Source organism: Amblyomma americanum, chromosome 4, assembly GCF_052857255.1.
Source record: "Amblyomma americanum isolate KBUSLIRL-KWMA chromosome 4, ASM5285725v1, whole genome shotgun sequence".
Taxonomy (NCBI): Eukaryota; Metazoa; Arthropoda; class Arachnida; order Ixodida; family Ixodidae; genus Amblyomma; species Amblyomma americanum.
The window spans coordinates 179,714,705-179,786,793 of record NC_135500.1 but is presented as its reverse complement, the minus strand read 5'-3'; the positions used below and the strand labels follow the sequence as shown (position 1 = coordinate 179,786,793).

The 72,089-nt window shown below is 43.3% G+C and overlaps 2 protein-coding genes across 5 annotated transcripts in view; both read left to right on the top strand.

Moving 5' to 3' along the window:
* LOC144128771 (cytochrome P450 3A14-like) overlaps positions 1-13,057 on the top strand; it is a 25,765-nt gene extending 12,708 nt beyond the window's left edge. Inside the window, exons 6-14 of one of the 2 annotated variants that reach the window (XM_077662444.1) lie at positions 82-322; positions 1,330-1,460; positions 3,338-3,425; positions 4,424-4,493; positions 5,464-5,572; positions 7,236-7,327; positions 8,884-9,024; positions 12,268-12,430; positions 12,882-13,057. In XM_077662444.1, coding sequence (XP_077518570.1) covers positions 82-322; positions 1,330-1,460; positions 3,338-3,425; positions 4,424-4,493; positions 5,464-5,572; positions 7,236-7,327; positions 8,884-9,024; positions 12,268-12,430; positions 12,882-12,959 — 1,113 coding nt within the window. In that variant the 3' untranslated portion in view covers positions 12,960-13,057. The remainder of the gene's footprint in view (positions 1-81; positions 323-1,329; positions 1,461-3,337; positions 3,426-4,423; positions 4,494-5,463; positions 5,573-7,235; positions 7,328-8,883; positions 9,025-12,267; positions 12,431-12,881) is intronic. The other variant, XM_077662445.1, reaches the window with a different exon arrangement.
* A 12,148-nt stretch (positions 13,058-25,205) lies between these two features.
* Positions 25,206-63,504, top strand: LOC144128768 (cytochrome P450 3A14-like). Of its 3 annotated transcripts, none has more exons than XM_077662441.1 (16): positions 25,206-26,039; positions 27,095-27,356; positions 33,930-34,049; positions 36,190-36,286; positions 37,361-37,413; positions 47,591-47,687; positions 48,210-48,335; positions 49,518-49,755; positions 50,632-50,762; positions 54,229-54,316; positions 55,003-55,072; positions 57,595-57,703; positions 58,383-58,474; positions 59,425-59,565; positions 60,969-61,131; positions 63,169-63,504. In XM_077662441.1, the coding sequence occupies exons 3-16, from the start codon at positions 33,991-33,993 to the stop codon at positions 63,244-63,246; spliced, it is 1,542 nt and encodes a 513-aa protein (XP_077518567.1). In that variant the 5' UTR covers positions 25,206-26,039; positions 27,095-27,356; positions 33,930-33,990; the 3' UTR covers positions 63,247-63,504. The 3 variants fall into 3 exon arrangements, 2 of the variants coding, with proteins under 2 accessions (XP_077518567.1, XP_077518568.1); XR_013313824.1 differs by lacking the exon at positions 25,206-26,039 and adding an exon at positions 59,878-60,092 and having other exon boundaries at positions 27,217-27,356; positions 63,169-63,503; XM_077662442.1 differs by lacking the exons at positions 25,206-26,039; positions 60,969-61,131 and having other exon boundaries at positions 27,217-27,356; positions 63,169-63,348.
* Positions 63,505-72,089: the final 8,585 nt, after the last annotated feature.

Sequence of the window (72,089 nt, the reverse complement as noted above, 5' to 3'; positions counted from 1 at the left end):
AAGAAGGACTTGTAGGACGCTGCTTCGCATTCTCATTCTGGGAAATATCTTAATCTGCAGCTCTGCTTTTTTATTTTTCAGATGATGCACAGCCTAGAAGAAGAGACAGACATATTACTTAGGTTCGTAGATAAGCACGCTGATACGGGCACAGAAGTCAACATGCGTTCGAGGTACGAAGAGCTCTCGATGGACTACATGGCCAGGGGTGCTTTTGGTCTCGATGAAAGATTTTTCGGAAACGCGGAACAGCACCCACTTGTAGATGTTACGAAGAACGCCTTTAGGGGGCTGATGACTGGGCCGTTTCACATAATTGGCCGTGAGTAAGATTTTTATTTCTCAGCGTGATGCTCCCCTTTTTATGAGCCCCCAGGAGGCCCTCGCAACATCTTTGAACTAAAATAGCGCCAAAGTGCACAATGGACAAGAAACAGATGAAAGAAACTTGAGAAGCACAGGACGCCGCGCTGCTCTGAACAATTTAATTGCTCGTTATGGCGATAGTCACGCAGAAGTACTGCGTGACTGCACCCTCAGTGACTTTACGAAAAGAGAAAATGGATATTTTTAATGATTATCGGAAAGTGGCTTAATGATGCGCATACGTTTTTTTTTTCTGGTGCTATCCACGTTTATCCACGCGCTATATCTTTATCTGTTGCATGCCTTGAATATGACTCCTCTCTTCTTGATATCAAGTCACGCTTTTGTACATAAGTCTCTGCTGAATGAAACAAATGAACAGTTTTTAACGTAGCACTGCGTCCTGTGGTTGTCGTGTTTCTTTCCTTTGTCTCTGGTCCCTCGCGATATTTAGCGCTATTCTTCTTCGACGATGGCATACCAAATAGGCCTAGTCCCCCTTCTTCTGATCTCACAACAGCATCCTATTTTCATTGGAAAACTTGTTGTTTTACAATGTTTTCCTGGGTGGATGGTTGTTCCGCCAAAGCGAGACCCTTTTTGTGATATAACTGTGCCTGGCTGTCTTCTCAATTATCCGCTCTCTTACCCCTAAATAGAGACTACGGAGGTTCACTGGGAGTCATTTTCTGCGATTTTCTGCGACACGGAATCCTTATCGTTATTGCGTAAATTTGGGAAGCAGATCGATAGTTTAGTGAAGCGAGAAATAGGGCTCTATTCTCAGTTTCGCTTCTTACTTATGATACACGTAAGGAGAATTCCCGTGAGTGCCTACCGGCTGATCAGTTTGGAAGCTCTGTAACAACAACGGAACTATAGGCTAATATTTAAGCCCGTTTTCCCGCTAAGAGCCACTGTGGTGCTATCAATTGATAACTATCACACCCTCCTTGGTTACAGAAAGCACAACCATGTTCGGCAGGCTCACAGGACCCATTCACTGGCTCACATCTGTCCTTGGGCAATTTTCATTTGAAGCCCTGATGAGAGAGACAACGAAAATAGTACAACTAAGAAGAAACAACCCTTCGGTAATTATGACGCTTAGAATGCATGCTTTGTGTGAAACCTTGTTCTGGTGGCATGTAGGAGTCGCACTCGATTTCTTTTTGTCTAAAAAGAAAAAAAGAAGCATTATGCCTGAAAATGTACTCTTAAGAAGCAGCCACAATGAGCCCGACCTTAAAGTTAGAGTAACAGAAATCAGGAACAGCAATAAATATACTTAAGGACAACTGATAAAAATGACAGGTATTGCAAGACATTAGCAGGTGCGTTAAAGTTTACTCTTAAAGTGGACATCATCGTTAACACCTAGATAAGAGATGAATACTCGCAAAAATGCTCCAACAAGTTTTATAACATCAACAGCAAACGGTTGCAATTAGGTATGTCACTTGGCCCATCACTGTTGCTGATCTCAACAGGTGAAATTTGCGTGCAGAAACAGACTGGCGAAAGAATTCCCCCGCGGGCCTTCAATTTATTATTTGTGTCATCTTTATTCTGACGCTAATGTGCGCGAGACCATGGTGGTTGCTTAGCCGTGTGGTGAAGTTCGAGCAGCGCTGCGAGAGCTGCAGCACACAAACAACAACAAAAAAAATAGCTATTTTCCTTTTTTTTTAAAGGAGTCGAATGCAAAGCGAGAAAGGGACGCTCGTTGCGCCTATATGGGAAACGGGCTAGTGAGAAGGTGAAAAGTAGGCATTTCATCACTTTTGAAGCGAAACGCTTCATTACGCTAGGTAAAGCAGTCGTCGCGTAGGCCGGAGAATGACCTTGAATGACCTTCAGCCCAACCACGTTAGCCGTGTATGATCATATATGGTACAGTTATGGTGCGGAACCCTTGATCCCTGACCTTGACCCATGACCTTTGGTCGACCTTTGACCTCTGACCATTGAAACTGGGTGGCCTTTGGGTTGACCTTTGACGTTAAGAACATCCAAGTACACGAGGAAAAAATTTTGCAGTACGCGAGGAAAAAATTGGCGGTGGTTTAGCTTTGGTTAAACCTGGAGTGACGCGATAGCTGCAACTGGCCGAGTGGAACTTGGTCATGTGACCAACCACGTGACGAACAACGTGATCAGCCACGGCTCCGCGCCGACGGCAGCTGCTGCGGACCACGTGACCAACCACGTGACAGCGTGGCGGCGCAGCTACAGGTTTGCGCGCCGCCACGCTGAAGGCTCGAATTGCTACCGTAATGTATAGCTATCGCTACAAAACAAATTGACCACACTTTTACCCTCTGGTAATGCGAGAGACTTGGTACTTCAAAAAGCTGATGCCAGTCGGGGCGTTTGGGAACTCTGGGTGAGGGTGAGTGGCTGGGGGATAGATGCGCAGTTTCGGCTTGCGTCATGTTTATAGGTGAGTGAGTGACCGCGCTTGACCACGCGTGACGCATGGTTGTTCATCCATTTTTATAGGGCTGGTATATAGAAACGTGTCTTTGACAGTATTGGACTAGTCAGGTGCAATATGCAGTCAACTTCTGTGAGGGTAGGGGTTAGGTGTGTATTGTTGAGTTGGGTGTGTGAGTTTTAGGAAGCCTACGTGGGTGTTGCGACCATGGTAGTCCTTTCAGTTTAGTGGGGCGCTTATTAAGGTTGTGCGCTGGAGGTGTGTAGGAATCGCCGCCCACGAGTCCAAAGACCGCTATAAAACTTTGACCTGCTCTGTTCAACCAGGTGCAAGGAATAAATGTACCCTTAGGAAATCACAAGGCATCTACATGTGCTTCTCTCATTTTTGGTGGTGAAATCACACATTATAGAGCACACCTTGAAGCGTTGTATTCATTTTGTAGTCAGAATAGCGATTACACATGCAACAGCTTTATTACTGATAAGCGGAGCAACCGCACGTTGTGCATTAAATTATAAAATTATATTTTAGCTAAGAAGACCAGACATGCTACAAAATTTGCTTGATGCTGAGTGCCATGGCCAAGCAGTTGGGCAGGATGAGACGACTGGAGAAGCAGGTAAATACACCTTAGCGTGATTTATCTATTATGGTTGATATTAATACATTGTTTAGATATCCAAATTGTCCATAGGAACATGGTAGCACCCATCTAAAGGCGCTTACAGCACCAGCCCCACATCATCACAGTAATTTTTACTGCTTGTTATGTTACACGCATAGCATTGACATTTTGCTCCAAGTAGAATGACGTACCGCAAGTGCTGAAAAACTTCTCTTTGTCTCGGATAATTTATGGGTTAGCTTGAATACACTCGTAAGTGCGCCAGGATACCAGCAATTACTTAGCTGCATATTCGACCTTCCAAAATGATTTATTCATGCGCTAATACTTCGAAATGTACTAAAATATTCAATCTATCTAAAACGTCCGATGAAGTTGTGTTAAGAACCTTCTGCAGCCCTTGTTTGGCTCAAGGCAATCTTCGATGCCTCAAACTGTCTTAGATGTCAGCTTTCGTCAAGTTTTATAAATGTAAGCCTCAAAACCACTCTCAGCATCATGCTTTTCCTGGTATTATAGCGCACTGCACACGGCAGCCGTGAATGTTTTCCCCGCTTCGTTTACACTGCAATTTCTCAGCATCAAAAATTGACTAGCCTCAGCAAGGATCTCTTGCTGAAATGAATGGTTTGCGAGAGAGATAAAATCACATGTTTGATACTTGACGCCGCTCGTGCGCTCAATAACTACTTGTCCTCAAAAGCAACGAAGGATTTGAGAATAGTTCAATGTGTAAAAACGCGCGCAAACGCAAATGAACGTCGTTAAGTAGGGTAAGCAAGGAAGCGTCGTAAAATTCAGCAGTAATATTTTAAACTCAAAAAATGTGCTTGCGGTAGCAGAGTTTTGATAACCAGAACTGCATCTTAACGATAGCAGTTTTGGGATTAAAGTACATAAAATGTTTGATTTTGGTGCTTATGGTGGGCTAGGTATTTCACAATTGATTGTTAAATTATAACTCGATTTTGTAATTTTTTTTTACCTTGCAGGGGCTTTCAAACACAGGGCAATGACGCCGCAAGAAGTGGAAGTCAACGCTGCCACGCTTTTTGCTTCAGGGTAAGACAGTATGTACAAAATAACACACATAACGGCAAGAAAGAAAAGACTGGAAAATGACATTGCCTAATTGCATGAAATGGATCCATTACCAAAAAGGAGATGAACAGAAGGTTGTTTCGAACAGGTACGCTAAAGGAAGTACTGAAACGCTGTATTGTTTGCAGAGGACATCTGGCAGGAGTGCACAGCTGTGGCAGTTGTTGCCTGCTCCCTTGTTGTTTTTATTCTTTCTTTACTCATTGTTTTACTTCTGTATCTTCGTCCCACGCACAAACTAATAATAATAATAATAATAATAATATTAATAGTAATAATAATAATAATAATAATAATAATAATAATAATAATAATAATAATAATAATAATAATAATAATAATAATAATAATAATAATAATAATTGGTATTTGGGGAAAGGAAATGGCGCAGTATCTGTCTCATATATCGTTGGACACCTGAACCGCGCCGTAAGGGAAGGGATCAAGGTGGGATTGAAAAAAGGAAGGAAGATGAGGTGCCGTAGTGGAGGGTTCCAGAATTTCGAAGAAAAGCAGGATCATTTTTTTCCAGCTTCATTCAGCTAAAAATGCGTTCGAAGCAGCAGTACCAGCGAATCGTTTTGCTGTATAATTGTCTTGTTGCGTACTGCGTTCTTTATTGCGACTGTTCATGGCACTTGCCATTACGTGCTTCAGAGAAGAAAACATGTTTGAACTTTCCTACTGGTTAAGGTGTCTGCATTGGTTGTAATGTGCTCTGCTCATTAAGGGTTTCATCATACCGGACTGCAAACACTATTTCTGGGCTTCCTAATATTTTCATACTGGGAGGTCAGAAGCGCGAATGTTGAGCGCGGGGACTCATTATATCAGTACGCGCATAATTGTAGTGGTACGTGGTTGATGTACAGGGGGATTTCCTTTCGCAGCTACTATTTCTAGATAAGTAATGATGTTCATAATATTTCAGGTACGAGACGACGTCAACAGCGCTGAGCTATGTGACATTTACTTTAGCGAAATACCCGGATGTCCAGGAGAAGGTCAGAAGAGAAATCATGGATGCCGTCTCAGATTCAGTGAGCTCATCTCCATCTTTATGCAGCATTCATGACGATTACATATTCCTGAGTTCCGCCGGGTTTTGCAATGGGTTGATGTTGTTTCGCGACTTAAGTACATCAAGTGCCGTTATCTTGCACTCGATATTTTGCACACCCTCGTCGCAAGTGACGAAACTGTTTTGACGTCGAATCGTGGATAATTTTTTCTCTTTGATATTGCAAGGGTTTGTTTTCTCAGAATTTACAGTTTTAGCGGAGCCGAAAACACATCAACGCCTACAGGTTTTTTAATATTTTTGAAGTTGTGAGAAGTCTGGTGGATATACGGATCAAGAGCTGTTATCTTGCGTGCGCTTGGACCTGCGGAAGTTTCCTTCTCAGATTACCGGATTTTTTTACATTTTTTGGAACAAGCCCGCAGCCACAAACAACCCGAGGGTCACCGGGTATCCCGCAGTCTATTTTACAGTGCTAGGCTTTCTTGCAACATATGTTCTCAAGAGTTTGTTAGAGCGTTTGTAAATCACGTACTTGACAACGCTTCGCTTCATGGGCTTGGAGTTGGCAGGTGCAGCCGGAAATAAAGCTGTTTTTGCTCATGCTTAATAACCCCAACCTACGCCATCATTAAAAAAATTTTGTCTTTGCTCCAAAAACTTAATGTGATTTTTGTCAGGTAGTTCATGGTTGAACATGAAAGGTTTTAAGCTTCGCTTTAATATGTCAATCACGTTTGCAGCTCTTTGATGAAAACCCGTCTTAGCGTTGTCAATGGTGATTAGATAGTCGTCTAAAAATTTGAAAACTTGAAAAATAAAAATTCCGGTGGTCTGAAACGTTTTAAACGTTCAAATGCGCACAAGAAAAAAGCTCTTATTCCTTATAACAGTCAGGCTTCCCATAACCTGAAGAAGATTGAAATATGCGTAGCTAGGCGTTGATGTTGCATTTTTGTATTTCCGGCCCAGCTAAACCTTTTCTTTTTTTGCTAGAAAACCAACCCGTGCAGTTGCAAAGGTAAAAAATCCCGCGCGATTCGACACCGAAGTCATTTTGTCACTTGCAACTGGGGTGTCGTATATCGAGCGCCTTTATCTTGCCAACGAGAATACATGAAGACAGACAGGCAGATGCATAAACACCAGAGTAAAAAAGCATAACAAGAATATAAACAGCGGTAACAAGGCCAGCTTAGCTTGAACTGCTCTAAGTGCTAAGAAGGATCTACGCGCCTTCGTACTGAGCAATTCGTGTCTGCGTTAAAGAAGATCGGGATTGTTGCTCGACATAAATATCATTGTGTTTAAGACATATTCGTGTAGGTTAAGATTATCCTGCAGGAGAGGGATCAGTAAGCACACCATCATTTACACTGACTGAGAAAGAGCTGAGATTTTCAGATTGCGATTTGGACCTTGGTGCTATCATCCTGTGCTATTCCTGCTAAGGTTTTTCTTTTTTCTTTTTCTTTGTTTCATTACCTGCTTGCTCTTACTATTTGTACATATGCGTGGCGTACTCAGCAGAAAAAAAATCAGGTGGCAGTCAGCGCTCTTTAACCCTGTGTCGTCGTCCCTTCCCTACTTTTATTCGCGCTGTTCATAAGTTACAATAAACCAACAAGCCCAGCAAACAATCATCCCGAAGTATTATCTAGTAGAGCATTTTCTCTAACTAGGGTTCGCTGGACTACGACACTGTGACCAGGAAACTGAAGTACCTGGGTCAAGTATTGAATGAGACGCTGCGCATCTTCCCGCCATCGCTTTCGTACGTATGCCAAATATCTGATTTTCCGAGGTGCCCACGTTTTCGACACGTGTGCACCGCATGTAACAAGTGACATGACGCACTCTGCATAATATGTGCACATTAATAAATCTGGTAGAGATGGAACTAACCAATGTTCTTAAAGGAAAAACGTGACTCTGACTTATTTCAGAGGCACTGACATTTTTGTCTCATGCACTTTCGCCAAGAAAGTAGATATTTGGAGTTATTAGTAATACATTGATTGGTGTATTCAACGTCACGTTCCGAACGGAAACTAAAGCATATAATAGCAGGGACCATGCATTAAAGGCGTGACAGACTGCCACAATATATCACTTTTATTAAAGTGATCGCTTTAAGGAGAACCCATGTCGAAGAAAAGCAGGCGTCGGAGTCGTAAGCAGCGAGCGAAAAATCCCCGAAAAAATCACTGCAGAAGAAACCTTGGTGGCCTAACTAGGTGCAAATGGGGCGCTTAGTTCACATGACCTTGTGGCGTGACCTTGTGATGACCTGCCCATCGTAGTGTAAGCAAACTGACCACCATGAAAAGTGGCAGTTAAATTAATAATTGGTCGCTAGAGGTTGCTCAGGAAAAGCAACCAATGTCGCGCAAGGCCCAGCGGTGGCTAAACATGTCTTCGGAGAGAAGGTTAGAAAGAAGTAGAGAATGGCCAATTACGCAAATATGGTCCTTAACTCTTTAGCGCTATTTCGTCATCCCCTTAAGGCGGAGCTTAAGTGTTCAATTTTTCTCCTCCGAGATTTTTGTTCGTTACAAAAAGTAGGTTGCCAACCCCCTCCCCCCCCCCCCCCCCCACACACACACACATACATTCTATTTCTTTAGGAGAGAAAAAAAGCCCCAGGGCAAAACGCTACTTCGAGAGTAACTTGACTAGGCCTGGAACTCATGACAAGCACACAGACAGCATACGGCACTAATAAAAATAACAAAGCATAAGTTGAGATTACATGGGCCATTTAACTTCAAATGCGCAACTGAGACGAAACATGCAAAGTACTTTTGCCAAATAAATCAGAGTGAAAATGGCACAGTACGACAAGCAAGACAGACAGTTCAGGACATTATTATCAGACATCAAGAACACAATGCAACGCATAAGTTCTAAATAATAAAGACCTGAGTACAAAATAAGATACACGTTTATGAGATAGTACAGATAGCAAGATGAAATTTTCATTTCGCACTGCGATGAATTTAGAATGGTAGAAGAGTACACAACACAGAATATTTAAGATAAAAAAGTGTCATCATGCACCATACGTTTCCGAAAATTCCTCATCAAGACATTCCTTTTACGGCCCGTATTTTCACACCACCATTCGTTTGAATTTAGTGTTATAGGAATCAGGCATTTCATCATTCGCCTGCCTTAAGCAGAAGGAATCTGAGGTACTGTCCAATTCTTAATTTTTTTTGGGCGTGTATATCTGGGCGGGTCCAATCGTTTCAAGGATGTATGTTTGAGGAGGAATTTACCACAGTGGGAGGTCATGGATTAAACGCTAGTCTTGCTTACATGCTTCAGGTCCATTTCGCGGCAAGCGAAATTCGACTTTGAGTACAACGGCATGAACTTTAAAGCTGGGACGTGCTTTATGTGTTCACCGTACCTTCTCCACATGGAAGCACAATTTTGGCCCAAACCCCACGAGTTCAACCCTGACAGGTACGTGTCAATCAGAGCACTCGACGTTACACTTTTCGGGAGACGAGATAATTGGGAATCAAAATTAAATTAGTATTTATACAGCGGATAATCGGTCACGATGAAGCAAACAGCAGTTGCGGCTCGGCTTATGTTGTGGGCGGGAGGATTACTCTGGCGACAGGCAGCTTGAAAGCGGTGCCACACAGAATTCCTTTTTCTAGTTTTTTTGTTTTCAAAAATCAAGCCTGCCTGTTTCACAATTTCCGGTGCAGTACAGACTAGATGATGAGTGTGTCTGTTTTCACGAACTGTACAAACTCTTTTATATTTGGAAGGGCTGGGAGGTCCTAATATAATGCGTCTCTTCGTTTCTTGAAAGTCTAAAGAGATTCCTTTAATTCAAGCAGGCTATAAATTTTTTTCTAGCTGCGATACTTCGAGCAAATTGCATTTCCTTTACACTTAAAGTGTCACTGTGTTCGTAAAATGCGCTGTTAGATTAGTGGCTACGGCGCTCATTAGACAGCATGGATACTGAGTATATTAGGAGAGCTCTCGATAGAACCTGCTCAAGGTTCGTGGGTCTGCATCGTTAACGTTGTCAGTGCTGAGAAAGTTAACTTCGTAGTTTTCGGCGAAGACATTCGATGAAAGTGAGGTCTTGTAAACCTGAGAACGCCTATGGCCGCGAACAAAAAGAGCTGCATTCAAGCTGAAGCGTACTGCTGCAGCGTGTGTGGCTTCTAAAGGGAGAAGAACGTAATGTACATGTCCCAAAAAGTCGGCAATATTTCATTTCACTCTGACTGAGTAAAATAGTTTAGCGTAAAAGAACGCATTGAGGACGATGGCATCCTCAAGGTCATTATCACCGTGAGAGATAAGCAGCCTATATGCACGCATATGAAAAAAGCACTCATATGCAAAACAACTTTGGCGAAGAATCTTGTAAACCGTCCGATTTTTTTTCTTGTGCCATCGCCTAGCAACAGCGACGCCGCTTGCCCGAGCTTACCCAAGTTACTCGGATAAGTTCCGGTACTACCTGCAGTAAGCTCGGGTAAGTTCGAAAGAGCGCTGCCCAAGCTGCAGCCAATGGGAGGAAGCTTAGGTAATTTCAGAGGACTGTCGCGAGAAGTTACTCGATAAGAGAAACATGGGTCGCGCAGTTCCTACGGGCGGCTGTGACAGAAAAAGCCACCTGCCAGTACAGTGATTCCACCAACTATGAATGCTATGTAGAGAATGGTCAATTCTGCAAATTATGGGCATTTACCAACTAAAGATATCGCGTAGTACTCTTAAGGAGGGGCACAAGTGTCCCCTCCAATTGAAGAATGAACACCTGCGTTAACACCTCCACTCGGTTTAACTGCGTAAAAGCCCCCTACCACTTTCTTTTCTTCACCTTTATTCGTTATAGTATGCCATAGATGCAATCTGCGTTTTCTTTTGTGCCATTCGTCAACAGAAACCTGTAGTTGTTCCTATTCATAATCCTTTCGCTATTGAAGACTGTACTTACGCTTGTGATGCTCTGAATTTAGAGCGAAAGATCTACTTCAGGAGCAAAGCTGCAAAAGTCCACCACTGAAGCGTTGGCCTTGACCTTGAATAAATAATAAATAAATTATTGCCGCGACTGGGGTTCGAACCCACAGCTCAAGAGCGCTTTACGGCACTATTTTCATGCTATGTTATCACCGCACCCGATTATGCCTCGTGTTAAACAGCAAACACACTCCCGCGCTGTGTATTGCACATCGTAGCCTTCGTCAAATTCCCTCCGGGGCGCCAACAGGTCAGGTCAGGTCAGGTCAGGTCAGGACAGGACAGGACAGGACAGGACAGGACAGGTCAGGTCAGGTCAGGTCAGGTCAGGTCAGGTTAGGTCAGGTCAGGTCAGGTTAGGTCAGGTCAGGTCAGGTTAGGCTAGGTTAGGTTATGTCACCTTCAGACCGAGCTTAACGCGAGTCGAATATCATCGCCAGGCGTGTCGACTACCCAGCAAAGCGAAACCATGAGCCAATCAGGCTGAACACATGCTTTCGCACGTCTTCCCCGTTTAATAAGTTAAAACCCTACCATATTTTTGTGCTTTCCTTTTTTGTGCAAATTAAAATCTAATAATTGAGTAAGATTCGAAGGAAGCGAACGTCTATTTAAACGAAGCAAAGTAAAAGGTGGGCTACTTTTTACCCCAAGAACAAAACGACTGCCGCAAATGCGCTATATTCCGATGTGTGCACTCCTGACGCAAAGCGCTGGCTTTAGGGAGTGGAGAAGCACTGCGGAGGCTGAAGTGGAGTTGGGCAGAATTTCCAGCTGCTCATGGTGCGGCGGAGCAACGAAGTCGAGAATCGCATGGGAGGACAGCGCGGATGGCAAGGGGGAAAGCGGGGAGCTAGACAGAGATCGGCGAGGTAAGGAGGAATATGGACATCACGCTGAAAAGAAAAGAACCTAAATAATAGGCAGATTGGTTTACATTCGGCTCGTAGTATGCCCTGTTTGTTCTGAATCACGAACTGATAAATGTACTTGAGCCCAGCTTCAGTGGTGGCTGCGTAGGAGCCTTCTTATTGGGCACAGTGAGGCATTGTCCAGATATGCTAGCTGAACCATCATATTGTCGGCTGAATATGTAAGCGTGTGGCAGGGGAGAGAAAAGCAGACTGCTTCAAGCACCAGCATATTGTGGTCCGCCTTTGTTTTTGACCATGTCCATACCTGGGCAGGGCGCGCAAGCAGCGTGCTCGAGCGGAGCGCACTCAAACTACAAGTGCAATTCCCATCGTCCGATGGTTAACCGCCCTGTGAATTCTCTAAGGCGATGTTGAATATAAACGGAAATGACAGGGTGACTAGTTCAGATAAGCGCTAACTGTACAGAAAGATGAAGAAAATGCCAGCACGTGCCACAAGTGCCGAGGTCCGACACAGGACCTCGTAGCGAGCAGTGATGTCCAGACTTCAGCAACTGTAGCTCACTTGCAGAGGAGTGTAAGCGGTATGCTGAAATTTTGGGCTAGGATCCCACCGTTGCCATTACATCTTACCTTAGATGATTACGCAATGGTTTACCACTGTAATTACATCTGCTTATGTTCTCGTTAGCTTTGATGACAACCGGCTTTTTTTTTTTTCGCATATAAAATGTAACGTGACCTTCAGCTTCTTAATATTGCCTGAGCAATGGCTTGTACAGAAAACTTTTGATGTAATCCAAAGATGAATGCTCAAGGTACTGTGTTTTGTCAGATTTTCTCCAGAGAACGCCACAGACTTAAAGAAGATAGCGCACGCGCCTTTTGGTATCGGTCCTCGAAACTGCGTTGGGAAAAGGCTGGCGGTATTTGAAATCAAATACACCTTGGCCCGGCTGCTACAAAAGTATCGGTTAGAGCTGGGTGCCTCCCAGGAGGTAAGACTGAGCAGTTGGCTTTATTAGTCCCTAGAATGTTCCTTTAGTGTGCGCTCTTGCAGCGGACATCACAAAAATGAGATTGTTTTGTTGGCAAGATCCTAAGCCTTTTCCTGAATACGACTGAAGGAGCAACCCTCCCGGCTAGTGCACAAGATTGCAATGTGCGCGCCGACAGCATTTAGAAAGTGTGCATGCATACTATGTTATCGGTCCGCTGCCCTTGGCATTAAAGTACCTTGTTTTTTTAAACCTAACTTTAAGTGGGTTGTGGAAGTATGCTGTCATAAACGTTGTTTAACAAGATAGCTTATTTACAAAGTAAATCACAGAGAAATGCACAAAAAAATCTAGGGCTATATACAGGTGACGTAAATGATTTTTCATGACTTTGTTACCACATGCTTCTGTAAAATTGTGCATATTTTTTTTTGCATGTTTGCTCTTTCAGGGAAGTATGGAAATGGAAGCATTCTGTTTTCTTTCTGCACCTGCAAGAGGGCCCTGGATCGTATTTCACAAGTTGTGATATAAACACCAGTTCCTCGCTGTTATACGATATATGGTCAAGCTTTGTAAAACATTATGCTACTGTGTGAGAATCCCAATAAACGTCTTGCGCCCTGGGATATTTCCTACAGCCATACACGTGGCGAAAGAAGAGGACAATATCAATGTGTGCACGCATACTGTATATTTTCATAAATGCATCGGTGTTTTATAAAAGCAGTTTTATAATAGCGGGCCTAAACTTGGGCGCCACATATTAAAACGGCCTACTGTGCCTTATGGCTTATACTCGTTAGAGTTATAGAACAGGAGGACCATCTGCATTGGTTTAGTTTTCCCTGCGCAATTTTCGGCGAAAATATAAGTTGCACAGATCTCATCACAATTTCAAAAATATTTGCGCCAGGAGAGAGAAAAAGCGGGTATAAATATTAAAAAAGACGCTTTTACTGGAAAGTCAGTTATCTCGGAAACTTTGTTTTGCCCTGGAAATATCAACATGCTTCAACATTAAGCGCTCACTGGCGTTGTATCTCTATGATGGCCTAATGACATGTTTTCACGGAGAGGGAAGAGAAAAAAATGCGCACGCGCGTGTGTGTGTGTCTCTTCCCCTATTGGGTTTTTGACGCGCTACTATTTCGTGAAATTATTTACTAGCCAGCCCAAACACATTAACTTCTCAAAGAACACGATCGTTTAACCCTATAGCTGTCCAACTCTGGAAAGAAGCTTAAAATGGGCACCATTTCATCGTAAGACTATGCCGGCATCCGCACACAAAGAAGAAAGCTTCGTGCTTTCTTATTTGCTACGGAGGTGCGACACCGGGAAGCGGCAATGACGAATCGGCTCTGAAGTGAGAGGCTTCGACGGACGCCGCCAAGTTTGCCGACCGTACCCGGCGTTATGGGGCTTTTCGATTAGTGTCGCCCGCTAACCTAAATATGGGAGCTGTGTTAGTGCTGAGCATGCGCACTGGCGACAGGCTATTCCTCTATCCAACTTAGCGTTAGGCTCACCCATACCTACATGCCTGAACATAGCCGACAAACCTCCCTTCAGGTAGTCGCGAACGGTCGTTCCCTACTGTTTACCTGATGACAAAAACCTACCATTAAGAATACCAAGTCCTTTTCCGGCCGACTTCTAATCGTGCGGCCTGTGCTATGTGAAGACAGACATCTATATGAAGCATTTCCGTATGGGGATCAGGGCAGTCAAGTATATTTGGCGCCCTTCGTTAATTTTTTTTTCGCTGAACAACCAGAGAGGAAGAGAGCCACAGAGAAACGAAGAGCAGCCTCTGCCTAATTGGCATCGGTAGCAGCTGGACCATACAAGGAATTCCGCTTGCTTCTACTCCTGTCTATTTGTGGGCCAAAGACATAAAATATAGCACTCGCGATAGAATGCGCGCATAGAATGGGAAAAAAATATGTACGGAACAAATCGCAAAACAAATAGGACTTTAAATGACAACCGTACACTCATATATAACATCAACAGCACCGTAAAAAAATTATTAAACGATGTCAGGAAAATCCCAACTTAAGCACTTTTACCACTGGACGATGTTTGCAGCTACCCTCTACATATCAGGAGGAGGGTGGGGTGGGGCAATTGTGCTCAAAACTTTATTTGGCTAGGCCAGTGCAGCGGCTCGCCTTGTGTACGTGTCAGCCTGCTCTGCCTTGTTACGCGGAGGACCTACAGCAGTGACAGTTATCATGCGTTCAAGGGCACAGGCATGGTGCTCCACTTAGCGATCTGAGGACTAGAACTTATTGCTTGCAGTAACCATTGTTTTTCTGTGTACATATGGTGGTGGTGCTGGATTTTTTTGACGCAAGGGCATCTAAGGCCAAAGAGCGCCTAACACAAGGTTTTTGTTCGACTAAAGAAAAAATATGTACACATGTATTTTATAAATTGAGCAGCAGGTGTATGGGGCCTTAGAGTGCGAGATTATAGTAATGCTTCCAGTGTGTCAAGAAGGTGCACAGAATGGTATAAAGATGTGCATGGCACCTAAAAACTGTGGTAAGAACTGTTAATTGTAAAAGACGAGGCCAGGCAGCCTCAACTACGGCCCTTGATTGAGCAAAAGGGACGAGGCATCTGGCAGCTGTGGCTAAGCTCAGCCTTCTCCTCAGCAATGAGGAAAGGCTGGGGTTACTTGGAATAAGAGATCGCTTGTAAAAGGCCAACATGGGTTAAAAATTTAAAAACCTTGTTCGATGAAAACATGCGGCCATCACCTAAAAATAACGAAGGGTGCATCGGTAATTTAAATGTGTACAACTGAGAGGGGTGCTCCCGCTTTTCTGTTTCCAATCTCGGGCACATGATTAATGTGTGGAAACTGAGGTGTGGGCGCCACATGTCGCGCATTGTGGTGCCGGAGTATCCTTTAAAAGATGCGAGTTTGTAATGTATGTATGTCCTATCTTCAGTCTACAGAGTGCAACTTCTTTGAATCTTTTGTTTTTCTGTGGCATGCCTCCCAATCCTTGGTTTTATTGCATGCAGTTTGTTGTCTGTCTGTTCATCCCAATCCTACTGCCACTCTTTGCGAAGTGCACTCCTGATATGTGGCCTGAAGTCCTGGTATGTTAACTGGTTTATATCCATCCTACTCAGTTGCTGTTGTTGCTTCAGTTCGGCACCTGATGCTGCAACCCTATCAGTTTCGTCCTTTCCATCTATTCCACAGTGACCGGGTACCCAGCATACTGTAACGTTAAGGTTCAATATGCGTGCAGACATAAGGCATTTCAAGAGGGAATTCATTACAGGGTTTTTATAGGGCGTTCTGTATATATGGTATGATTGTTCGAGCGCAGATTTATATCGATATTCCCACTAATCTTTGAAGAGAGTTTTGCGCTCAAATGGTAATTAAGTCTTGTACATTGAGGAGGTTTCCAACGTGCATCTCTTTTTGTAGTTTCATGACCTTAGCAGCCCGCTTTCTCAGAACAGTAGTTTACGCGATTTTTGTTTTCGGGAAACTTGGTACCAGTTCCTGGCAGCTTCTGTATGCGTAAGCCGTCAACTGGAGTGATGCCTACCAGATTTGGGGAGTTTCAGTGAAGCGTATTTGCGCTTCCGCTCTACTCAGGCGGCTAGGGGATGACTGCTTCGCATGCACGCAAGAGTCAGACGTGAGCCCCTGAGCAGAGCGGCTCTTCCGTTCTGCTCGCGTTCTGCCCAAGCGGAGCGCGGAAAGTGCGGATCTACACGGAGCTGTGCTTCCGTTTTAGCCGGTCCAACGTGGCAGCCTCCAATTCGCACTTTCTCCTATTATAAATTTGAGCTCAAGACCAAACAAGATCTCAAGCCCTTTGTCCTCCATATTATGAAGCGTTTAAAAGAAAACAATGTATTTTGCTCTACAACAGGCAGTAAGTAGGTTATTCCTTTTTTAATTGCTGTAGTTGCATCTTTTTTAACCGGGGTATGCTCCTAGTGGCTTATGAATTGCTCTCTGTTTCTTCGGTCAGCTAAAATATTATTTCATAAGCTCTGCTTCGCAATGGTTAAGCATTTAGCATTAGCAGAGCGGGTGCACTAAAAAAAAAAAACTCTCCTAAATCCCTCTATTTGTCGCTGTGTCCCAAACCAAGTTCAAATGAGGGTTGTCCCGAGAAACATTTCAGGCTTTTTTTTTGTTGCTAGGTATATTTCCTCAGTGTACTGAAGCAGCCAGCAATAACTCAACTGAAAATAGCAGCTGCAGCGACATAAAAAAAAGAAATAGCAAAACGGTGTCCTGGCATCCAAGCTTCCCACGTGCTTAGAGAAGCAACGTGTAGAGCCACATTTATTTATGTATTTAAGGCCAGATAAAAGCATTGAAGACAGGGGTTGGATCAAGATATAGGTACCAGAATGAAACTGAAGTTTTCACAGTTACCTTAGTCCTGCCAAGAGAAATTGACGAAAACAAAATCAGCACAAGGTGTTATGTAGGGGCACAACCTCTCCAGTATTATTTCTTCTATGTGTAGAGGACATAAAAAGAAAACTGGACTGGGAAAAGTTGGGGATAAAAGTTAACGGAGGACATCAAAGTAATGTCTGATTTTCTTGAGACATTGCCTTCTTAAAACAAAGCGGACAAGGGAGGGGAATCCTCAGGGAGATTGTCAACGTTTTCATAAGAGTGCTTGTCTTCTCTCAGACTAAGACAAGTCGTCTTGTCGAAACGTTGTCAAGCTCCCTGAGGTTTCCCCTCCCTTGTCCGCTTTGTGTTCGCATGAAACTCATCTATCTTCTCATCTGCTCATCTACCTGCGCTTCTCGTGGACGGTCGGTCGACGCCGGATTTTCGGAGTGATGAGCCATAAAGTGCTTTCGCATTAATAACACTCTAAACCGGATGCAATGCCGTATAATTTTCTCATATATCTCCACAGAAAGGAACGGCTGGACGTAATGATTCCCTCAGATCGAATAAGGCTGGAAAAGAATGATTAGTCTTTTCAATTAATAATTGGCTCAAGGATTAGCATATACGAGTGTTTGTGAAGCGTATGACAATGTACGTGACCCTAACATGAACATAACTGCATACTGTAATATGTAGGAACATACTAATGGGAACGAACAAATTGTGTTCCATGGTTCGTGATATTTGCGCAGCCTTTGCTGGGAACAGAAACGGCACCCGTATATCTGAGTCCTCGACTCCCTTCAGGACCAAAGAAGATAGGCTCGCACGCAAAAAGCAAAAGGTGGACACTTGGCGTACGGAAAGCTGGTGATATGCGACAGGGTGCAGTCTTTTCGCCCTTGCCGTGTTTAAACCAGCGTCAGAAGCAACGTTGCCAGGGCTTATCTGCTTTGGCCGCATAATCTGTCTTTAATAACCTTGATAAAGATAACAGTTGTCGCCGCACACGTAGCAAACAACTCACGTCCTCACGTCATTATTCATGCAATTGTGCGAGTCAGACAGTTGAGCGTTCCTTTCGGATATCTATCTAAATTTCTTTTGGCAAGATTACAAAACAAACAAGCAAAACCAATTCACATTAAGATCACTGAATGACAAACAACAGGCATAAGTTTACTCGCTCAGAAGAAAAGTGACAAAAGAATAACCGCGCATTCAACGAGTGCTGGTCGCAAACTCGCTTGCAAATGCGGAACGTGACGCATATCAAAATGATCTTGGGCTCCAGCCGTTTTGCTTCTTTCTGTAAGAATATAGCACGAGGCAACAGGCTTCTCATAACACCGACCGCTGTTATCAGAAGTCTGTTCAAAAGGCATGGCGAGATGCCAAGGAAGACGACGAGACCGTCTCCACAATCAGCCACCAGGCGACTAAACAGTTCGCAGGTTTCCACGTTTGCTACGCCAGAGATTTAACTTGCTGTGTCTCAGGAGTGCATGAGGGAAGAAATATGTTGTTGACAGCCGCTCTAGTCGTCTTCATAGTGACGCCACTCGTCGCATTGCTCTTGTAAGTAAATCAACAGAAGCACGAAAACTTTTTTCTTGTAATAATATAAAGAGATTGTATATTCATAACAGCAGGGGCAGCCTCATAACAGCAGGGGCAGCCCTAAGTGCTCTTCGCTGTCACGCAAATGTAGGAGAGATGTACTATGTCCCAGATACGTAATTATCAGTAATACTGTCTGCCAGCTTTTCGTACGCGCCATTATTCTGGTCAGATTTTTGCACACTGCTATGTTCATGGTACAGATAAGAAGTACAGATCGTACGGATGGTACGTGTACTTTTGCCATTAATTTCTTTAAGCCACAATAAAGTGTAAGTGGGGTTTTTTTATGCGAGACTACCGGGCTGAGCGTGCGAGTCTTGGTTCGTGGGTACAGTGCCAGAAGAGCTGGCTTGTTTGTAGAATAAAAGACGCCACAAAATACATGTGCGCGTCAGTTTAAAATTGTAGTATACCCTTATGAAATTATTCCAAGCATGGCGTGTCGTCTCATTTCTTTTCTCACAAAAGATGGCGCCGGCATCATTTTTCCTACTTCAAAAGGATCGGTATACCAGGCCCAAAGCCAAGTATTATTTGGGGAAATATTGGCGAGTACCACTCCATGGTAAGAGAAGCCATTGCATATAGCTCTAAAGAAATTTCGCTAAGAGATGCTGCTCCATGCTAGAATATTGCTTCGATTCCAGTGATTGGAACAGTGTAGAGAAATAAATTCTTGCGAGAAATTACTATGCTTGCGACAACTCTGCTTTAGGCGAAGAGTAGCCAGTCGCTAGGGATAGAGAAATAATGAAAACGTGGGCATTTTCCTCCTCACCAGAACCGTGTAGTGTCTCACTTGACGCCCATGTTGGCTTTTCTGCAGAATCGTGAAGTTAAGCCTGTGAAACCAACTATACAAGCAGTTAGGAACTCGTCTTTAAAAAATAGCGGGAGCGTCGGTTTGGATTATCGTTAGAACAAATGTACTGTACAGCAAACACAAATGGGACTGGGCCACATCTCATATGGTGCACGATTTGTAGTTTCTTTCTGCTTAGCTAGCCTCTTCTGATCTGTCAAGTTGCAGCAAGTCACAACAGAAAGTGCGCTGAGCACGGGAGCGAAGACTTTTTTCAAGTCTTCGACGAATTTCTTTCTCGCTTCTTTCAGCTGTCTACCGCCGCCGCCCAAGCGGGCGTACAAGATGAGGAGAATCAATTAAAAAAAAAAAAAGCTGTTGCACCTCCACTGAGGAAAGGCAGGAAAGAGGAAGGGCAGGGAGGCTAACCTAAAGGGTTTTGTAGACGTCTACACTGAAATGAGGAAAAGGAAAGAAGAGACTTAAAGGGGAAAGACTAAAGCACGAGAGCGATGGGGTAAAATGAAAGGACACCAGATAAGAATCTACATGAAGCGAAGCCACCATCTGTCGCAATAACTCGACGTCCTCAGGAATCAGCATAGTTCTTTGTATGCCTTGAGGCTGCTGAAGGGAGTAAAATCCGAGGATTGAGCCCTTTGTAGAAAGCGGATGTCGGGCAGGTCTAGAGTACAATACAGCGTTGACTTTCAACGCTAAACAGCGGCAATTCAAACGGCTAGCATTCTGTTGCAATGAGGAAAGAGTACCGAGTATTCTTCATAAATATATGAAGCTCAGTGGAGCTGCGGGCGTCTCTTCAGGAACTAACCTGGTGCAGTCTACTTTCAGATACATTTTGTAGCGATAGCTACATTACGCTAGCACTTCGAGCCTACGGCGTTGAGGCGCCGTGGTGGATCCGCCACGTGGTCACGTGGTTGGTCACGTGGTGCGGCGCAGCTGTCGGCGGCGCGGCGAAACCGAATAGGCGAAACCAGAAACGAGGATGAAGGAACGCCCAACGAAACGGAGCGGCGAAAGACTGGCTTTGCAGTTCGACTGAGCGAGTTCCACTCAGCCAGTTGTAGCTATTGCGTCAGTCCAGGTTTAATCAGAGCTAAATCACAGCCAATTTTATTAAAACGGCACTTAATTCTTCCCACCAGAACCAGTACTCTTATAGAGCTTGAGCACAACAGAGTGACTTTACTACAGCAGTAGTTAACTACTGCGCATAATTAATATGACACCAGGTACAGCGTAATAAGCCACTGTAAAAAGACTAATAGGTACATTTAATTGTTTTTACACCTGAATACTGAAGGACAACTGCCGTTTTTTTTTAATCGCCACTCTTTCTACGTAGTCTTATTCTGCAAAAGCTGGTCACAAAATGGGCTTCACGAATATCACCAAAAGTTAGGCAGTAAGCTTGCCAAGAAATTAATAGCAAGAGGTTTGATCAATTTCAGAAGAATGACGAGCAGTGGCGGTATTTATTTGGAATGCGAAATGTGATTCTTCAACAAGATTCTCTAATGAACTGCAGATCATGCTCAAAACTTTCAGGGTCTGCGTAATCGTTATCTTTTCGGCGTAGCTGTAAAGGTACGCTAGAATTTAAAAGCTCAAAGTGCAATTATTGTGCAGTACAGCATTAATGTTGCTCTGTAATTTTATCACCATTTATGCAATTTGCTATGTGAGATCGCGTATTTCTTGCATCATACGAACATCTCGATGTTTTATTTCTGCAACTTTCACAACACAGCCACACTACAAGGTCGTGGAGAAGTGGTTTCAACAATATGGTGACATTTTTGGGTAAGAGTATTTCTTCAGCTACGTATTCTTGCAACTTTTATCATAATTTGAAGAAAAATACTTGATCTTTTGCCATGAACGAGCTCGTGTAATTGCTTATAGGCTTCCATTTCGCGTTATCAGTTTTTTTTAATCTAAAAGCCAGAAATGACTTGTCTGCTTTGAAAATTACAAAATTACTTCAATAAATTAGGTGTATCGTTAAAGTGCTCGTGCGTTTTTGTTACTAGGGTTGCACGATTTTAACGGTTAAGGTGACAATAAGTGGTAAAGAGTCTAGAGTTAGCAAACAGACACTAGTGGAGAAAGTGTACTTTTCACTCGCACAAGACGACTGCAAATGATAGTGTATTTCTCCAAGGGTTGTCTAATACGGAATTGATAACTGATACCTAGGTAAAATTGTATTCACGGTTAACGGTTCGTCTTTTTGCGTTCTTTAACACAGAATACGTACCAACTAGCCCAACCACTCACGTTAAAGCTGTAAAACTGTGAAATAGTTTTTTTAAAGGCATTTCAAATATGCGATGAAAGAACTATATTTCTAGTGAATTTAATTTTTTGGCCGCACAGTGTTCATGCTACTGTGATGCTCTACATATTATCGCAACTAACCGGCCTAGAATTCGCAGGTTTTTTAACGGAGATGTGCCTTTCGTCGTTCTTAAGGACCTTGACTTCATCGACTACATATTCGTACGAAACTTCCAGAACTTCACCGATCGTGGCGTGAGTGTTAAAAAACAACTGTCATTTGGCTCGTTGCACCATTTTACACACTACCAATGGGAAAAATTCTGTTTGCTTAGCTGGAACAACAATTACAGCTGTTTATGGGTTCAACATCATTTGAAAAGCCCCACTTTGTGAGGCATAACAGAAAAGTATGTGATAATATGGCGAAGCGAAAATGAGCCTGTAAGGTAAACTTCAGTCCTCACTCAGTTGGAAAGTAAACGGCTCGCGCAGTTGAGAGAAAAATATTTAAATTTCCAAGCTTAACATAATTCAATAAAGTTCTATTAAAACTCGGACAGCAATATTATTTAGGGTATATCAGACACAGTGAATCTTATCTCACCGTTTCTTGTCTTGCGTTACGACGCTTCATTGATAAAAGATTGGATTCCATTCCTTGCTGAAATTTATTGACAATAAATATCTTCACGTAATTCTGATGTTGGTTCTCTTCGCTGTTATAATTATATGTAAAGGGCGTATTACCCGAACCGTACACGCAACCGCATTTGGTAGTTTGGGGCTGCGATGAAAAGACTGAGAAGTAAAAAGACCAAGCCTACTGCCTTTGCGAAGAACAGGCTATGCAAATTTACTGACAACTTGAATTTAAACAGGACAAATCAGAGAGAAAAAATATTCTACCGCTAATTCACGTCTTATGCACAAATGCAACGAGGTGCGCTTTTCTCTTCGTGTGTTGTTGATTGGCATGTTGTTACAAGTACACAATCGGCAGATTTCATACTTCCGCCTCGTTAAATGTTGGCGTTAGCTGCAGTTAATGCATTAGCATTATAACGCCCACTGTAGCAAAATGAAGCAAACTGAAGCAGTTTTGATCCATAATGTATCAATATAGAGTTACGGTTTTATATTTCACTGACTGGCAACAGGCGTTTGCAGGCTTTCTGATTCACCGCTTGCGATTGGAAGCAGCCTACATGAAACGCTTTATACGCGCGCATAGAACTGGCCGGGAAGACAGCCCACAATGTGTGGAGACCATGATGACGAGAATGTAGCTGACCTTTTATTGGAATGTTCAGAATATGACGATTACAGGACAGGCGTGAAGAGGCGACTGACAGCCTTGAAAGAAGGCCATTAGGTCTCTAGAAAAGTGAATAGGCTCATATCCGGCGCGTGCGCTGCAGAAATGAGCAATTAGGGCGCTGAAATCATTCCTCGAGAACAGGAGCACATGCACTTGGAACTTACTAGATGTCTCATTAATTGCTATCTTTTTACTATACAGCCACTAGCCCGCTCAATCGGTGTATCGCGATTATCTCCACTGTATTTTCAGTGCCCGCTTGCTCGTGTCGGCCTCGCCAGTTCATGAGTGCGATGGTTGTGTGACCACCAATTTTTGAGTTTTCTCCACGTGTCTGTGATTAGGTGTGTATGCCGAGGTTTATTATGATGCTCTTATGACCTTCCCTGTTGCAAACCTCTTATGTACTTGCTTATTGTTGCGCTCCTATGTCCCTGCCGATTGCTCTTGTTGTTAACCTGTTGTTTTGTTTTGTTGACCTTTATATCGTCCGTACGAGTAGTTTCGTTCACTATGTGAGTAGCTGGTGCCGCTGCCAAGCACCAACCTGTCCCATAATGTCCATGTAAATAAAAAACAGCGCCATGGATCTTTACGTGGAAAATTTTACGCAGCACAGAAACGCACATAAGATGTTTTTCAGCAGCGCAAAGCAGAATAACAACAGAGCTGACTAAAGAGAAGAACACCAATGTGCAAAAAAAGAACAAGCAGATATATGTTGTTATAAACAAAGGTGCGTTAGTGGCCTGCCCGTCTAATTCTCTGCCGTCGTGTTTTTTGCACTGCCTTTAAGGTAAAGATATACTAGGGCGCGCTGAAAAAAACAAGCAACAATTTTTTACAAATCATTCGCATTACATAACTGAAAACCAAACATCTGTCACTATATTTTTATACTTTTGTTTTATTTGTCACATACCACCCGTTTAACAGTGAAGATATTTCCTACGATCGGGAAGCTTGAAAATTACCGTTCGGTAAGCATCCAATTCAGACCTCAAGAAACAGTAACGCTTTGTTTCAATGATCTACTTTGATGTCTCGGACCACTTGGCCCCGCATTTAGTCTTCCAATATCCGGCAGTTGAAAGTCCGAAAAAGCCAGAGCAGAGCTGTGAGGCGGGTGAAAATCTTTCAACCCCATTATGTCAGTTTTCTTCGGCATTAAGCGAGCAGCGTGGAAGCATGGATATTCGTGCTGCAACATCAGTTTTATTGTTGGTCCCTTAACACGCCTCGCTCGACCGAGTTCCTTTGATGTTTGACTGTATTGAGCAAAATATATTGTTTTTCCAGGTTCAGTGAAATCAACTGAAATGAGACCTTCCAGTCCCCGGAAGAGTGGGGACAAGACTTCATCGGCTGATGCATATTTTTTTCTTCCTTTGTTGACGAAGAGTTTGAGTGCTGCAATTCCATGCTCGGTAGGTTCGTTTGAGGAACGAAGTTGTAAACAGGCTTTGAATACCTGTCACACTGCACAGCAGCAAATTATCTTCGTTTCATTGTCGTTGGAGGAGCTCTGAACTGATGGTTTCAGACTGAGCTTTGGTTAATAGGCGTGGAACGCACGGGGCACAAATTCTCCGAAAGTCTAAAGCTCCAAGCCTCGAGCCGTATTACTATTTCCTTTATTGTTACCTGCCTGTCTTCATTGACGAAAGTACTAGTGGTCTCCTTGTAGGCTTCTCTCGGGGCTGTTCGCGGGCGAGAACTTTCAATGTTTGTAGATGTTCCCCTGCCCTTCTGTCTGAGATGCCGGACACATCATGTATGCCTCAGCTAAAGTATGGGACACCAACAGCAAGCTCAAGACCTTTATAAATTTGTAGGACTGAATTTTTTTTGAGGAGGAATTTTTTGACTATGCGTTGATGAAACCAGACATCATGTACTGCATTGTGCCTATAGCGCACTAGCAGATAGATGAGCAACCTCTTAATGACATATAACAATGTATGACCGTAATAATGACATATAAAAATCTATGATTGCACGAGGGATATCCCCACGGACCACCACATCCCGTCCTTGCGTGCATTGAGAGTTGCGTACAAAAAAAAATTGTTGATCATTAGTTTCAGTACAATCTTAGTATGTCCACTGTCACAAAGGTCAATAAGTCTCATTGCTTGACCATAAAATCAACAACATGTATAAACTACTACTTCGCAGCCGCCAAAGTGGCTCACACGGTCATGTTCAACATGTGCTACTTGTGTTCTGCTTCTGATTTGAAAAATGGATGAAGTTCAGTGAAAAAAAAAATAGATTGAAGTTCCCATTTAACTGCGTAACTAAAAAAATAGCAACACCATGACCCTGTACTGGCGCTCTCCACTAACGGTACCGCGCAGCTGAAGTCAGCCCAGAACGGCGCCTTGAGCATGCTAATCGAATAACCTCTCCAGGTGTGGTGAGTTAAAGTAACACTGCTTCGCGCAAGGCTCACGCAAAGCAGAGCATTTCAAAAAACATCGCGCAGTCTCGTACAAAGTGCCGCTACACTGCATTTTTATGCTTCAACGGAGAGAAGAACTGTCCTATTTACGCTTACTGCGAAATCTAAACCTGGCAATGTAAAGACCCACAGTCTAACAGGTGTGCGGCTACATGAGGAAGTTATTGTGTGTACTTGAGTATGCGTGCACAATATATATTTGTATGAATTGAGAGATTAGGCTAATTTTCCTAGTTCAAATACAAAACTTACACAGTTCTTCATAAAAGGCACTTCAGTGACACATTATTGTGGTGAAGTTAATCAAGAGCTTTTATAGAAGCTTGCCGTGTTGTGAGACTGGCGCTGTTTTTCATGTCAGCTGCGCGAATAGCAGTTGTCAGTCAAGAGTTCTGTTGCTAAGGCAAGCGTGCTCTGTCAGTTATACCAGCGGTATTTCTTTCGGCCTTCCTTGTTTTTAATTGCCTTCGCTACAACGATCGCGCACCTGTGAAGCGTTCTTCATGATCTCGATTTTATGATAGTTGGTTCGTGCTGATTTTTCTCTTCTTTTGGTCAACTTGAACGAAATCAGACCTCCCATAATGGACATGCTCTTCAAATAGTTTTGAGGCAGCAGCAACAACAGCTCACTCTGGAGAACAAGAGGTGGTCCTAGCTACCTTGCGGCCCAGCATTACAGAGCTTTGGGCAAGTTGCAACGAAATTTTGAACATTATTAGCATAAGTTTACGCAATTGGCGTTATCACAATATAATTGGTTGTGATGCGAGCAGCGATAGATGCAGGTTAAGGTCAATCTTTTGTTTGTTTCAGGTGATAGCAGGCTTTATTTCGATCTTTTTTTTTCAAAGCTTAGTTTAGAAAGTAGTTTCCGAATTTCTCACATTTCAGTCTCTTCTAAGCTTTGGATAATTTTGTTTCAAAGCTGGTACTAAAATTTTGGTGAGCAATTTCTGCACACTTTCCTGCTGCCACTTTATTTTCCCATTTCAAGAAAGGAAACTTGCTTCAAATTTTCTGGGGTATCGAAGGCGCTTTGAAAACAGGCGCGTTCGCGAAAATCTAGTTGCATGCAATAGTCCGCTGCGCTGTGTTATATGGGCCATCTTTTTAATAGCTTAGGATTTATTGACTAATGTACCATCATGGTGCAGCTAATTTTTGCATTATACCCAACATATACTGAGCCCAAATAGTCATGCCTGTAAATGGCGAGGGGAGGCTGCTAGCACTGGCTCAAACACGCCACCTGCCTCCTAGGTATACCGGTATAGTGGCAGTGGTGGGTTAAATAGCTGCTATTATATCCTCTCTTTAGGAGTTCTACCAAAAGCCACTAAAGATGCTTACTGACAAACTATGGAGAGATTGGGTAAAGAGGTTATTCCTTTGAGTTTGTGTATTGATGTACTCTGAGCGGTGGTGCTAATAAAGCCCCTTCGTGGAGCCAGGAATATACGGACTTACTAGCTCTACTCTGAACACCGGTAATAATTTGAAAAGATTGAAATGAAAATATACTCTTTCCTTCGGTGAAAAAGGGATTACTGTAGAAACAACACATAAGAACAGGGAAAAAAATTCATTCCCAAGCCATAATTCTAGCTGAAGGGCTAAAATAGGTGTAGCGCCCAAACAGCGAGCTCTGTCGACCATCTAAACCAAGCAATATTCTGGCTGCGATTCTGGCAACAATCCCGGGAAGAATAGCACGCATACTTCAACGCGTTTTCCATCCGCAGAACATATCGCCTCTCCAGACTATCGTCAGTGTCCAGCCCTGTGGTTTCGTCTCATCAGCGTTTGGCTATCGGCCTAGACGTGCGTTCGAGCTTTTGCTGAGCAGGCAACTCAAGATACGTGAGGCCCAACGGAGCCGTGCCTTCGCCTGCGCCGCCGGCAAAAGGGAAGGGCTAAAAGGAGGGACCGCGACAGCGACTAAGACTTCTGGCAGCGGTTACGACGGCAAGAACACGCATTGATTAATTAAGTTTTCGTCTGCAGGTAAGTCCTTCCGATGATTCCTTCTGTGCTGTTTTGGTTTCCTTTTATATATTGGTTCAGCGTTCCAAAGCTACTCAAGCTGGGAGGGATGCCGAAGTGGAGAGCTCTGAATAATTTCAACCACCTGGAGTTCTCTAACGTGCACTGACATCGCACAGTACACGAGCCTCTGGCCTTTCGCCTCTGTCGAATTAGGATCGCTGTGGCCGGTACAGAAAATGTGTCTTTAAGGTCAGCAGCCGAGCGCCATAACAAGTGAGCTACAGCAGCCGCTTGATTCCTTCTTGGTAACGCCAGCGTTGCCGCAACTACTGCCAAGTTTATGCTCAGTGTGCTGCTTTCGGGACTATTCATTCAAGCGGACTTTTATATTAATTAATTTTTACACTGCTGCATGGTTTCTCCAGACTATCCCGAGCATAACGGGCATATCGGAACAAAAATTTGAGGCGATCAGATCTCAACGTGGGAATTCGAATGATTGAAAAATTGAATTGAAAATTTGAAAAAAAAAATTAAAAAAAACTCATGGTTTGGCATCCAGTATAGAATTTCTAGAAGCGCTGTTTGAATAGATGCGTGGCGAAAAAGTTCAGCTCAGGGATGAAATATGTTTTAGTGTGGAAAGGCGACGGCAAGACAAAGACCACGAACATGGGCGCTTTTTTTGATAAAAAACAAGAGCATATATATAATAGCAACCAGCCCAACAGTATTGCTCGTGGCAGAAAAAAAAAGCACTCTATGCCCGAAATAATACGCTGCCGAAAAAGACGTTGAGCCCGAACAATATTCTACTTGGAACAACGACAAGGTGAAGAGGGTTGTTTGCACGCAAGAGAAAAACTCATTTGCAGTCTTACAGACTATTCCAAACAAAATTGGTTGCCCAGTAGAGACTTCAGACATCGACGTTCTCCATCGTGTTACAACTAAGACGAAAAATAACATCATTGCCCGAGTCACCTGGCGGAAGGAGCCCGATTTCGTGGCCAAAGAGCGGAAACTTCGTCTCTGCCTTGGTGACATCAGAATACCGACAACAAAAGGCTCGTTTTTTTTTCAAGCTATATTCTCGACAAAATCCAAGTGCATATTTTTATCCACCGATGACTTCAAAACCAAAGCTGGAAAAACTGCTGATAGCCGACAACCCAGACGAAGACAAGCCCTCTTGTCGAAATGCTGACTAGCGGACTGACGCTTCCCCTCTACCTATTGTTCATACAGTTTTGTGCGGCCAAGAATCCCTTCTTGCCTTGTGCGTATTGGTAGCCGAGAGCATCACATCCGAAATGCCTCCGACTTTTTCGCATTCCTTCATTTTTACAGCACCTGCACCATGCATAACACCGCGCTGTGTTTACTGTGTCGTCAGGCTTTGTTTACAGCGAGTTGAACAGTTTTTTTTCGTTTGATAAATATTCTATTTCTGTCCTGCACTTAAAATCGAGCAGTTCGTGCAAATACACCGCCGCGGTGGCCTAGTAGTGTGAGCATCCGCCTCGCATGCGGGAGGATCGGGGTTCGGTCCCCAGTGCCACCCGGTGCCCACAGGTGATTAAATGGGCACAAGCTTTACGCTGGCCTGGTGCTTGGATCATGTGGGGTGAAATGCTTGGGAATCGGTTCTTTGAACCTACCTTGTGTAGATGCAAATGTTTTGAGCCATGGCAATCTTTCGCCAAAAGCTGCCCTTGCGCCATAAAAATTCATGGCCCTCAGTTTGCTCAAGCACTATGCTGATTCTTTAGGTCTCCTTTCGACTCGGTTTTACGTCTTGAATTCTTGAAAGCACAAAAACCTATTTGGCCCAACATCAGAATGTGCTCTGCCTTCGAAGTTATAGTGCCCAATAGTGAAATCGTCAATTAATTTGCCATGGCTGAGCATCCATCTCCGAGATCAAAGAAAAAATAAGACACTAGCTTTTTATTAACATAGCAGAATATGAACACGCCTAGTTCGAGACAAACACTGTTCTTATTAATATGGATAAGACAACAGGCTCCGTTCCTAGCTCGCCCTCATCTTGTGCAATTAATTCCTGTGCCGTCCTCCATGCCATTATGGGAACGTTACCACACAAAAATAAAAATCCTATAAGCATAGGTGACATGAAGACTAATTGACAGCGAATTTCTTTATATCGATAGGAAAATTATCTCTGTTTATCGGTGTCCTTTCTATTGTGCAATTAATTCCTGATCCGCCCTCCATGCCATTATAGAAACTTTAGCTAACGGAAACAAAAATCCCATAATCATTGTTGATATCAGGACTATCAATTCGAATGGCTGATATGCTCATAGGATGGCTCATCAGATGGTTCAATCTCAGTTGCTATTATAGCTTTGGCTTTTGATTATTATTTCCATTACCTTCACGCTGTATTGAGTGTTTCTATGGCACATAATGATCATGCGCTTTCCAGTATTGTATTGCCACAAGATGAAGTTACTTTAATGGCTTGAATAACAGGCAAATATGTTACATTTTCGAGTTCTCAGTTTATTGCAATGTCAGACATGTCTTCTGAAACTAGTCGTACTCAACAAGGACGGGTTATTTGCAGCGTTGTATAATGTCAGTTGGTCCCCCAGTGCAGTTAGAATACGCACAAAAAGAATTTTATCTTTTTATCAACGCTTCAGTCACACTTGACAGCCATTCTCGTAAAGTTAGTAGATAATAACGTTTACATCCCCACATACCCGTGGATGGAAAGGGGGCAGTTAACGCTCCTGCATAAAAAGGTAAATATTTACAAAACACGGCACCTTAATCAACCATCAGACAAAAGTATATTTCTCAGCAGAGCGCAAGAGAGCTAAAAGAACCTTATGCAAAAAAAAAATGGGAATGCGGAAAAGAAAGCGGAAGTATAACAGTGAAATAATTACAGAATTGATCACGAAAGCATAGTCTGCAATAAAGCCAAAGAAATCCATATCTATGATTCCCTCGCAGCAATACGCATCACCTATATGAGACCCGGGCTTTGAAATTTTTGTGAAGAAAATTGAAATCATGCACAACAAATCAGCACATTCCATTTTACCCAGCTTTTATCACATTGGCAGTGCATGTGCGATGCCGTAAAACCTAGGCCTACCACCACTAGTAACGCACCGCAAACTTTGCGCCTCTGCCTCTCACAATTTTTTTTATCATGAAGCAGTGCATGACAAAACTCTCATATCATTCACATCATTTATATATCCTCTGCCTCAGTCACATGCACTAAGTTGAAATAATTTCATATAGCACAAATATTTACTACCTCATTCACACCTCGTGCATCTATAAACTAGAACCATCAACCCTCCTGAGTGGTAACAATTAGACAGTTATCGTTATTCCAATACTTGTTGGGTAATGTCGTTCAATGGTATTTTGTACAATATCAATATTACTTTACGCCGTATTATATTGATGCTTTCTCAGTTGATAAATATTATTGGGACCATAATATTCATATTTTAGTTTCTTGTTATCATACATGCTGTATATTTTCTGCTTTAAATGTTGCTGTACTGACCCCCTCCGTTCTTTAATGTTTTACGTTGAGGGTGCTAATATTAAAAGGCACAAAAATAGCTGATACGAATTGAACAGAAGTACTTCTGTTCAATTTCTTCTTTAACGACGCTCCCTGTTCTCCTACGCTACTTAGCCTCGTTCAGAAACGCTTGCCACGTGCGCTGTTTTGGTATTCAATCTCACCTATTGAAGTTGTCGCTATTATTCTCAACTTAAGGACACGCAAAGTTGTTCTGGACAATGTCTCTCGTAATCACATAAAACTCATTGCGTACTCAATATCTTATATCCTTGATTGATTATTAACATCATGCTTATTCTGGCGCTCTGCAAATTAACTAAAAACAAATAAATACCACTTTTTAAGAATGGTGACCTCACGTTAACAGGGAATTAATGGAGCGTCTGCATAAATATTTTTGTTTCGAAAATAATTCAAAAGCAAATTTAAAATAGGATGAGAATTTAACATCTTTTTGTCTATCCAGTGGGACTGCCGTTCGGCTTACTACACCGAAATTACTCTTGTGGCGTTAACTAATCAGTTAAAAACTGCCATCCAAGAACGCAGTTAGGCGGCATATGTTTTTGTGGACCCACCGAAAGCACTTGATAAAACTGATCACCTTATCATGAAATACAACTAGTTCAGAATTACCTAAAAGACAGAATCCAAGCAAGTATATCAGGCGTCCATTCCTAAACCAAGATAGTTAACACTGTCGTGCCTCAAGGCTCATGATGGCGCCCTTTTCTTCTTTATTGATGTTCTATGTACGTTTAACGACTCCCTGAATTGCTTTGCCTCTTCAAATCGCGTATTTTAGATGTGATAACTAATACTTACTTGGAAAAACGTTTAAATGTCTTAATTTCTAAGCTCAACAACGACTGTACTTTTAAAGCAACAGTTTTAAGGCTCCTGTTCAGCGGAAAAGGAGGCATCGGCGTTGTGCCAAGAAACCCACGTCAGGCCGGCGTTGTGCCGAGAAACACACGTTACGGGTGTATGACTGGAAACGTTTCATGCCCTCTTTGCTTGACGCCGCATAATGGCGCCGGCATGCGGCTACTGCCGGGAAACAGCCGCGATATCATTCACGTCGCAGTCCCAACAGATGACGCTTGAGCAGTATAAGTTTGATCTGTGCGAAGCCTGCGTTCGGGTGGAATGGTCCTTGTGACCATAGTATTTTATAATAAACTCTGACACGTCTCAAACGAAAACTTTTTAATAGGAAAGGCAACGTTTGGAAGCCGTCTCGGCTCCTTGAAGGCTGACTAAGAGCTGTGGCTCGATTCGCTTCTTTAAGTATGCATGGCGAGGGAACAGGAGGCGGAAATAAGGAAAGCGGTGATGTGACGGGTGCCGGGGGGGGGGGGGGGGGGGTGTCATCACAGGTTATAAAACCCAACCAGATAGGCCATTCTCTCTAAATGTTGAGTTTTCAAGCCATGCATTTTGTGTGTGTAGTGCAGTGAGTACTAATGTGTTTCTATATTGAGGGAACATTATGTGCACAATCTCCAATCTGGAAGAGTTAAAACTCAAGAATGTGGTAAAAATGTTGTCATGACTGTGAGAAATGAGCCAGTGCTAACAAAGAACAGTGGTAGTGTGTGAATAGAACGCTGAAGGGAGCCATTAATGCCATGGCTTCATACCATAAAAGGTCTAGCTAAAGTGTCCCCTTAATTTTTGCGAGCTCATGGCATGTCAGCCGATTGCTTGTTGATGCGTCAAACATTAATTTTGTTTAGTTCACATCCCATCAGTTGTCATATGCTTACATCCCGTGAAACTGTCTGTGTAATCATGTCATACTCGTATTGGTCGGTTCCCACTTTAATGACCTCTGCATTGAACTGGAAGAAAACATAAAATTTATTCCTCGCATAGCTAAAGCTAGACCGGTAATTTAATAAGGCGTTATGATTTATTTGGGAGAAAGTGTCGAACTTAGCTATAAAGTACTTCTTTAGATGATACGTTCATGTACTCCACATCATTCATCACATTGTATGCTGGGACCATATTTTGGTGTGCCATCTTCACTCTTTTCAAGTCCCACAAAACCAGCTTGATGGTGTACTAAATTTTAGTTTGTACCATCACAATATGCAAATTTTAATGCAAAACCACGCAATTCTATAGGTAAACTGATTAAATTTTAAGTTAGTGTTTTCTTATTTAGAAAAATCAATCTACCTCCTTCGACCCCCATGTGTTTAGTAAATACTCATGCCACCGGGCTTTCTTAACATTAGGTGCCTACAAATTATGGTATGAAGAGTTCATTTTACATGTGTAGTTTTCTCGTTTACACTACGACGGGATGTTAAATCATAAAATTCCCGTGACTTTTAAAGGAACCTCGAAAGATGCATTTTGTCTACCTTCGCACCTTGTCTGCATTTTGTGTTCCTCTATTTTCTTCTTTATACTGGTGTCTATTTCTACTGTACGTTGATTGTTTTTGAGATACTAACAAAGCGTTTCTATCTACTTTACCTTTAACCTATTGGTATACATTCTACTTATAAGTGGAAGAGGGTTTTTTTTATCTGCATTTTGTGTTCTTTCGGATAACATCAGAGACTGTAATCGTTATGTGTTATCACTTGTTTTTTTCACCTAATTTCTTCGACGTTTGAGTTGCCGCACCTAGCTGATCTGCCTAATGTCTTTATTTGTTGAAAGCGAGCTCCTGTTACAGTTTTGACGACGGGACCTTTTCTAGTATATTAAATATTTGTTTGGCTTTAACACGCTAATAAATACAATTTATGAAAGAAAAGTTTCTAAAACACGACTATTAAAATACAACGCATGACTATACTAAAGGAAACAACCCATGGTGTTGGCGGCTCCTCGCCAGAGAGAGACAAACTGGCCACCGGTGATGAAATCAATCGTTATTCGGGGGATGCTTATCAGAGATATCTTTACAATGAAACGAGATAAGTGCGAGGAATCAGGTGCACTTGTCGCTGCAACCTGACCTGATGACTCGTTGCATTATTTCGCAGGATAACGTTACTTCGCCTATAGGCCAACTTCGTACGCCTAAGAGATATTGAATGCGTCGCTATGTTCACGGTTGCTGCTACGCTGACCCTGCTTCTGGCGGCTTTGGTCGCACTGCTGGTGTAAGTTTACTATCTGCTTGCACACTGTTTCACGCCGTTATGAAATCTACAGGTTGTTAAATCATTGGAAACGAGACCACAGTACTCCTGTGAAGAGGATACGACACAGAGAAACTTTGGGCGTGATGTAGTTGCTAAGCGAAGCATCATCTGTTTAATACTCTCAAATCTAATTAATTGAACTCTTCACCAATTGAGGCATCCTGTGGAACTATTGACGATGGTGTTTACGTTTCGGTCTATGCAAAGTTGCGGGCTTTCCCTTAAAATGTCCGTAGTAAGGAGCGAGGTTTAGGGTTAGTCGGATTAAAACGCTTGACTCCTACAATCAAACAATAAATTAAATCGCATTTAGGGCACCTTTTTTCTAACATTATGTCTACTTAATTCTTCGCTTGCTTCTAGGCTCACTTAAATAACACGTATTTAGGAACTCACTATTTTGTTCAGTGGAACAGCGCTTATCACACAAGAACAAAGACGAAGACGAGATATAAACAAGGGTGATGGCTTTAATCTGGTTTTAATGGACACATCTTGCGGATTATAGAAGAGACATAAAAGTATTCACAATGTTGGAGGGCGATAAAGATACACAACAGCCACGCCGACATTACATCATCTATTCTCACGTAATAAAACTGCTTTCTTTGGAGATAATGCCACTGACGGAACGCTCACGCTGTCATCACTAATCTTCATAGTACGTGAGCCTTGATTATCTCTCTTACTAACTTATCGTTCTGGTTGTGTAGCATGACGTTCTCTGTATATATAGGTTGACACAGACAATCTCGGCAGTGCGTTCCAAGATGTGCTCGCCTGTGGAACATACTGCGGAGATCGCCTCTGTCAACTTATAATTACAGATACCGTCATACTACACAACCAGAATGAGAAACATAAACGAGGCAACATCAATTTTTTAAGCTTGTGGTGACTGTGTGAGAACTCGCTCGGTGGCTTCATCTGAGAACGAAGTGATTTTCCTGAATTAGCGAATATTGACGAGATGATGTCGGCGTTGCTGCTGTGCATTTTATCGCCTTTCAATTTTGTAAATACTTTTGTGTTCTGTACATAATCTCGAAGCAGTGTCCATACAGATATGTGGAAAGTCACCCCCCTTCTGTTTGCCCCGTCTTGGCCTCCGTCCTTGTGTGTAGCGCTGTTCCACTCGACAAAATGTTCAATCTATTATCTCAATTGTCTGTTATATGTTACTTATAATGCGGCATGAGGAAAGCGTTTCTATAAATGCATGAATATACTGACAACCCAAGCTGGAGTCTATAGTTTGCATCATGATGGTAATGTATGCATCAACGTGATATTTTAGGGGTTGTTAGTTGGCCAGTGAACTCAATGACAAAGAGTCAAAAGGGAAGGCTTTTGTTTTCAATAGTCGTTCTTTTCTCCTGAACAACACAAGTATGCTCGCGATCACGCTACTACCCGCTCATACTCGTCCAAACTAACAACGTGTTGTTCAAGAATGAAGCCTGGCGACGAAGGCTGCGGCGCGCTCTGTAACGCCCAAAAATTACGTGTAGTATCTCCATTACGTGGCTCGTCTCGTTCGCGGCGTACACATTCCTTCCTTCCTGTCGTTGTGATAGATGCAGCAAGACTGTGAGTGAATCAGTCGAGCACGTGAAATGGACTTCAAACGCTTTAGGGTGTCAGACATTTTTGCACGCTATCATTATATCCTTTCACTACACTTTTTACCTTCCGTACAGAAGCAGTTTCCATAAAAGAAAAGTCAGAGAAATGGGCTATCAAGCGAAAGATATATGAATTTGCCTTCGAAATTAAGGATGGTAAATACAAAAAACTCAAACCGAGGGACACTTAATAAACAGTGACGTGTTCGCGAAACTCTAAACCTCTACTTCACAGTCTGCAACTTTTTTCTTTCAGCCTACTTAAGGACCAAGACTAATTATTAGGTGTTCATTATTAGGAACGTTCTTTTCGCAATTTCCTCTATGGTGAGACTACACTTTTCACCATTCACCACTAAACATGTTCATTTCATGAAACGAGCACAAAACACAAACTGCTCTCATGTTTGGCATCTTTTTATCTAGGAGTAAATTTTCAATAGCTGATATCTGCAAGTTTATTTTTATTTTAGATGGCGCCGGCGTCACTTTTCTTACTTCGAGAAGATTGGAATACCTGGGCCGAAGCCGAATCTTCTCTGGGGAAACCTCTGGGAATACCAATCCTTGGTGAGAGTTCATGGAGCCACTCTTCCTAAGAAGGACCTGTGAGACCAAATGGCGATACCACCATGACCACCCACTTGAACTAAAAGCTAAACTGCAACTAAAAACTAAACATGAAGAGCTCTTACTGACGTTTGTCGAAGTTTTCATCAGAGGCAGAAAACGGCACAGTACAAAAGAGAAAAGAAAAACAAATATTGCAGCGTCAGCTACACTGGCCGAGGTTGAGCAGTTTCGCCTGGCTCCTGGAGAGCCGTGCTGCGCATGTGCGAGGAGCAGTGACGTCACACGGCGCACAGCTGGGGCGCCGGAGCCGCCACCGCCGCGCGCGCCTCGCCGGTCTGCGCATTCCAGAGGAGTGAGGGGATATCCGGAGCAGACGCACTGGCGCCGGCGCGTGCCCAGCTGTGCGCCTCCGTTGCGCAGTAGCCAAGTCTGACGCTGCGCCGGAGCCGCTTGATAGCGCCTCTCATATTGTGCGCATGCGCGGAGGTATCAGTGGGGGTATACATATAGCGGGGCGTTTGCCAGTGTGGTATAGCATTAGCGAAGGAGAGCGAAATTGCTGCTCAGCGGCAATTGATGCTCAGCGGCTCAGCGTAGCTCACTTTACGTATATCCTGGCATAGCCGAGATAAGCAACTGCTAAATTTTTTAAACATTTGATCAAGTACAAAATTTCAATCATTCCATAAATGCATCATAGGGATAACGCTGTTTATTAAATTAAAAATGTTTTAGAATGACTTTGGCGGTATGAATGAAGGAGCATGTCATTCTTCCGGTTCCTTCTACCAATAAAATGTATTACAGCGCGAAAAATGAAAACAAACAGCAAGTGTACATTACATTTTATAACTATTATTAGTAAAATCTCTTATGCAGTCTTTGAAGCGGACGTTTGCTCTATGACTACGTGCTGAGTAATTAAATGCGATATTCTTGCAATAATCGCCATAAAAAGATTTTGCTTAAGCTATAGCGTATAAATATTTTTACTGAGAAAATGTTACTTACGCCGTGGAAAAATCTAGGCATTATTTTGATCAAAACTTTCTCTTTTCTGAAAATTTGCAGCCACAGTACAAGGTTTTTGAGAAGTGGTTCCAAAAGTACGGAGATGTCTTTGGGTAACGTATTATTTATATATTTTGGACATCTAGTTGTTCAGCGCGAGCTGACCCACGTGACCCACTAGTTATGCTTTGCCGCGCAAAAACTATCGGCCAGTGAAGTAGCTGAACCTGGCTTTATTCAGGCACGGCCAGGTCAATAAGCTAGTTCGCGTGCTATGGCAAATGAAAATTGCCATCAAGGCGGTGAACGAGAAGCCAGGCAATATCAAGAGCTTTTATGTCCATGCACCCGTCATAGGGTTACACCAGCTCTATCTTCACAAGAAGCCTTGCACTAGTGGTACACGCGGCACTAAATAATCAATCATCATCATCATCAGCCCTACTACACCCACTGCAGGGCAAAGGCCTCTCCCATGTCTCTCCAATTAACCCTATCCTTTGCCAGCTGCATCCACCCTTTGCCTGCAAACTTCTTAATCTCATCCGCCCATCTAACCTTCTGCCGCCCCCTGCTACGCTTACTTTCTCTTGGAACCCACTCCGTTACCCTTAAAGACCAGCGGTTATCTTGCCTTCGCATTACATGCCCTGCCCAAGCCCATTTCTTTGTCTTGATTTCGACTAGGATGTCATTAACCCGTGTTTGTTCCCTCACCCACTCTGCCCGCTTCCGATCTCTTAACGTTACACCTATCATTTTTCTTTCCATGGCTCTCTGCGTTGTCCTTAACTTAAGCTGAACTCTTTTCGTTAGCCTCCACGTTTCTGCCCCGTAGGTGAGTACCGGTAAGATTATGCTGTTGTACACTTTCCTCTTGAGGGAAATTGGTAAACTGCCACTCATGATCTGCGAGAATTTGCCATATGCGCTCCACCCCATTCTTATCCTTCTAGTTATCTCCCTCTCATGATCCGGATCAGCTGTCACTACCTGCCCTAAGTAGACGTATTCCGGCACAATTTCTAGGCTCTCGCTGCCAATTGTGAACTGTTGTTCCCTTGCTAGGCTGTTGAACATTACCTTGGTTTTCTGCATGTTAATTTTTAGACCCATCGATCTGCTCTGCCTGTCTAACTCGTTGATCATGATTTGCAGTTCACCTCCTGAGTGACTCAGCAAGGCAATGTCATCAGCAAATCTCAGATTATTTAGGTATTTTCCATTTATTCTTATTCCCAACTGTTCCCAATTCAGGCCTCGAAATACCTCCTGCAAACATGCGGTGAACAGCATTGGCGAGATCGTGTCTCCTTGCCTGACGCCCTTCCTTATTGGAATTTTATTGCTGACTTTATGGAGGACTATAGTAGCTGTGCAGTTGCTATATATATCTTCCAGTATTTTGACATAAGGCTCTTCTACCCCCTGATTACGCAATGCCTGTATGACTGCTGAGGTTTCCACTGAGTCGAATGCTTTCTCGTAATCAATGAAAGCTATATATAGAGGTTGGTTATATTCTGCGCATTTCTTTATCACCTGATTGATGGTGTGAATATGATCTATTGTAGAATATCCTTTACGAAAGCCTGCCTGATCATTTGATTGATTAAAGTCTAACGTTGCCCTGACTCTATTAGCGATTACCTTAGTAAATACTTTGTAGGCAACGAATAGTAAGCTGATCGGCCTGTAATTTTTCAAGTCCTTGGCGTCTCCCTTCTTATGAATTAAGATAATGTTTGCATTCTTCCAAGCTTCTGGTACAGTCGAGGTCATAAGGCATTGCGTATACAGGGTGGCTAGTTTTTCTAGCACGATGTCCCCTCCATCCATCAACAGATCTGCTGTTACCTGATCCTCCCCAGCTGCTTTTCCCCTTTTCATTGCTTCTAAGGCTTTCTTTACTTCATCTTTCGTTACTGGCGGGATGACGCATTGCTGTGCACTGCTGTCTTTCTCATTAGCGTTCTGATTACATTGGCTACTGTACAGGTCTGTGTAGAACTCTTCGGCTACGTTAACTATCTTATCCATATTGCTAATGACATTGCCCTGCTTGTCTCTTAATGCATACATCTGGTTTTTACCTATGCCTAGTTTCCTCTTCACTGTTTTTAGGCTACCTCCGTTCTTTAGAGCATGCTCGATTCTCTCCATATTAAACTTCCTTATGTCGGCTACCTTGCGCTTATTTATTAACTTTGATAGCTCCGTTAGTTCTATTCTATCGGTAGTGTTAGATGCCTTCATGTTTTGGCGCTTCTTAATCAGATCTTTCGTCACCTGAGATAGCTTCCCGGTATCTTTTCGAACTGTCCTACCGCCTACTTCTACTGCGCACTCCGTAATTATTGATGTCAGGTTATCGTGCATTGAATGAACATCAAGATCATCTTCCTCAGTTAAAGCCGAGTATCTGTTTTGCAGCGCTATCCTAAACTCCTGTGCTTTCCTTCTTACGGCTAACTCGTTAATGGTCTTCTTCTTCGCTAGCTTCTTCCGTTCCCTCTTCAAGTCTAGGCTAATTCTAGACCTTACCATTCTATGGTCGCTGCAACGCACCCTTCCGAGGACGGCCACATCCTGAATGATGCGAGGTTTAGCGCATAGTATGAAGTCTATTTCATTTTTAATCTCACCATTGGGGCTCTTCCAGGTCCACTTCCTGTTTTCTCGTTTGCGGAAGAAGGTATTCATGATCCGTAAATTATTTCTATCCGCGAATTCGACTAATAACTCTCCCCTGCTATTTCTAGAGCCTATCCCATAGTCACCTACCGCGTGGTCGTCAGCCTGCTTCTTGCCCACCTTCGCATTGAAGTCGCCCATCAGTACAGTGTACTGCGATTTTACTCTATTCATTGCTGATTCTACGTCCTCAAAGAAGCTTTCAACGGTCTGGTCATCATGGCTGGATGTGGGTGCGTAGGCCTGCACTACTTTCAGCTTGTACCTCCTATTCAGCCTAATTACTATAGCTGCTACCCTCTCGTTAATACTGTAGAACTCCTCTACGTTGCCAGCTATATCCTTATTAATGAGGAAACCCACACCTAGTTCTCGTCTACCCTCTAACCCGCGATAGCACAGTATGTGTCCGTCCTTTAGTACTGTATACGCCTCACCTGTCCTCCTAACTTCGCTAAGCCCTATCACATCCCATTTAATTCTCAATCAATACGTATGTTTTAACTTGGAAAGATTAGACAAACTCTTTAAAGCCTATTATACCCAACCTACATGGGTTATGCTCTTTTGAGCACATAATTTTTCTATTCATTTGTTTCTGGTTTAGGTTGCACATGCAAACCAAGAAGGAGCAGAACAAAAGGCGTTATAGAACTCGTGACTAAAGCTTGCCCTCCTGTTTTATACTTCGAACCTTTATTTCCCACGAACTCAGAAAAGAGTAACTAATCATTACAGGTTAAAAAGTATAGAAGTGTGCTTAGCTTCTAATGTGTCCCCAAGATTGGATGTGGTGGCATATTCTATAGATTTCTTTTCCCGCCTCATTCCTTCAAACTTCATTAACCGTCAGCCCTGTCACAGATGCACAGCTGGTAGGGGATTGAGAGATAAGAAAATTACTAATCTGAGATAGATTCGTTACGAAGTAAGACCCTAGATTGAACAAAGAAATTTTCATGTTGTCTTGTATACATATTTCCGCGAAGCATATTTACGCTTTCCGAAGCACATAAGGACATTGCGGACATAGCTGTTCAAGAGACGGCACTAATGTCGCATGGAACGAATTCGTTCAAGTTCACTTTTTTTTTCAGTTATGCCACGGGGAGAAAATGATTTGTATACTGCGGGTCGCAGGGGTGGCCTTGTATTCACGCAGAAATTCCACTGGCAGCGGAGATTCCTCCTCCCCCATGACCTCGCAGCCGACGGCGCGTTGGACTTGAACGCCGCTGTCATGTCCTAGAAACACGTGCGCGAGGCTGTGTACAAGCGAAAATGCAGCTGGCAGGGCGACCTTCAACGCTTGAGTTTAGGACTAACTAGGTTTTCGTAACTCTTCGCATTGGTTAGTTCCCATGGCACAACTGTGCATCCTCAAATGTGTGACCCGTTTAGAATGTGTTGCCTGCCTTATGTTACTTCAGTAGAAAAATTCGCATTAGTTTCTTGCTAGAAACCTGCTAACTAGACATTGCAACTTGCTACTTAAGGCATAAAAGAAAGTTAATTACAGTAAACTTTAGTTTTTAACACAGCGTCCCATCATAGCCTCCAGACCCTGCCAATGTTTATGCATGTTGTAGTTCATTTCATTCTGCTCAAAAGGCCTTGGCACTTCTACTGAATGCTGCTGTGTACGCATTTCCTCAACGTATTAAGCACTGCTTTTGCACGCTAGTCATGTCCATAAAACGTTCCAGGGGAGTCTATTTTATACCAAGCTGTCTCATGAAGTCTTGCTGTGTCTGCATGATTTGAATTTAGAAGTGTTGCGTTACTGCAGTTGTCAGGAAAGTCTTAGAAAATAATTTGTATTAAACAACGCGGTTACACAGCATTTGTTTCCTGTATTCACTGTTCTACTTACCGGGGAACTCTCGACAAAGGAAGTTACCACAGGAGACAATAACCGACAGTGTTCACTGGTTCTTCCGAATAGAGTGGAACAACATTGTTCTGTTTTAATTTTTTTATAAATGCATTTCTGTTGTCATGCTGCAGTTCAGCGGCATTTCGCAAAAACGAACAAAGGTGACAGACAGGCCACATAAGTGAGAGGCTTGAGCATTTAATGTAGACCACCTTTCGCTTTAAAAACGCAGATTCTCAGAGCCTGCGGCCATTTTTTGTATTTTGTTTGCGGACGAGAATTTTTTTAGCTGCCAACCGGCAAGTTTAGAAACCGGTTAAAGGAACTCTGCTATGACACCATGTGTGACACCTTAGCGGGGCTGGTGAGGCGTTAACAGCGGGAACGCCTGTGTAGAGTGCAACTGTACCTGCGCCTGCGCATATCAGTATACGTCCTCAGCCGCATCCTCCTTTTTTTTTGTTGCGAAGAAGGGATATGTGTGACAGGAGAAAGGACATAGTTTTTGATGCGCTCCCAGGTAGCCTCCCAACGCAAGCGGCGCTCGCTTCTAGGAAGCACAGGCTGCCGTACCGCGCGGCCTTCTAGACGAACAGCAACCCTGAAGGAAAAGCGCAGCCGGAGCGCTTGTCTGCTCTTTATTGGTGCTTTCCTTTTTATTGAAAGATTACTCAGGTTATCGACCCGAGCTGAAAAAACGAAGCGCTTCCCAGTACAAAGTCTGTTTGGGGGGGGGGGGGGGGGGATGGGGGGGGGGGTTGGTTTAGGGCAATTTACGCACCCAAGTAGCCGGCCACTGAAGAGCGCCCATATTCACAGTTTTCTATTATGTGATGCTTGCTTTCCTTTTACTTGTGTATTTGCAACACACACAAAAATGATGGTGTCAAAGCCGCTGGGGCTGTCGCAGTAAACATACACAGGAAGCCTACCAAGGAACGAGTATAAAGCAATTGCGATAGATTACGTACTTTGATATCAGGGCAGTAAGATACACTAGAAGGTAAGTAGCAATTCGAATCACTGACACTATCTTGTATGAGACATGGAAACAACGAAAAGAATAGTTCTCTTTAGTAAGACCACAGGTTGGGCTATTTGGTGAATGTTCACGGGGGGCAAGCACTAGAGGTTTATTTTCTGATGAATATTATTACAAGAGCAGGGTAATGAGTCAGCATCGAAGGGAGCTACCTATAAGGTAGAGTAAATTTTGGACCAAAAAGATGTTGCACTAGGAACTGACATACGATAAAGACGACTGGAGTTTGCGGTGCTTTGTTCTTCAGATTTTTTACTTAAATCGCATCTCGTTCTGCATGTCCCCGTTTTGTATAATGCTGAAACAAAAATCACGGTTCTAACAACAGCTTAAATAATGCTTCGACAGATGTTTCGAACTACATGCCTGTCAAAATATTCAGAAGACAGCAAGCCCTCAGCGACTGCTACGTTCATTCTCACATTAGAGTGTGCCCTAGTGCTGTAATTCGTATTGTTATTCATATTCACTAACAATACTGTTCACATGCGCTAGACGATTAACCTCCTGACCTTGCACATGAGCTGTCAAGGAGCTGAGAAAAGAAGCAGACTAGTTTTCACCTTTATTCATCGCTGCCCCATCCTCACTCAACAGTCACACCGCGACTTAGATGTCGCATCACATTTCTTGACACGTATGCGACCATATTGATTGCAGGCTAACGGGCGTATCACGACGTTCAGAATTTGGAGCGGTGAAATTAACAGATTCTTAAACTTCTCAGCAGGGCTGTATCGTCGGTTTTCTGTCAAAAAGGTGTGTTTGGTACATAACCGACGTGAGGTTAAAAGTGGCAGTCGTTGACGAAGAGTCTAACTTGAGCGTACCCTCTTTTTAATCGAAAGAAGCAGAGACATGCTAGGCAGAACGACACGACTTTTCATCTCTCCTTCACCGCTGCCAGTTCCTCACCATGCGACTTGGACGCCGCATCACTGTTCTTAACACGTGGCTGAGCACAGCAGATTTGCAGAAAGCCCACTTCATTCAAATCACCGGTGCCATCTGTCAAAGCACATGGTAGCAGCAAGCTCCGCCTCCTTTTGGAATTCCCACGTGAATAAAAGGTCTCCCCAGGTCGCATCAATGGCTCTAGGGAGAGATTCAAGCAAGACGCGTAGAGCTATTGTCAAACGTATAGTGCACAACACAGAGGAAACTAGGGGTTCTGCCATGTTGCTAGTGCTGTGGAAACATCTCGGGGACTGAGTGACATACTGTGAAGTTTTCGCCACGATCTGATTGCATGCTCGTGCTTAGAAAATTTTAAACTTCATGAAGAATGTGGTGCACCTGGATATGGCTGCTGAAGATACCGTGTCTACTACCTGACCGAATGGCTTAGGTAAGTGCATGCCGCCTTTCTGTACAAAAAAAACAACAACAACTGATGCTGTGGCTATTCCTGGCCGCGCGATATTACAGGCGACCGCAGTTCAGTGAGACAGTTACGTCATTTCCTGCGGCCATTTTTTTTATTTCCTATTAGAAAAACCCGTACTACTACTGTAGTTGTTTTCTTTGATTTCCAATACTTGCAGCGAAAAATGTCTTTTTTCCAGCGGGATGGCATCTGGAAAAATCTTACGTTGCGCACCCGGAAAACCATCTGCATGCGGCAAGTGCAAAAAACATGGCATCTGCGTTGGTGCCCTAATGTGTTTAATCAGCCCCTCTTCAGTTTAGAAAGAATAATTAGCACTAAATGAGCCCCACCGGAGCTAGAGTGCTTGCTGCGCCAACATTTAACAAACCTCGTCGTACTAGCGCCTTGTACCATTTGAGGCCAAAGTGTGGGCATATGCAGACCTTCATAAATATTCGTTCCAACAAAAAGCACATTCTCATGCCTTCAATATTGTCAGCAATGCATTTGGGATGGGCAGAGTGATAAAAAGAGCATTTTAGGACCGCAACCAAACTGCAAGTGGAGGTGCATTTCCTGCACAGAAAACACTAGAAGAACTCTGGAACATGTAACTGATGCCCGTATTCAGAGTATCTTGTTGTGATTCAAATTAATTTCGCAGACTCCCTACTTCAAAATATTAAATGGTAGACCCTACTGAGTTTTTCGAGTCATAAACAGGTTCTTCTACGAAATAAAAAAAAAAAACAGCACGAGTTTCACATGTAGATACCGCGAGTCACTAAGCGCTGCTACAAGATAGAAGTTCAAACGAGCAGAGCAATAAAACTCTGGCTAGTGCGATGTAAAAGTAGCACTCTATTCACAAGCGTTGGCAGCTGCAAGAAAACATTGCAGCGCCTCTCGGTACTATTTCTGAAATCCTCACGTGCGAAACATGTTTGACGGTTCATAAGTCGCCCACTTAAGCTCATTGATGTTTATTATTCTTGTACACTTATGGCATGTGTGCTGTTTTTGAGGATCAAGCCGCTTGAGATTTGTGTATAAGCCTCCTTGCGAGAGATAACACATAATGTTTACTGCAGGGCTCTCCCTGCTGTATTGCATATTTGTGACGCGCGCAGATCAAGGAGAATAGCCACAGCCACACCATAGAAGAGGAGGAATGCCACATATTTTCGCATACAAAAGGACCATGCTCTTGCCAAAGCCATTCTCTCGGATAGTGAACGCGATGCTTGGCAGAGACACCGCAGTGTGCTTGACAATCTTTATGAAACGACAAAATTTATTGCACACAGTCGTGGAATCATCCCATAGTAAAACAATTCATAGCAATATCGCAGAGCAAGCTCTGCGTCCTAACGTGGTCGCTTCCCGCAGCAGCTCAGATCTCTGTGGAGCCACAGAGAAGACTTCACAGTGCTCGCTCCGTATATAAAGCCCAGAGGGTTCGCTTCTGAACGACGTAGGGTGGTTTGTTTAGCACCGTGGGGGTGACAAATTCCTCAATGATAGAGAAACTCTCGCTCTTACTTGCAGGTTTGTTCCAGGTATGTTGTGTAGCCTAGTTAATACGCCTAGAAACAACCTCCCTTGGCTCTAGAGATCTCACAAAGGCTGTGCACGTTCTTGGTAAAGGTACCTGCATTTCGAAGGCCGCAAAGTTGCTTAAAAGCTTATCAAACAGTGAGAAAAATATCACATAAGGCGAGTCATCACGGGCGAACATTAACGAATGTGGTTTGATGGTGAGGAGTGAACATAAAAAAAAAAGTCAATCTCGCATTGAAGGAAAGGCGCAGCCCATTCTAAAACGTCTTATTAATGGGAGTACGCGTACCTACACTCTAGTCCTAAGGAGCCATCAGCCGCTTTTCTTATTTGAACACCACGCTCGGCCCTTCCTTTTTTCTCGTTTATCATTTTTTTTCTGCTGGATCTAATTCAAGCGAAACCTTTGAAGGCTTTCGAATAAGTTCGTCTTCATATGCGGCCTTATTTTTCGCCTCATGCTGGCCTTCATGTTCGACCTAAGGTTTGCTGCACTTCCCATTAGATGTTCCCCTGAATATGCCAAGAATGGGAGCTAAAAGCATTTCGTGCTTTATGCTTGCCAAAAACGAGAACATATTTATTTATTGCCAAATGCGGCAAGCCCTTCTATAATGACACCATGTGAGAGGGGCATATTCTCTCAAGAGAACGAAGTTTTAACTATTTTTGAAAACTATCGCGAAAAATGATTTTATGAAGTCAGTGTCAGTTATAGTAGCTGTGGAATAGTCACTGATTCCGGACAGGGGAATCTGCGTAATATTCATGCTGCTGAGTAATCTCTGCGCGAGCAAGTAGAGCCCGACCCCCTACAGAAACGCTATACAAACATTCCCTCGGGAAGAATTGAATGGATTAGCTGATAATTGTACTGCAGGCAGTAACGCAGAAAAATGCTAGGACGGCGGAAACAAAATGAAAACATATATTATTGAACACGCTGAAATGAACTAGAATACAACCAAACCACTAAAATGCATCATTTGTATTTTCTGGGATATTGTATCCTTTACATACTATGAGTAGTGAAAAATATGTGCCCTCGACGTAACACATTCGGTCCCTAACCAGACGCCCACGAGTTTTTCAAACAAGATTGGCGAATTTGGTTTTCAATAACTTTTAAAAAATTCTTTGTCGGTATCCACTTAGCTTTGTGGCTAGTGATATTCCGAAATTGCAAAAAATATGCGTGCGTCGCGGTGTTCTCGAGTGAGCAGTTTTGCTTTCTTCGGGGTCTCAAATTGATTGTTCATTTATGTTTGTTTATAGAGGTCCCAAAGCGACTCACGTCGCCAAGCGACTAAGGCTATTAGGGATGCCGTAGTGAAGGGCTCCGAAATTTCGACCCCCTGGGGTTCTTTAACGTGCACTGACATCGCACATTACACGGGCCTCTAGAATTTCGCCTCCATCAAAATTCGACCGCTGTGGGCGGGATCGAACCCGCCTCTTTCGGGTCAGCAGCCGAGCGCCATAACCACTGAGCCACCGCGGCTGCCGATCTCAAACTGAGTTACCAGTTTTAAGCTTTCGAAATGTCATTCGCTGAAAAAATCAGTTTCATCCCGGCGGCAGGATCTGTTATAACGTCTTACATGAGCCAGAAAAGATCGTTTTTTTTTTCTTTTGCGCAAGATAGCTTTAGCTGCTTATGTGCCCGCTATCACAGCCAATCAAACCATTTTGCTTTTGCGATGACGCTTGTGAATGCTGTGCCAGCAAACCATTATACACCATCTTCAGATTCTACAATGGCGACGTACCCTTTGTGGCACTGAAAGATCTCGACTTCATCGAGTACGTCTGCGTCCGCAACTTCAACAATTTTGTGGATCGTGGCGTGAGTACCAAGCCATTGTCATTCCCAAGCCTACAAGAATGTGACCTAGCTAAAATGAGTCTTTTCCAATAAAACAAAAGAGAACTCTCGCAGCTATTGCTGTGCATGAGAGTTATCCCGCCCATTTCACTTGTCTCTGCCCACTCCGTCACCATCAGGACACATTTAAAGTGTCTCCACCACCGGATGATTCCGTAAACAGAATGTTATCTCATTCTTTTGTCTCCCATCGGTTTTTGCTAGAGGCGGGTATATGACTGCAGTGCACAAGTAACCAAAGTTTCTGAATGCGCATTGCGTGGAATTAGAGGCTAGTAAATCAAATTTGAGCTTTGAATTGCGCGTGTAGCAAAGTGTATAAGAACATGTCACGCTAACACTTACTCTTCGGGACAGATGTCACAGAAGAGTTACTAATTTAGGAAAGACAGCGAGCTGACTATGGTCGTTTCCTTAACGGTTCAGCCGCTGATCTGAAACCGCGTGCACTGTTTAGAAAAAAAAACTATTTCTTTCACGCAGATAATCATGGTTACTGAGGAGAAGCATCCGCTTCTGCAGCGGTCGATAATGAACGAAACCTCTCCTCGTTGGAAAGGCCTGAGGAGTGCTGTTGCCCACGGGTTCACTTCTGCCAAGTTGAAGATGGTAAATTGTTTCCAGTCTAACCAACCACCTTTAGAAACTATTTAGCGTGATTTAGGAACGTGGGTAGCTTTATAGATGGACTAAAGATTTCTAGGTAGAAATACTAGTTTGGAACAGGACTGTTTATGACACACGCTGTAAAAAATAGGCACTGGATGATGTATGAGGTTTTCTAAATTGAAACTAAAGCGTATGTTATAAATGACCTTGCATGAGCCAAAGGTTTTTTGCAAGAAACAATAACGTTGGAGGGTAGAGCGAATCAAGGAAAACCTAATAATGCAATCAAAACCGAAAAGATAATAATTCAAAGGAAAGTGTAATAAGTCATTTGAGATAGAGTTTCTATGAAAGTGTTCTTGTTAAATGGTTTTTATTGCGTTGAAAGTAAAAGATTTCGTAAAAAAATTTTCAGTAAAAATTCCGTACGGGGCACTCAAAAGGCAAAAACTTCAAAGAAGGTACATTTGATTAAGATGTTCATAATAAACACTGCATTGCAAAAAATAAATACAGCACCCAAAGGAAGCAAGCTGAACGTTGCAGCACAAGGGACGCAGAGTTGCTTACATGAGGCGATCCTAATCACTTTCTCAGCCGCCAGTATTCTGTCACCTTTCCTTGTACTTTATGCTTTTTTTTGTGAATGTTTCTACACGTTCTAAGGTAATTTACATAAAACAGCTGCGGGCAAGACATTTAAAAAAAATTAACACAATGCGAGTCCGCGCGTCAAGTTGTAGATAGTCAGAAGTTTATCCGCCTTTCAACTCATGCTGTATGGCTGAGAATTAGGTCTTTTAAAAACGTAAGCATTGTAGCTTACGGGAGAGCCATGACAAATTTAAATGCTTTGAGCTGAATGCAGCGACTCGACGTAATGTTTTGATACCATGACAGGGGATGCACCGTACGTTGCAAAAGAAAGGGATGATTAGTGCGGCGGGCCATTGACTTCTCTTTCGTTGCAATCTGAGGTTTGCAGCCCGATTGAACTTCATAAAAAGTTTTATTCGGTTACATGAGATTCGTACATCAGTAACATCAGGGGGCTGCTGTAAGCAGGTTTACAAGATTGATAGGTATCTCCATCTACGGCTAAGATTTTGGTTCGTGCACGGCTGCAAGTGAGATGCAATGTTTCGTTAATGCCCTTGTATTTAATTCCGCCACGATGCGCAGATGATGCCCACGCTTCAAAAAGACGCGGATATGTTTATCAGATCTCTGGAGAAGCACGCCGAATCGGGCCAAGAAGTGAACTTGCTGCCAAAGTACGAGGAACTGTCAATGGAATACATCGCACGAGGGTTGTTTGGTATTGATGAGCACTTTCTCGGCATACCTCATCACCCTATGCTGGGCGTAGCCAAGTCCGTCTTCAGAAGTTTTATGAAGGGGCCATTTCACTTTATCGGACGTGAGTAGTCTTTTGAATTGCTGGTGAAAGTGCGCAAAACATAGCGTAGCACTACCCTCCGCTTTGTGCCAACATATAAGTTTATGCCACTTTTGTGATGTGCATAAAAACTTAGAGTACAGTATACCCTTACACAAAAAAAAGAGATAATTTTGTTATTAAATACAGTTTAAGATTTTTTTAATTAGGAGCCTAGAATGGTGCGTATGAATTCATGACTGTTTGAGTAAATGTACTATCGGGACAACAGTCCCCAGGACACGCGACCGGCAACCAACGCGTATAGCTTCGTTACCAGCTGGTGGTTGCAGACCGCACTTGTGGTGGTGAAAGTTACTCTTGGGTTCTCTAACGTATGCTAGTGAATCAATGGAACATTGGCACACTTTGCCCCTATACGCCAAGATCAGATGTTGCGCGTCCTAGACACTTTTGCCCCCGATAGTACGTTGTAGTTTTCGCAGCAACGTGAGTCTTTGTGTAAGTAAAGTTAAAAAAGTTCCTACTTATTATCATTGCCAGAGTGGCTGGAACTCACAGATGTTTCCAAGATGAGTTCATTACTTCTTGAGGGAAAGTCTTTTTGGTTTAGAACAAGAACAAAATTTCAAAATCTAGCGAGACAAGGCGTGAAGACAGCAAAACGAGGTAACCTCATGGTTCACCCGTCTCCTAGTCAACGCCAAAGATACCAACTAGCTGAACAATCCACCTGATTAGCAGAAATACGATACAAGGTGCAGAGTAAAACAAAACAAAAAATAAAGTTTGTGATATAGTGTTTACGCGCTCTAACAATACATGTTTTAATCTTTCCCGAATTGGATTTAGAAAGTCTGCACACCTAAAGAGCCATTGCATCTCTCTTTGTTTCAGAAAGCACAACAATGTTCGGTTCGCTTATGAAGCCCTTCTTCTGGCTTACGCTTGCTTTTAAAGATTTCAAACTTCAGGCACTGTCGAATGCAACAGAAGACGCAGTCAATACGAGAAGAAAAGATTCTTCGGTAAGATATACGTTTTTTTATTGTAATCTCAAATATCCAATTTTATATCGTCAAGAAAATATGCAGGAAAAAACATCAAGAAGTAGAAAGTGTTGCGTCAGTAGCGACGCAAAAGAAACCAACGCTTTTGCAACAGAAATGTGCCTTTTATTATGTTGAGTTAAGCAGCGTATACTGCTTCATGCTTCGTAAACGTAATCACTGCACGCCAGTATGCATATATATTAAATATAAAGAATTTAACAAGTGATGAACTTCGGTACTTTCTGAGAGTTGTAATCTGTTATAAATTGCTGAAATTACTGGCTGATAACAAGGCTCAGTGGAACAACGCATGTCCTATTTTAGAGAATCGTTTTCAAGGAAAATTAACGATACAATATATTTTTGTGATACAAGCAGAACACCATACTCTCAAAACATCATAGTGCCAGTAGCGCTGCTGTGAGCACAAATGAAAGAAAAGAAGGGAGAGACGGAAAGGAAATTCAGAGAGGTTGACCAGGTGGCGTCCGCGGTTGGCTACCTTACACGAAAAGAAAGTAGGTGTAAGCATGAAATGCATTGCAGACACGGTGTATCGCAGTCTAGGAAGGCATATAGATGTTGGTAGCCGCATTCGGCTGTCGGTCGGGTCGCCTATCCACTGGATATTCCACCGCTTTCAGCCCCTTCTAGAGCTTCTTCGAGCTTTGCTGCGTGCGTGGCCTCCGTGGCTGCTTTGACGGCTTGAAGTGCCAGAGCCAAAAGCAGTGTTTTATTCCAGCTAGACCGAGTGTTCAGCGTTTCTTGGCACTTTTGCTGCTTTACGTGCTGCAGTGTTTCAGGTCCTTTGTTATTCGCGCTAGGCCGTGCACACAGTGGCTCTCCCTGCTTTCGCTCATTGAGGCGCTCACGGCTCGATCGCAGTTATTCACCATTAGCGAAGAGTTGGGCCGCCTTGGCGCCCGTCACCTACCTGTGTAGCTCGATAAAGCTTACCAGGATAGATACTCAGGCGTGTTGTTGCAGTTTGGAACATGAAAAACGCAGAGCATAAGGACGAGGGTAAAAAAAAAAGGAACGCACAGAAACACAGCGCTAACTTTCCACTACAGTTTGTTCAACATTGAATTTTTGTACAGCCATGCTATCAGCACTCCGCCACCACACGCCGCATCAAAAACCGCTAAAATGATATCCCCCTGAGGTAAATCAGTTCTTTTGAGAGCAGTAGCACAGAAGGGTTACTGACGCAGTAATCCCCAACAAAGGAATCCACTGAGTCTTAAAGATCTCGCGTGTAACCCGAATCCCATTGTTTTCCACCCACCGTCACAGTTTTTAGTCACATTGGCGGCGATGGGCAGAAAGACATCATTTGCTAATATTTTCCACATAATGACTATGTACGCGGAGGTTGTCGTTCAAACAGCGACTTGTTTGTTCCGGCCACATATTGCTTACCGCATGAATGATGTATGAATGCACAACATTTTTCACCACACTTACCAAACCTTTTCGCGAGTTACTCTTTACAGCCAGTCATTTTCTCAGCCGCTTCTATCTTCTTCATGCACATACGGCCCAACTTTGGAACAGAAAAAGCAACCTTTACTCCTGCGCATTAAGCTAGCTTTTCTGGTTTTGAAAGAGGTTGTGGTAATATGAAAAAACGTCGATTTTATATTTCCTTGCGTTGGGCCCTTTGATAAACAACCGCTTTTCCTGGACGTAATCTTTTGAGTACACCTTATGCGACCGAGAGAAGAATATATACATGGATAGCCAGCCTGTTCTAAACGAGTGCACAATTGTAAAATCTTTCATTCATAAGGACGTTTGAGAAGACTTAAGAAAATTGATTGAACAAAGACGCGCGATGCTTCTTTTCACCAGTTCGGAGTGGCGCAATCGGAGTGACGTCGGGAAGCAACGTGGACAAAATCAACGTTAACTGATCATTCAGTCCATTTTAACAGGCTGAAAAAGGTATTGCACATCTTTCTAATGTTAATGCCCTCGTGAATGAAATGATTTACAACGGAGCAGACGTTTAGAACAGGCTGGCTGCCCCTGGCATATGTTCTTATCTCTGTCGCGAAAGGCGTCCACAGGAAATTACGGCCAAGAAAAGCGGTTGTTAATCAAGGGGCGACACGTAATAAGAAACCGCCGTTAATTCGTATTCCCGCAAGCTCTCCCTTAACCTGAAAAAGCTAGCGCAACACGCACGGCTGACGGTTGCTTTTTGTCGTCAAAAAACTTCTGTAGTACGTACAGCAGATGAAGTTGGTGACTGAAGAAATGACTGGCTGTTACGCATTCTTTCTCTCCGCTTCTTAAGCTGCCAGCCCCTCGTGATGTAGTCACGCCGCAAGCACTAGTTAATGCACATGCGCACAGACGGCGCCACAAATCTATGGAGCGCGGTTTAGTTTGCATCACTGCGCAAAGAGGGCGCAATGAGGCATTGCGCACAGGAAATCGGAGCCCACATGCAAACGTAATCCCTTCCACATTAATCACATTGATCGCCCGTCAATTTTCTCTCTCTTCGTCCTTTTCTGTGCAGTTTCTGTGTTTCACTGGTAAAAGTGCTATTGTCGACATTCTATTCATATCTCTTGACCCATTCGTCCGCAATGCGCGGGTAGAGCTGCGCCACTACCGCCGGCGAGCATTTCGCAGCCTGGACCAAACAGATGAAGGATAGGACGTCAACGGCGGCTTAGTTACTAGCGAGGGCTACATGTTCCACGAGAGCCTTAGATGGCGATGCGCTGTACAAATACCTGTTACAACACGTAGCGCGAGACGCTGTGGCCATGGCCGGTGATCTCGGGCGTCGGAAACATATCTCCTCTATTTGCGCTGGCGATGGTTCGAATCGCACTCGAGTGGCTGGGATGGGAACGTTTTTTCCTGTCGAATGTTTTTCGGAAAAAGAATTTGTAAACGTTTCGGCTTCAGTTTCCGGTTCAGCTTCGGAGCAATTTTCGTCTTCGGCTTCTGCCGCACTTTCGGAATGATTTCTGCCTATGTTTATTGAGGATGGGAGATAAAAACACCTTCAGCATAAAATAAAGCAATAATTCTGGCTGACGAGTACTTCGGTGGCGCTGGTTGTGCTTCCTGAACATAGCGGAAATAAGAAAATAAATTCACAGAAATTTGAACGAACCAGCGTTTTAGGAACTGCTCATTAGAAGAATAACGCCTACCCATAATGCGTATGCTCAACTTTCCAGTGGTAATGTGTCTGAGCTATTTTCAGCGTCAATTTACAGAGTAGCGTGCTGCTGTGTGATGTCAACTACGAGATGTGATGGTCGGGCTTTTCATGCATCCCAGGGGCACTAAATATTCAACTACAGGTACAGAAATATTGATAAATATTGTGAATTCGCGAACCGTCCTTACAGAACCCACACAAGTTGAGTGTGTTTTAATCCTGCAATTAAAATGACAATACTTTCTTAAATAGTTCAGACGACAAGACATGCTTCAAAATCTTCTAGAAGCGGAATACATTGACGAAGAACCAGGGCACCAAGAGACGCACGATGGAAACGGTAATTAGACGTACTTGTCTTGATACTCTAATGCTCTGCTGTTTCATAGATTAAAGAGTAAACCCTGTCGTTGTTACGTAATGGTTCGTTACGGTGCTCGAGGGAATATAATGCCTTGCTGGCGCAGTGGACGATAAATCAAATAATAATATTAATATTATAACCGGTTGAAGTCTGCGGTACCCACTGGAGCTCACAGTCTGGGAAAATATTTTGTAAAAATGTCTGTTCTCGTCGCGGAGGCAAAATTAACATTAATTTTCATTACGCTCGTGAATGGTCTGTGCGGTTTCAGAGCTCCTGCAGCCAAACACGCATACAGGAATGTACCGACGCTGACGCTAATGAAGCTTGCCTTTCAATTCAAGCGTGAGGTTGCAGAGAACCCTTATTGGCTGCAGTAATATACAAGGACTAGTGTCGTTAAGATTCCTTCGCAGAGTGAACAGGCTTACAACGTAACGCTTCTGCTGAACGTAACTACAGTGTAATGCAAAATGTAAATGAATGTACCATGTGAAGTAAACATAATGTTCTCCTCTGGTGCGCTGTGCTACCGATTTCCTTCTTTATGATGCATTTCATAAGACCTCCTCCCCCCCCCCCCCCAAAAAAAAAAAAGCGAAAGCTCCCGATATATTTTTAAATGTCATGTCTTTAGCTGTCGTTTGTCCTTTTCTGTGCAGTAATCACAAAGCCTCGGGTACTGACCACGACAGAGATTGTCGTCAATGCAGCTACCTTGTTCGTTGCTGGGTAATGGCTTCTTTTCGTTGCCGTCTTTCCTATCTATATTCTTGAGGTATAAGTACCGCTACAGGGCAATTAAAGGTGAAAGAATTTTTTAATCAATACTATTTTTTAGTAATAAGCTGTGTCGGCACGCTAATTTGCCCGGTGCCTCAGTGGAGAGTTTGTATAACCGGCTTACATAACAGTTACAGATATCCCATAAGATATCTGCTACGTAATGCTTGAATGTCGTCATTTGTCGTATGCTGAAAACAAGTAATTAACACCGCACACTGGAGCACAATAGAAGAGAAATAGCGAGCCTCTTTCTTGGAGTGCGGAAGCGCTCATACGAACATCAACGCCGAAAACGAGTTTTGCCACGATGTTTATTTTGCCTGTCCTACCAACAGCAACACTATGTAAAGTTAAACAGAAGTCAAATAAATATTCACGACTGGGAGTCGAACCCGCGGCGGCGTGAACAAATCAGCTTCGCAGAGCGCTGTGCGAGGGCACGAGGCTATCGCCGCACTTTAATTTTCTTTATTGCATAGAAGTACACCCACCATGACTTAACCAAGTCGTATTCGGCAACGTCATAGACAATCACACCAGCATCCTGCTCTCACTTTACCTGCACATAAAAATTCCAGTAGGCGCACAAATGCATCGAGTAAAGGCAACCACGCAGGAGGTCGACCCTGCGCATCATATCATCATATACCCCCCCGCCCTCCCCCCCCCTCCCCCCCCCCCCCACTTCGCACCATAGCACACTTCTCTCTGAACAGAAACTTCGATGAACGTGGCGGCTGTGCGTGGCGATCTGTCATGCGGCTCTTCCACAGGCTAAACAGACCGATGAGCACTAAAAGATCACGTGGAACCTTAGAACCTTTCATTGTAGGAAAAAATCCTAAAGTATAGGGTGTAATCTCAATGTTCTTTTTGAGAGTCGTTGAATGCCCCCCCCCCCCTCCCCCCCAAAAAAACACGCCATCACGACAAAACACAAAGAATGATCAATATTTTTGGTTGCTGCCATAAGCGACAGTTCGCAGACAATGGCACAAAATTCTCTTTTTCCCGAAGCCACTTTTTGAGGTAAGGCTGACGTGTGAAATTAAAAAAAAAGTATTTACGGCCGATTGAAGACACATCCTATACACCAGCTTCGATGCACTTGTCTAGAAAGGATAGGTAAGGCTGCCAATACATCGTTACAGGAAACAACGTCGCAATTAGAACATTTGCCATCTATCTTCTGGATAAACTGTATAGGAATTCTAAGGAAAACCGTACAGTGGGGAAACTGAATGTGTCGGTGACTTCTTTAAAAAAACTCCACAAAGGCCCTTCACTCCTATGGCCAGTGGGGGCAAACAGAATAGGCAAATGAGCACTTAATAGTCTGTTAAACACAGCTAGGAGGAAAGGACGGTGTGGTGTTTTGATAAATAAAACCATGAAACAAGCTGATGAAAAAACAAGTGCTGAAGACCAGCTCCACTAGCACCAGGTTCCTGAGGGAGGAACAAATTGTCCCGGCGCATAGGCTCCTATTGAGAGTGCCACACTAAACTAGCAAAAATTGCGTGCATTTCCTGTGCTCATTTTCCTTGTATGACATAGATAAGCTTCGACACCAAGAAGATGTTGCAAACTTGTGCTCCCGCAAATACAGACAGCTCCATTCCCCATCTAAACCTGCGTTTGTCGCCTAACAAACGAGACCTCGGAGTCCCAGTAAGGCCCACTATTGCGATACTGATGCAAGGAAAGCGCCAAATACTGTGTATTCGGAGTCCCACATGATGCTGCCAAAAAAGCTTGGTTTTGTACCCTAGTGACGTACCCAAACCCCCTTTGACTTATCAAGGTTAAGAAACGCACCCAAACTATCACAAAACTTCTCACACGCAAAACCTCGAGCAAACTTTTTTTATCAGAACAGAAAAAGGCAACGTCATCAGCATAATCCAAAATCTTAATTTCACATTGCAATAGTGAGAAGCCACGAACTGCTGTGTTCTTGATGATACTATGACACAGGGACTGAAGGCATAAAGCGAATAACCAAGGCGATAGCGCATAGCCTTGTTGAACAAATATTTGGTTAGGAATCTGAGCACGTATAGTGTTGTCGTTGTTGTTGCCTCAGAAGCTCGTGTTAAACTTCAGCAAATTTTCGCACTGTGCATTCCGCATCGTCATCCTCATCAAGTTCCATCAGCGGCGCGAACATATCAAATAAGCTTAACCTCGATGAGAGCTGAACATGAGTCTAATCTCGTCGTCAGACGTTACGACGACTCATCAAACCAAAACCATGATCCAACCAGGCTAAGCACACGCTTTGGAACATCTACTCAGTGTAACTACGCTAAAACCCTACCATTTTTTATTTTTCCCAATTTTTGTAAGCCCCACCTTCAAAAAAACCTTAATCAAAACTCTAGAAAGTGTTTATATTTTACATTCACTTTACATCATTTATCAGCACGTTGGACCGAGGGAATTAATAAGTGAGCACATATTTCCAGGTTCGAAACGACCGCTACAGCACTAAGCTACGTGACGTTTGTTTTGGCTAAGTACCCAGACATTCAGGAGAACGTTAGAAAAGAAGTTTGCGATGCCATCTCCGCTTCGGTGAGTTACCCTTGCCTCTATGTGCCGGGGAGTGCTGATACAACTGTTGGCGGCGCATTGAGTTTCTTTTTCAAAGAAGGCTTTCGTAATGGAAGCAGAGCGCTTCATGATAGGTGAAGCGCTCAAGGACAGGTGGCTGAGTCTGCTAAAAAGCTACAGTAATGAACACTATGCTATACTGCGAGAAATACTTATGTTGGAATACCTACCTACGGTTGGACATTAAATGACCGCAGCAGTGGCCAAGTGGTTGAGCAACCGCCTCGCATTCGGGAGGTCCAGGGTTCGATCCCCAGTGCCGATCCCCAGGGCACCCACCAGTGATACAATGGGTAGAAGCTTTCCCCTGGCCTGGTGCTCGGTTTATGTGGGGGTGAAATGCTTGGCAAATGGGTCTTTGACCCCACCTTGAGCAGTCAAAAACACCTTGTGCCATGGCGCTCTTTGACCATAGATACCTTTGCGCCATAAAAATCCATAATCATGCTCAGTTGGACATTTAATCATTCTAGAGCAGTGGCCACGGTTTTCGTTATGCACAAGTGCCTCTTAAGACGCTTTGCTCGTGTGTCAAAACGAGGCACATGAATTGTTAGGACCTTTTTTTTTTTTTCAAAATGCGGTGTGATCTCTCGAATGCGGCTGAAACCTGACAGTTTTTCATTTTTCTTTTACCTAGGGTTCGCTAGACTACGAAACCGTAACCAGAAAACTGAAGTACCTCGACGAAGTGATCGCAGAAACGTTACGCCGGTACCCTCCAGCTCTAACGTATGTATGCTGTTCTGATTCCTATCGTCCATAACTGCCTTCTCTAAGTGTGGCCGCCAGGCGTACTCCGCTGCAGCCATTGCAATATTTGGCATCCTGTGTGCATGTTCTTTCAAGCCATCACTACAAAGCTGGGAAAAGCACTTGCATCTCCGCGCTTGTGGGAAGTTCTAGTTTATCCGTTGTCGGGACGTATTTACTGTACCTCCTCGCTCACTCTAGCCTAGCTATGCGGCAAAGGTCTTTCGCTTTACTCGAGGTGACGTGCCACTGCCTTAGTGAATATTTGGACGGCAGTTGTGCCCTCGTTCGTAATGCGCAAGCGTTCTTTAAAACTGCAGCCGTTGTAAGCGAACTCCACTATCGAAAACGTTTTCGCTCGGTAGGCAAAAATAACAGCGGCAAATTTCCAAGCCTAGGCCACTATTCTGAAATGATTCATTGCTCGATTCGCAGCCACGACCCTTAAGTGTTGACTTCCTCAGGCTGTGACAGTAATTGTTAATAGGTAGCAAGCAACGTCGTTCGGTGCCTCCAATATGAAATGTGGATAAGTCTAACGTCAAGGAGTCAAAAGAATGGAGCAGGAAATTCATTGTTAAAAATTATGGACACTGTTGAGCATTCAGTTTATTTTTATCTGCTTAATTTATGAAATTGACCGGAGCACCCAGCTCTCGGTACTTGGATTAAAATTCATGGCGTAATGTCCCTGTTCTCTCCAATTACAATTTCAGTGCATCACAGAATTGCAGTAACAGTTTACGTTTCACAAGATGTGTAGTAATACTCGCTTCACTGTTTTTAGGCACTATAAACACAGTTCCCTTCTTCCGAAAATACCTGTCTGGTCGGTTTTGTGTAAGACTTCCTGAAAAGCGTGTTACATTTGCGATGCCGGGGCAGAAGAAAATATATGAGTTGCAAAAACCTTTACACGCGTTATGTAGGTCCATCACACGGAAAGCGATAAAGGACTTCGAATACAACGGCATCAAGTTCAAAGCTGGAACATGCTTCATGATTGCTCAGTATCACATTCACATGGACCAACGCTTTTGGCCCGATCCTCTGGAATTTGATCCCGGCAGGTGCGTAAGGAAGAGAGACACTCAGCGCTGGTGGTGTCTCCCTTGTTGTTCTCAGCGTTCTGTCAAAGTGTGCGCTGTTTTTGTCGGCGTAAATACGCTGTTATCATTATGCAAAGAATATATGGGTTTCGAATTGAAAGAATATAAACTCGATTATAAAGATGGACGTGCATGAAGCGCTTATCACCTCGGAAATTTATTGCATTTTTATCGAGATATATTATGAGACAAGAAGATGTCTTTAGCACAAGTTCTGCCCGCATTACTGAATTGCGCGTAATCGAAATTACTCTTGCCTTCACCTTTTTACAGTGCTCCGAGTAGACGCTCTTCCAGCTTTGGCGCATGAAAAGTGGTTGATTATCGCAAGTGACCAGCGTGGCTTAGTGAAAGCGACGAAATAAATTTGTCATGTCGATTATAAAAACAGTCATCTCGATCAAACGGCAAAATGTTTGAGGGAAGAGTTAATGGCATCCTGCGAAAATATAACGCCAATCTTCGCAGCTTCTTGGATAAGTTACCCGGTAAGACGCTCCGCGATCAATGTTTTTACATGAAGTTTGCAGACAGGGCATGCCATGGATAACAAATACTCTATTAAAAAACCAGTTTTCTGAGCCTTTATAATTCAGTGCCGTAAGAGCTGCTTACAGCAATAGCAGCTGAAATTAGAATAAATCCATGATGCGAAGGGAGGGACAAGCAAACCCAGTCATAATGGTCATCTCTAAAGGAATATCTGAAAGCACTATAATAGTATCCTAAGTTGCCTGTATGCACAGGCTCACATCCAATTTTCTTCCCGTGTATAATCACTGCAGCATTGTCGTTTGGATATGCCAAGAAGGCTTTTTATGTAATTGGATCACATTGACAGCCATTGTAGCGTGTGAGCGCCTTTTTTCATGTTGTTGTTTCTGAAGTGAGGTCTGATTGTCACGGACATTTATCGAAAAAGAGTACGACCTACGCTGTGCGGAATTTTCTGCAGTTTCCATGCAAGCGAAAATTAAAAAAATTGCTGTGGTTTAGCTGTGGTTAAACTAGTAGTGACGCGATAGCTACATCTGGGTTCATTCCCCCCCCCCCCCCCCCCCCCCCCCCCATTCGGTTTCGCCGGCGCGCCGCGCCGCCGGCAGCTCCTCCGCACCACGTGACCAGCCACGGCGCCGCCACGGAGCTTAAGAGCGGCCATGCAGCTCAAGGGGTGCCACGCTGAAGGCTAGAAGTGCTAGCGTAATGTACCTATCGCTACAATATTATTGTTCATCACCTCGAAGAGCAAATTGATTGCTTCCACTGATTCAGAATTTTAAAATATAGCCTGCAATGTCCGGGACTCTCATTTAAACTAATAAAACCAGTGCATGCACTTTGTTACAATCTTGCTCAATTCATAGGTTTTCGCTGGAAAACACGTCGACGCTTACAAAATTGGCACATGTGCCTTTCGGCATGGGACCACGCAATTGCGTCGGGATGCGGCTGGCGTTATTCCAGCTGAAGTACACGGTCGTCAGGCTGGTGCAAAAGTTCCGACTTGAACTGGGCGTTTCGCAGGAGGTAATGTAAACCTTGCGTTTCCCACAGCTTTGACATTCATAGTTCAAAATGTATGCGCGCGCCAACTACACAATTGATGCCGGCCGGCCCTGCACAAATCTTCACGCTGTACGCAGAATGGTTGTCGTCTAAAGAGCTTAGAGAATTATGGCCACAATAAGGCCGCACTCGGCCTCAAAAATACAGGAACTGTTACTGAGAGTATAATTTGCTTGCTTAGAGATGAAACCACTTGACTAGGACAGGCGTTTTACTTCAAGAACTAACCAGAAGGGCAGCAGCATCTGACGTTTTTAATTATTTAAGCCAACAGACACCAAGTGTCAATTACATGTATGTGTTTACAAGAACGGGCCTAAACTATTTCACAGAAATGTTTTAGATATAATCCGAAATTCTGCACTGGGAAAACTAGAGGAAGATAATAAGAATGAATCAAATATTACATAGCAGAGCCTATGAAATACGCAATATCGCGAACAAGATTTCTTACGAAAGCGCAATTTGTTTTGTCTTCAATAAAACTGCTGTTGTATTCAGCTTTGGCTGTACATAGGCATGTTATATGTGCTTTAATCCACTCTGTGGAGGGATCAGAATTTCAGAGCAGCTTAGTACTCCTTCGCGTGATGCCCATGCATGGATTTATTTCCGCGCATCTCTTAACTGGCCCGCGCATGTGTAATCAAAGCGGTGAACTCAGAGTGACCTTGCATTCGTGTATGGCTTGTCCGGAACACTCTGAGATTTAGTTTACGTTCACGGGAAATCCCATGTTTTCTGACATATCTGTTTACATGTGGGCAAATTGTAGGCGCACGATGATTATTCTTATTTTCCACTGTACGCAAGCACGGGAACTTTCGCTGAAAGACATGTTCCCTTTAACGTCGCGTTTAGTTGTTTTCACTTATAAGCGTTATTATTTTCCTGCACTGGTCATATTGCTTTACGAAAGGAGTCAACGGCTGCCCCAAAGAACGGTTGGCATGACATTCACACACATTTGAAGAAAGAAAAAAAGGTGTGTTCAAACAAGCCTAGCACCAGAGCTCCATTTGTGAAAATTTTAAATCATTAGGCGAAAAAACACACGAAGAAAGGAACTTTTCTAATAATATTCTGCGTGTTTTCACAGGTTAATTTTTTTCATATATATTCGCTGGGTTGCCTGCGAAAGGCACTCAAAGTATTCAAGCTTCAAAAGTGTAGCGGGTAGATCTTGGCAGATTTTTGTTTCACTGAACTGTATGTGGATCGTCATCTTTATCCCAACCACTACTGTCATCGCCGCCATCAGATCCGTTGGACATTTTATCTTTTCGCCATATATAATACTTCAGTCAAATCTCACTACAGGATGAACTGCATGAATTTTTTTACGATGTCGGTGTAGGAGACGAGAACTACTACTATTGTATTTTCAAGGTAAAATATGATTAGTGCAAGAATTGCTTATCTGATCCATTGTTACTCACACAGGCAAGTTTTAGGCACTTCAGCTAGAGCGAAAAAGTAAATTTTACTAAACTGGCACGGGCCCGCCTGCCTGCCAAGAGGCACGGTATGGAGCGGAGATAGCAATAAGATGACAGCACAACAGGGCGGCCGCTTGAAATTAAAAAAAAAGGACTCGCTGCTTGTGTGGGGGAAATCAGTGCGCTAGATGCCTTCGGTGAATTGTGTTCGCCTGCTGGTCGAGGAGCTCGAGCTTAAGTGGAAACGAGGCTAAGCACAGAGGCCCCACCATATGGAGCGGACAAATGAACATGCAATGGCTCGCAGTAGGAGCAAGGAATCCCGCTGTACGTTGGCGCATGCCTAAATAAAGATTAGGCATAATAGGTCTGCTAAACGTGCGTTAAAGAAGTGTTATAACGGACACATCGACATACAGAGTAAACATGCCGTGATAATTGTGGTGTCCAAATATGTTCGCCTGGCTATCGCCGGTGCGTTCATTGACAGGTCGGCCAAAAAATTCTTATATGATATTTTGGCTTAGTGGTGATGCCATATGTGTATTTTTTATTTCAGGGCGTCATGGAAATGGATGCATATTGCTTTCTGTCCGCACCGGCAAAAGGACCATGGATAGTGCTTCACAAGCTGTGATATAATCTGTGCTGGTTATGAGCGAACCCATATTTTTGGCACAGACACCTGTAAAAAATGCTGCGCCAGTTTCTGTCTCAAGCAATTTGTGATCATTTAGTGCTAACCTGCCATTTACACTGTTCTCTCAATTCTTACACATCTGTTCATTTACTTATAAGTACAACTCTAAAATTGGAGAATACTGTTCCTTTGTTAATTTTTTACGAGAAACTTATCTTGCATCGTTGTTTATGGAATAAATTTGTTGTTTCCGCACTTGTAAACTCAGGCGTGGTGCTTTTGAAATCAGCGTTACTGCTGTCTTTTTTTCAACGCCCTCTAAGCTTCGTGTCACGGCGTAAGAGAAATTAATTTCAACTTGTACTTTGACCCCTTACAAAAATAGTCTATAGAGAGTATATATACTTCTTATAGACTCTATTGCATTTCTCTAGATATTTCTTGTTGTCTATTGATAGTCTATAGACTGTCTAAGAAAAAAGTCCACTAAAAGTGTATGGCCATAAATCTATAGGATTTGTATTCCAATAGACTATTCTCTAGGGTTTGTACATAGACAATCTAAAGACTTTATAGACAGAAGTCTATGAACATTCTATTGACTGTCTTTTTTTTTTTCTAAGGGACATCCACTATTGATCTGCCGGGTAAGCAGGTTACCTTAACAGACAAGCTTGCCAAGAATTTTATCGTCAGGGTTGTATTTGTACCATTGTTCTCTCCATAGCAGCGTTATATTCGAGGCAACTATTACGACGCCCCGCACAGAATTGGCGAGCATTAGCACATCTCGTTAAGCATACAGATTATTAACTGAATCTTTTCGACTAGAAAATAATTCAATGTACACAATGGATTGTTTTTTTCCCAGGGAAACAATTCAATCCCAGAGAGCGCCACCTGCAGGGGAAGGACAGCGCCTTCTGGTATCGTTGTAAATAGCACTGGTAGATGGCAGGACGGAGACGCGGCGGAGGCTGAAATAAAGCCTTCAAAAGACATTCTCATGAAAGGAGACGTGCCATTACCGCAGCGTGGTAGGCGTTTTGTGCAAATGGTATTTCTTTGAAAGCAATTTCATCATCAAGAACTATTATAAAAAAAAGAAATTAAGGCTTTCATCCCTCTTACGGTGTGTGGCAGGTTCCAATAATTAGAAACTGAAATTTGGTGCATTCAGTAGATCACAAGAAACATGCGTGCTTATAGTATATGGCGGAATTACGCGATCGTATGGCTCCATTTGAATGCAAGCTTTGAGCACAGCTTCTCCAACGGTTTTTTGAAGCGAATAGTGACTCCCCACTCAATCTACTGACGCTTAGAAATGGGATAAAAATTCCTAAATAAATTTTAAGTACGTGTAAAAACTTATTCCATCATACAATTAAGCAAAATCACTAGGAAGCGTCGACATTCAAACAACGTTTAGTATTCTTCCGCGCCCTGGACCCGATCGCATGTCAGTTCCTGGCAGCAGATTCAGAAGAAATTTTTCTGAAAGGAATATAGTGGTTGTGGCTGCTCTTGCCCCTGACTGCATAGTGGTAATTGCAGGTCTCGCCACGCTACAATTGTGAGCGTATACTCTCCCATCTCGTGTCTATTGGGGGCCATGCATAAGAAAAAAAAAGAGAAAAGTCAGAAATGTTAATCATGCTGCTTCTAGGTTGTCGCCATGAGTTTTACAATAGGGAATAAAGAAATGGTGCCTAAATTTATGGCTTGGCATGAATGCCCCTTACGTAAGCGGGAAAATGTGAATAAAAACAAATACACAAAGACAGCAACAGAGGAGAACGGGATGACTGTACTAATGTCTAACAAGCTTTGGACTTCTGTGACACAAAGCTTACAAATGTTGCGATGCGATATGATGACAATACGGTTTTGGTGACCACAATTGGATTTTAGTGACCCAAGAGCAACTCGTTCGATCAGTGATCTAAAGGACAACGAAAACGCAGAGGATACAAGGACATGCTTTCAAAAATGCTTATGCTCCAAAATAAACCTATGGATTTTACAGTCCAAAGGTATTGGCACTATTTATCGTCAGCTGGATGCGTGATGCTGCGGGAAAGCCTAATGTACAGCGTAAGAAAATAACGGAAATGTAATTCAATGATCAAAAATGCTGCACTGCTGAATCTTCAACTACCAGCTTATTTGATATTTGCGGTACAAGGACACGACTTTTTCAATCTATCCTAAGCTGCGTTAAATATAGTCTTGCAGCCATAGTTTATCATTGATAACATGGTTAATGTTCTAGATGCAGGAGAGTTTTTTTTTTACACGAGTTCACAGGCAGAGCGTTACACAAAGGTTTTAGCGCCGAGCATCGGGCCACATTTTTACCCGTAGATATGAGCTTAAGACCCCAGGAAAACAACATATGTCAGCGCCTTCGTGTGTCTCGTCCTCTGTGTGTGTGTTTTTTAGCGCTGGTTCTTAATGCGATGGATCACAACCAACTCGCCCAATCCTCAGTTCTTCTACAACTCAAGAAAGCCAGCAGTTATTGAAACCAAAGAAAGCATAGGAAAATGTCTTACTTTATTCGTGGTGTTTCTTCATTTTTTTAACCTAAATATAGTTGCTTAAAAAGTAGATTAAATTGTGATGAGTTCGGATGAGAACGGCAGCATGTGATTGCCTTTTGCTCCAATTTTAATAAATTACCTTTCAGCTAAAACATAATACCACTGCTATTTTCTATTGGTCAACAAACACCACGAACAAAAAAAGACATTCTCCTACGACTGCCTAGGTTTCAATGGCTGTTGGCGTCCTTCATGCGTGTGTCCGCTGTTTTCCTACCCTTGTCTGCTGAAAAGCTGGAGGGGCTTTGTTTCTCGCCGTCTTGATGCCCTAGGTACAGTAAAAAGGTTCTCGCACAGTTGCTGCCCTGACATTCGGTCACAATCAATGTGGCACTTGCGGTATTAAAAGACGTTCCAAATCCGCCGCTTGGTCGAGGGAGGCGCTGGCGAACACACTCAAGCGAAGGCTACACGCAGCATAAATACACTCGAAAGGTGAAGATTATACAGCCGACAGCGTTGCTCACTTAGTTCGTAAAGCGCCGTACACAAAACATGGAGGTTTTGGGTTAGGATCACACTGGCTGCAGCTGATGTTGTTTTCTTCAACTTTCTAATGAATGATATTTCAGGAAGAAATTATTTTTGTATACATTTCCTATTGATCAACGTCCCCCCCCCCCCCCCCAAAAAAAAATGCGTTCCCTCCGCGGACATTCGTTTGACTCACAATAAGGACAAGAAACCGCAGAAGGCACGGGACGAACATCTTGGCATTAGTAGAATAAATGCACGTGTACTCAGCCAAACATCCGGATGGAAGAGTCAAAAATACGAATGAAATGTAAAAAAAATAAAAATAAACACGAGATAATTGCAAATAACCCGCATGTGGAATGGGCTGAATTGGTCTTTTCATTTATCTAAGATTACTAACGAGGCAAATGCGTCCTTGGCTACTCTCGGCGAACCCTGCGACTATGAATGTGTGTTTCAACTTATGAAAAATGTCGTTTGTGCGCTGATGCATAGAAGCAGGATAATTTCTGTTTGCGTTACACAACGCAAGATAAGAGTTGGGACTGTGAAAAGTGTGCCGTACTATTCTGTCTGCTACTTATACATATAAAGTACTACGTAACTGCCCTTTTTATTTAAAAAGGCACCGGGAGGTCTGCGTCTAAGTATAAACACAGATATTCCATTTTGTGAGTAGGCTAACGTTTCTAATCGACGTCATAATTTAACTGGCTAATCATTTTGGTGTATATGAACTGTATTTATTCTGCATGCACAAAGCCCAGTTCTCTCTACTTTCACTTTACCTGCGGCGGATAGATGTAGGAAGTTATAGAGGCGATGACTGGGCGAGAAGGCCGGGAATGTGAATCAGCTGGTATCAACTGAGCCTAGGTAAATAAATTTGCCTTCATCCAAACCTCGAATCCAATTTTCGGAAAAGTAAACACTATGGAAGTCATTCGACGCGACAGTAGAACTGGCGAAGAGGACGGTAAAATAGCATTGCAAAAGAACAAACCTTGAGTTCGAAAGAGAAATATGGGGGAAAAAGCGATTACCGTCGGCAATCCTCTTTCCGCGTGCATTTCGAGGAGGCGAACCGAGAAAGTCGTTAATGGACAATCGATGTCGGTGAGCGGCGCGGCCAGCGTAGTCAAACAAGGAGAGAGATACTTTCGCGTGTTTTCAACAGGATGGTTGATGCATGCGAGACTATAGAACGCTATTTCCCTGGAACGGAACAAAGTGATATGAAAACGCATATACGGTGTAAACAAGTCTTCAGACTACAATGTCTTGTTCACAATCCTCTTGGAATTTGAAAAAGAAAAGTAGGAACTAATGTGCAACTTTTTTCAGCGATAGCTGTTAGGCACCTGCCCCTGACTTTCTCTCCGCCGTCGCTGTCGGCGTACCGGGTTGGTGCGTTAATGTCACGGTCACGTGATAACGCACCCAACGTGACCTTAATGACACATGACCTTTATGTCACGTGGCCTTATGTCGCGGTCACCCAGGGTCGCATAAGCCTACGGGTGGCTCTGTTTGGAATAGCCGCCTACGAGTGCAGGGGTTATTCTGTAGATGTTGTCAGGGCGGCGCGAAAAAGAACAAGGACGAGAGAGGCTCAAGAACGCAACAGGACAAGCGCCTCTCTCGTCCTTCTTTTTTTCGCGCCGTCCTGACATCATCTACAGCTATGAACCAACTAGCCCAAACCAAAGTATATTAGGGATTATTGACCACTACACCAGTCCGCCAGGAATACGCTCCAAAAGCTAAACGCCCGAACAGCTACCGCTGCACATCGCGTGGAAAGTCGTAACTGTCCTGTGAGTTGTTTTTTTTTTGCCTACTTCGTGCATCCTGCTCGACTTATATGTATCTGTTTGTTTTTAGGTTCGTTGCATAAATGGGAACTTACCTTGATTTCAGTTTTGCATTTTTGTTTGAGAAAAACTGAACGTGTCTGACTTTTACAGAAGGAACGTTTTTGAATAATTTTCGCAACGATGCCGCAAAACAAAATATTCTTTCAAGTAAAAAATTCAGCTTCAGACACGTTATAAGGGCTCAAAAGATTAACTTTTTCCTTGCTCGTCCAACAAACGAATCAAATTCGCTTCTGAGCGTCCTGGTTCACTACGCTTTCTGAAGAAGCAGCGGTAAGTAGGAATACAGCTTGCGGTAGAACTTGCACGGAGGTTTGACAATAAGATGATCAATGTGTACTATTTTCTTAATGCATGTGTCAATATAAAGTTTTTGTAATTTGTTATATTGTATAATGAAGGGCTGTTACGTTTCCTGGATATGACACTGATCACTCGTGGCAAGCACCTCTGCTGCTGGCGCTATGAGCCCCGTGCTGCCGACAGTTTTCTGCCATACACCTCGACGCACTCGAAGATCGTCAAACGGCAGGTCGCCTCAGGAGCCATCAAGGATGCCATCACCAGGTCGTGCAAACACCAAGTGCAGGAAAGCTTCCTCGCGCAGATCGAACAGTTGGAGTCAGCTGGATCCCCAAAATCTGTCTTGTACAGTGTTGTTGAAGGGTTATTGAAAGGCTACCGAAATTCTACGAACCACAAAACATTTTAGCAAAGGAATAGACAGAAAGTCGCAGTCATCCCGTAAGTTCACCAGTTCTCACACAAAATTAAGTGCGTTGCGTGCAGAGTGGGAGAACATGTGATGTTTACTGCCCCATGCAAACTATATACAGCGTCTGTGCAAAAAGGTGAACTCTTCTGGCCCCCGAAGAGTTGTATGCGGCAAAAGGCGTGAGAAGCACTTTGTTGATTGCTGTACCCAGGTAGTTTATGAGGTGCCCTTTTCTTGCGGAGCCTCGTATGTTGGTAAGACGGGGCGCTGTATAAATGATCGCCTCAAGGAGAACGCCTCATCTTTGGAGGACAATGTTCCCAAAAGCAACCTGGTCGTACACTATAAATCGTGCAAGAATTGCGGCCCGCTTTCTGAATAGTGCAAAATTCTCAGATGCTATCCCGAGCAACGCACGAGGGAAGTCTATGAAGCCCTTATCTTAGCGCGTAAGGGATCTTCGTGTGCAGGCAAACCTTCTGTTTCATTATCACGCCACGAGCTGAACTATCTTAACTCAGACTAACGGGCTTGGCGCCCTTGCCTTTACGTTGTTGTTTTTGCTTTTCTGCGTGTGCGCATCAGTCATTTTTTCCGTATATTTATTTTGCTCTCGCACTAAATACACTCTGTTGTTAGTCAGCGCTCGAGTCTGTCTGTCTTTCTTAGTCCTGTGTTTTTTGCGCTGTTTTCCTACAGAATGTCTCACCAACTTGCCCAACAATACACCTTGATACAGAAAGAGTATACCGGTTTGTACAATTGCTTCTTCACTGCCAGTTCATTTCCTTAAATTTCACTTGGTTGTACAATTGTCTATTCTCGTCTGTAAAACCCACTCATGCAACAATCTGAAGTGGTATTACCAAAATATCTTCAAAATAAAATAAATAGATAAAGAAGCAGTGGCGATAGCTACAAAAAGTATTTCATCAGCCATTATATTAGCGTAACATACTAATAAAAACTCTACGTAAATGCACACAAGAGAACTGGAACATGTAAGAACAACATTTGTACCTACATTATCTTATTTGAAGGCGAGGGCTTCATGCTTCAAGCCATTTACTGAAAGCGAATGAAATTTCAAATCAGGTTGGCAGTATTGAGGCTTTGTCCGGAAAGGCCATGATGGAAATGAAGACAATAAAGGGAGAATATTCAGTTACGTTCTAAGGCCAGAAGCTCAAAAGTGGTAGGGTAAGTACGCCACTATCGTTTTCTTGTCTGAAGAGGACATACGTACAAAATATGGCTTTTCTTCTTTAGTGGGCAGAACCCATAATTATAGCGTCTGACCGGAAGTCCTGCAAAAGAGAACGGCGCGATAACTGGAACGTGATGCCAACCGAATCGCCTCTTGATTACCGTATTTACGCGCATAATTTGCGCACTTTTTGTTATGATTTTAGGGCTCCAAGAAGGGAGTGCGCAAATTACGCGGGTATTTCGCGAGCGCGACATAAAAAACTCCACAAATGTCATAACGCGCAATATAGGTATAGCGTATGTCGCTGTGTATACGTCAGCACCCGGATCCGCACCCCACGCTGGCCGCCCTCCGAAAAAAAGTTCACTCTAAATGAAAGGCCGTGCACCCCCCCCCCCCCCCCCCCCCTCTTGCGGGATGGCATGAAGGTGCATGCACGAAGGTGAATAAGACACAAACAGCGACATCGTTTGCGTCCCAGACAATTGTTCGGTAGTTCTGGGTTCCGTAAGTTTGCTTTCGCAGCTTCGTCCGGGAAAGCAACCGCGAATCAATAAATCAATTATCACACCACACAATTCCTTAACAGTACCGCGCGAGCGTCGACCAAACTGTTTGTCGGCGCCTTATTATGGCGCGGAGCTGAGAAACCAGCGAGAATCGCCACGTGCGCAATAGTTTGCCGACACAACGATTGTCGTCTATGGGCAAACTTGTGCGCACGCGGTTATTCTCGCTGGCTTCGCCGCTCCGCGCCGTGATTAGGCCCTGACAAGCGCTTTGAAACTTGCCGTATAGTTGTGATATCCCATCGCAAGACATGACCGAACAACCGAACACAAGTCGTCAGAGCCACCAAGAAAAACGTAGCCGGCAGCCGAGTCACATACATCAGCCAAACAAACAGCGGTGTTGGCTCTTCTATCAGCTGCCGACCCTCCCCGGAAGCGCTGCTGGCTGTTCCGAGTGGCGATGCCGCTGGTGCCGCCGCGATTGTAACAGCAGCCCCTGACACCACCATGAACGCCCAGTGCACAAAAGATTCAAAAAGCCTTCCGAACAAACACGCGGAATAGCCGAATGCTACTGGGTAGAGCCATGGGGTATAGCCCGCGTGCATCATATGATGTTGGTCTAGCTCAGCGCGGTGCGTAAAATATGCGAGTAAATTTTTTTTTTGTAAACCCGGGTGATAAGTTAAGCGTGCGCAAATTATGCGAGGGAGCAAATTATGCGCGTAAATACGGTATTTGCATATATCGGTGTCGAGGTTGCCGCTATTGTTCGGCTGTTGGCCTTGACAAAGCCTGCCGATTGGGGCACCTCAAGTCATGTTCACTATAATAATTTTCTTTCCATTGGTTCATCAAAATCAAAGCGAAACAATATAGCTATTTTTGGCAAATGATAAAAGCTGTATCTGTGTTTATGGTTGGGTTCTAATTAAAGGTGCAACTAATTACGGCGCGAGTCAATCCTTTTTGAGTTTTTCGTGATGTGTCTCATATATGGTGTTTAAATATGCGTCGCCCATATTTCCTTGCCATTGATTTCTGTTGGTGAGAATTCTGTTCCTGCACATTCCCTGCACATGCAAAGCATCATCTTAAACTGAAATGCAGAACAGATGTTTTTCACTAAAGTGCTTAACTCCTAACAACACCTAAAGTTTAAAATGTGAAAGCATTTGACGCTAAAAGCACCCACTATTTACTATGTGCAATATTGCTGTTTATTACGGTTGAAAACATACTTCATTCTTTAAATGACACAGTAAATTTTACGTATCCTACTGCATTTTCTTTCGTTACGTAGAACTGGCAAATTTCTGGATGCTGGGCCGTATAAACGTTGATAAATGGGCCCATGGTAACACGCGCCGTATCGTTGTGCCACGGATATTGGCCGGGTCCGCAAAAGCCTTTCAGGTTCCCAGAGTAGCATTCCCGAATAGG

Excerpts from the sequence above, each read along its gene's own strand:
- LOC144128768 (XM_077662441.1), top strand. The coding sequence starts at position 33,991 with ATGTTCACGGTTGCTGCTACGCTGACCCTGCTTCTGGCGGCTTTGGTC. Across the intron at positions 34,050-36,189 it reads GCTTTGGTCGCACTGCTGGT|ATGGCGCCGGCGTCACTTTT; the intron begins GTAAGTTTACTA and ends TTTTTATTTTAG. Across the intron at positions 55,073-57,594 it reads GCTACCTTGTTCGTTGCTGG|GTTCGAAACGACCGCTACAG; the intron begins GTAATGGCTTCT and ends ACATATTTCCAG.